At 40.2% G+C, this 72,089-nt stretch overlaps 1 protein-coding gene across 1 annotated transcript; it reads right to left on the bottom strand.

The window, feature by feature from the left end:
- Positions 1-26,507: 26,507 nt before the first annotated feature.
- BLOC1S5 (biogenesis of lysosomal organelles complex 1 subunit 5) lies at positions 26,508-69,134 on the bottom strand. Its single transcript, XM_068558350.1, has 5 exons — positions 68,987-69,134; positions 64,515-64,597; positions 47,737-47,866; positions 40,732-40,790; positions 26,508-30,296 (listed from the first exon to the last, which is right to left on the bottom strand). The coding sequence occupies exons 1-5, from the start codon at positions 69,114-69,116 to the stop codon at positions 30,102-30,104; spliced, it is 597 nt and encodes a 198-aa protein (XP_068414451.1). The 5' UTR covers positions 69,117-69,134; the 3' UTR covers positions 26,508-30,101.
- Between the last annotated feature and the right edge of the window lie 2,955 nt (positions 69,135-72,089).

The following is a 72,089-nucleotide window of genomic DNA, read 5'->3' as shown; positions in this document are numbered from 1 at the left end:
CTTCCTCTCAGAGGTCTAGGATGGACAAGAGTGGTGTCACACAGGATTGGGATCACAGGAGAGATGGGACTTCCTTGAGGGACTCAGGGACACCTCCTGTCACCCTGTAGTGATACCATCATATGAGGGTGACCAAATCTCTCAGTTTCCTCCAGAAAATCCTGGGTTGACCCTGGCATATGTATTCATAATACCGTTTTCCTCACTCCAAAGTGTCTTTATTCGGATGGAAAGCCCTCCTGTCAGTCCACACCCTTTCGGGGCTCAAGATAAGCTCTCCTAATGCCACAGCTGCAATATTAGAGCCACTCACCACCTGGGCTTTTATTGAATGTGGTTTCAACAAACATTTGCTCAGCACCATGGGGCACACCAGCCGCTGTGCCAGGCAGAGGGACAAGGACATGAATGTGAGACAGATGCAGGATAGATGGCCACCCTGTGTGAAATGCACAGCAGAGGGACGCACAAAATAGGACCTGGACGCTGCTGAAGTGTCAGCTTAGGGAAGAGCCGCCCGCCCACTGGGAGAATCAGCCGGGGGACATGCCGGCCCACAGGTGGGGTGGCGGTGGTGGCGTGAGTGGTGGGACCAGAGAGAAAACCATAAATCCGTGGGGCACACGTGTTTCTTGCTGTGCCCCGGGAGTCTCATCAGCATGGGAGAGCAGAGCGTGAACAGGTGCACAGGAGCCCCTGCCTTTTCCCCTAAAGATATGCACAATTTTTATTTCCAATATTTACTTCTGTCGGTGCTTGGCTACTACCAAGTATATAAAGTGAGTCCACTCTTCTTCACCACTGAAGATCAACAAGGGAAACTTCTCCCTCGCTTGTCCTTCCTCATTCCCACTGGCAGCAGACCATCCTCCTGGCGTTCTCATCAGCCGTCAGCACTGATGCAACGCTGAACACATATGGGTTTTTCTCATTATCTTTTCAGTGGCTCAGTGAACATGCCTGCACTTTTTTTTTTTCAGTATTTTATTTTATTTTTTTGTGTGTGTCTCCATATAAATTTTATTTTTTAACATCTTTATTGGAGTGTAATTGCTTTACAATGGTGTGTTAGTTTCTGCTTTATAACAAACTGAATCAGTTATACATATACATATGTTCCCATATCTCTTCCCTCTTGCATCTCCCTCCCTATCCCACCCCTCTAGGTGGTCACAGAGCACCGAGCTGATCTCCCTGTGCTATGCAGCTGCTTCCCACTAGCTATCTATTTTACATTTGGTAGTGTATATATGTCCATCGTGCCTGCACTTCTAAACCTTGCTTATGTTCACCCTTTCTACCTAGAAGGTCCTCAACCGTCTCCTTCATTTGTTGAAAAGCCGACCACACTTTAAGACCCAGTGCGTATATCGACTCCTGAGAGAACCCAATCCCGGTCTCGTGGGATGAGGATCAGGACTGCGCCTCATCTAATTCTCTGTATTGATCCTTGATGGCACATTATCATGTAATTAGCATGTCATCACGTCCTAGCAATTTGGGGACACTGTTCACAGCTAGACTCCGAATTCCTGGACACCCGACTCTGTCTCCGAGTCACCTTTCCAATGCTAGCATTCAGCCTAGAGTTCAGCAAATGATAAATCCTAGTTTGAATAAACATAATCATAGGGTTTTATCTTTTAAAAGTGTACAGCTCAGTGAATCATCCAGAGAGAACAGTCCTGCATGACTATCACCCGGTCAAGAATTAGAACATTATCACCACCCCACAAGCCCTAATCACTACATTCTCCCACCTCCCCAAGGATACCACTATTTCGACTTCTATCACCACCAGATATTAGTTTTACTGTTTTGAACATGATATCAATGGAGTCATATCGTATATATAATTTTATATTTAGCTTGTTTCACTCACATTACGTTTGTGAGGTTCATCCATATTATTATATATAGCTGAGTTCGTTCATTTCGGGGGGGCAGTACGTTACTTCATTGTATGAACATACCACAATTTATGTATCCATTCTGCTGCTGATGTTTATTTGGGTTCCTTCCAATTTGGTGTTCTTACAAACCATGCTCTGTTAAATAGCCCTGTGTGTGTCTTACAGTACACCTGGGCTCACATTTCTGTTGGGAATGGACTTGCTAGGTCTTTGAGCAGATCTATGTTCAGTTTTAGTAGATAATGCCCAAGTTTTTCCAGAATGTGCCAGTTTATACTCCTACCTGCAATATGTAAATTCCCATTTCTTCACATCTTGACCAACACTTGGTGTGGCCCATCCTTTAAACTGCAGCCATTCTGGTGTGTGTGTGTAATAGTGTTGCACTCTAGTTTAATCTGCATTTCCCCATGACTAATGTGAGTGGGCACTTCTTCATGTTTATTGGCTATTTGGATCTTCTCTTTATGGGCTCCATGACTAATTTGTTTGGCTACAAATCCCTTGTTATAGATGTTATAAATATGTTCTCCCACTCTGTGGCTTGGCTTTTCACTTTCTAATGTTATTGTTTGAAAACAAAAGTTGTAGATTTTAAGAAAGCCTAAGTCTTGTCATTCATGGTTAAACTTTTAGGATCCTGTGTAAGAAATCTTTCCCTTCAAAACTCATGAAAATATGCTCCTAAATTATCTTCTAGAAGCTTTATAATTTTACCTTTCATATTTAAACCTGCAGCTCATGTGGGATTATTTTTTGCATGGTATGGAAGTTGGGGCCACATTTTATTTTCCATGTGGGTATTCAATTCACCCAGAGCCAAAAACTGGAAAGACTGTACTGTTTCCTACTGTTATATTTTTCATTATATCCCCTGCCCCTCACCCTTTTCTGTATTTTCTAAACTTTTATTTTTTCCATGCTTCATTCTGGATATTTTCTTAAGATGTTTCTTTCACTCCACAAGTTCTTGCTTCAGCTGTATCTAATCTGCTAGAAAGCCTATCTTATTTCCTTAAACATATTAGTCAGTTATTTTAAAGTCTGTGTAAGATAATGTCATTATCCAGATCCCCTGTGAGTCCATTTCTATTGTGTATTGTCTCTCTTGGGATTTAATCACATTGTCTTAACTCCCATGTGCATGATTATATTTGACTGAATTATGGACATTTTATATGAAACGTTGTAGAGAGAATTTAAGGCCTCGGATGATGGCTATATTTCTCCAAAGAGGAGTATAAATTTGCTCTCAACAGACATCTAGGGCTGTAGCAGTTTCAATTATCTCAATCCAAGCTGGATTGAGGCGATTCACAGATGAACTACAGTGTCTGTGAGGAATGGTCTGTTTCAGTACGTACTGACTCCTTTCCAGTCTAAAGTGTTTGAGGTATGCCAGCCTGCTGCCACGATGGACCCCAAACTCAATTTCTGGATCCCCAGTCCTGTGAGTTTGTCAAAAACTTTGCTCAGCTTTTCAATCGCTCAGCTACCACTTCTGGAACAGGCAGAGGTCCCTAAGGAAAAAATGGGCCCAAATGCTCATTTCTCTGTAATTTTCTTTTCCCTGATCTTGGCACTATAATTATTCACTAACTTGTTTGCACTCTATATATTCAATCAACTAAAAAAATATGTTTTTGTTCTCTGAGGGGGGTTGATCTGAATTGACTAGTCTGCCCTTAACTGAAGCAAATCTCTACCATAAATGTTTTATCACCGCCACATATTAAATACCTATCCATCCATGGTACTTTGCTGAGAGCATAGCAGTGTACATAATACATTTCACGTAAATGAAGTGTGCAATTATTTCTAATTCATTACAGAATATATTTGCAGCATCACTTGTTAGAGAGCGTGTCATCACTGTGGGATCTGACAGGATGGTAGGGAGCAGACAGTGTACCTTAATCCCACAGACTTTACAGTACGGAGGGATCATTTGGGTCACCTGGACTTCTTTCTCCCCATATGACAGAGGTAGTAAATGACCCCAGGCAAGGTGAGTAATTTATCCAAGATCATACAAACAGCTAGTGGCACAAGAAGATTTTTAGAACAGTTATCACACTTCCTAGAGCTCTGAGTTCTTCCTTCCATAACAACCTGGTTTGCTGTTTGAAAGCATCTACTTCTGAGTTGGAATTTCAAGTATGTTGATATTAGGAAGGAAATGAGGTTAGAGCACTTGACCTGATAGGACATTCCAATCATTAGGTACAACTTGAAAAAAAAAAAAGGCTTAAAGGCAGAAATAGGTTGATCAGGTGAAGAAACTGATGGATTGTTTTGATGAGAACAATGAAGAAAGCAGACAGGCTGCCCAGCTCTTAAAAAACATGCAGACGGTGAACGCTGTTAAGGAAGCATCTTAGAATAGAAAAGCGAGGCTCTTGTTTTGCTATCTGCAAAAGGAACTACCCTGTGCTTTAGTTTACAAAGCAATTTTTTTTTTTTTTTTCTGGCAGCGAGCAGCGTGTGTGATCTCAGTATGTGGGATCTTAGTTCCCGGACCAGGGATGGACCCCGCACCCCCTGCAGTGGAAGCGCAGAGTCTTAACCACTGGACCACCAGGGAAGTCCCTACAAAGCAATTTCATGCAACTGACCATAATAATGGTGAAATTGAGCAGGAATCACCGAAGGGAGGCAGTGGGCCACATCATGTCCATCAGTCAGTGCCACGGTAAAAAGCAGGTCAAGATGAAAAGGAATGGCCAGGAAGGGAGGAGGGACATCGTACAAAACACATTCAAAGAGAAATAAAAGTTTTGTGGAAAATGGAAATTTTTTTCTGGACTCATAGATTTTATAAATGTAGGTTACCATTTAACTGTACAGTACTCAAAGTAGTCACAGAGGAGTTTGCAGCGGTTTTTTATCAGTTGCTGCAAAAGTCCAAAACATTATTAGTTACATTGTGTGTCTCCATAACATCTCTGCTAGTGAAGACACCTGCTAGGGTGCTGGGGACTTTAATGAGAGACTCCTGGGAGGTTATGTTACTAGCATCCCTTTGGAACCATATTCATTTGTTCATTCACATACTATGTCACTCACTGGAGAAGCACTTATTAAAATTTATGCTAGGAATGAAGGAAACAGATAAAAGACATGGTTCCTGCTGCCAAGAAGTTGCTTGCCTTACCGATGGAGTTTCCCAGTACCCCGTGTTGCTCTTGGCTATGCGAACATTAGATTCTTAGATTTCTACTCAAGGTTATTCCACTTAGAAAACGAGGCCTCACTACTGTTCGCTGAGGTTGTCATTCAGGTATAAGGTGGGATCACAGGTCCTGTTACAGCACCTGAGTCACAATGGCAGCCTCTGCACGGTGACAAGACTGCACCCCTTTCCCTAAAACTGTGTGAAAACAGAGAAACAGTATCATAACATTGCTCTTTTTTTTTTTTTTTTAAGATTTATTGATTGATTGATTGATTGATTGATTGCTATGTTGGGTCTTCGTTTCTGTGCGAGGGCTTTCTCTAGTCGCGGCGAGCGGGGGCCACTCTTCATCGCGGTGCGCGGGCCTCTCACTATCGCGGCCTCTCTTGTTGCGGAGCACAGGCTCCAGACGCGCAGGCTCAGTAGTTGTGGCTCACGGGCCTAGTTGCTCCTCGGCATGTGGGATCTTCCCAGACCAGGGCTCGAACACGTGTCCCCTGCATTAGCAGGCAGACTCTCAACCACTGCGCCACCAGGGAAGCCCATAACATTGCTTTTAAATCTTCATGGCAAAAAAAAGAGAGCCAGTGCTCTGCCCAGGAAGGAAGAAAATAGCTGTATCACTTCTGTATATTGGCTAGGACGCTAATGTCAAAATGGGCCCAGACGTTAAGGGACACTGAAGCTGGGGTGGCATCGTTGTTTACAAGTCAATGAAAAGCAGGTCAGATCAGACACCCAGTTCCTTGGTTACACTAGCCACACTCTAAGTGCTCAGTCCTCACATGGGGCTGGTTGCTGCCATATTGGACAGCTCAGATACATAACACTTCCTTCACCACAGAAAGTTCCATTGGACAATGTTGGAAATGGACTGGGTCTCCTAAAACGGTGGAAAGTTGGGATTGCACATGGTGCCAGTGGGTTTGGCTAGCAAAAAAGGAATTCTAATTAGATATAATGAGAGATCTTCTTTTAAAAGTTCAGCTGGAACTTTCTAGCATGTAATTAAGCCAAAGAATAATGACCGAAACAAGTTTCTCCTGGCTTTGGGTGTTTGGATACCGGCTGTTTTGAATCTTGTCTATAGGACAAACAAGACGCCATGCCCCTGTGTTCGGCCACCAGGTGGGCCCGGGATCACTAACTGTAGACACCATCCAGCTACTGGCTGACAGCAAAGGCCCTGCAATGCAAAGCCCTGAAAAAGGCAAGCGGGGAACTCCCTGGCGGTCCGGGGGTTAGGAATCCGCGCTTCCACTGCAGGGGACCCAGGATCAAGCCCTGGCTGGGGAACTAAGATCCTGCAAGCCATGCGGCGCAGCCACAAAAGAAAGAAAGAAAGAAAAAGGGAAACGCATTCATCCTGCACACTGAACAAATGCTCTGTCTGCCTGCGACTGTATTCCACAATGGGGGAGAAATGCCTTTAACAAGAGGGTCCTCTTATTCATGTGACTGGACACTTAAAGGTCTGCCCTTGACCTGATCACATGGGAGGGACAGAATGGAGTCCTTTGGCGGTGGGTTTTGTTAAGTGCAACTTACCTTGCTCACCTTGACGTAATATTCCATTTTACACCCCAGTTACTTGCTCAAATCCAAGTCAACCTGATACACATTACTCTTGATCTTAAAACATAAGACAGAGGTAGCTGGGTGCAGTATGTCTTGAGTCATGTGGGTAAACGAGACCTATAACAATGTCAAATAGGTAACCGGGGCTTAATGAGATTGGTCAGCACTAGTGTATGTCTTCTGTCTACCCCCTGGTGGAGGGATTCATTACTAGTTGGAGCCAAAGAAGGAAAGAGAAAGAGAAAAAAGCATGAATTATTTCCTGAATATCTATTCAGTCCCTCCCTCAATCATCTGGGGTTTGTTGTTTATGCGAGACTGCCAGCTCCACAGGAGGGGAGCTGAGATCCGTTCTTTCCCTTTGAGACCGTGCTTTCCTGGGAAAAGCAGGAGCAGGACAGCAGCAGGAGGGCGCTGCCAAAACTCTTCCCTCTGAACTGAAGGGCCCATCACTCTGGGTGCAAAAAAAGAAAAAAAAGAATGATGAGCTTTGCTGCCCTGGCAGGTCTGGAATCCTTCCTTTGGCTGTGGATGATATCTAATGATTCAGAGGAAGTACTGTCCATTCTTCAAAGCAGACCTAGCCAATTGTGTAATGTTTATTCTGAGGCACTGGAAGAAGCCAAAAAAGAAGGGAGGTTGGGGAGAAATTCCTTCCTTTGCAATGATCAGCTTACACCCTGCACCACCAGGTCTGATTACCCTTATCTTTTCTTGCATAACGACAGTGTTATGACTGCACAGAAGTGACCAGACTTCCAAAAAAAAAAAAAAAAAAAAAACTCCAGCCACAATATTTGACTTCATGCCTCTGGCGGTAAATCCCTTAGACTGGCCGCACGCTGCGTGAGAAGCTATTTCCTTTGATTTATTCATTTACCAGTTCTCACCTCCATCAGGTGTCCCTTGTTCTTACATTAGCGAACGAGGCGAAAAGAAAAGTCTGTTTGACTCACAGACATAGAGAACAGACATGTGGTTACCAAGGGGGAGGGATGGATTGGGAGTTTGGGATTAGCAGATGCAAACTAGTATACGCAGGATGGATAAATGACCAGGTCCTACAGTACAGCACAGGGAACTATAGTCAGTATCCTGGGATAAACCATAATGGAAAAGAATATGAAAAAGAATGTATACATATGTATAACTGAATCACTTTGCTGTACAGCAGAAATTAATGCAACATTGTAAATCAACTCTACTTCAATAAAATTTTAAAAAAAGAAAAGTCTGTTGGTCTTGCATCATCCCTTTCATTTAGGCAGATTTCATCTAATCTAAATATCCTTTCATCTCTTTTTCTCATATTGCATACTGATTTTAAAAATTTGTTCTTTTCAAAAACTAGCTTTTTAAAAAACTGAGTAATACCAGGACCCAGTTAAAATTATTCAGGCACCACAATATATAGAAAAAGTAAGTATCTCTCCCGCTGCAGACCCTTGTCTCCCCAGGCCTCACCTCCAAGCCAGTCGTTATTACCAGCTGCTGTGTAAACTCCAGAAACAGCCAAACCCATGTGTGTGTGCATTTCCTCCTTTTAAAATGCATTTTCACATAACAATATATTTTGGAGGTCATTCCATTTTGTCATCAGTAGTGCTGCTTCATCCTTTTTCATGGCTGCATCGTATTCTAGTTTGAATACATAATTTATATAACCAGTCTCATACCGATGGATATGTATGCTTCCAGTTGTTTACTCATATATGAAAAGCTCCAACAAAGGCCTTTGTATACATGTCTTCACATACAAGTATGTGCACTTTAAATGCTGACAGATATTTCCAGACTGCCCTCCAAAGAAATTACATCAACTTATACTGTCACGACGGTATATAAGAATCCTTGCTCCCCACCTCCTTGCCAAAACCATCTAATAATATTCACAATCTTCCATCAAATGACAGCTCTACCTGAAAAACTACACAAGGTATAGGGACCTCCAAATAAACATTGGGTCCTGACACTGAGCCTTCTACCTTATCTCTTTTTTTATATAAATTTATATATTTATATATTTATTTATTTATTTTATTTTTGGGTCTTCGTTGCTGCACACGGGCTTTCTTTAGTTGCAGCAAGCAGGGGCTACTCTTCATTGCAGTGCGTGGGCTTCTCATTGCGGTGGCTTCTCTTGTTGTGGAGCACAGGCTCTAGGCGTGCGGGCTTCAGTAGTTGTGGCTCCCAGGCTCTAGAGTGCAGGCTCAGTAGTTGTGGCGTACGGGCTTAGTTACTCTGGGGCATGTGGGATCTTCCTGGACCAGGGCTCGAACCCGTGTCCCCTGCCTTGGCAGGCGGATTCTTAACCACTGTGCCACCAGGGAAGCCCTACCCAGTCTCTTCTGAAACCAACGTCCCCTGTATAAGCCCTAATACCTAACAGAGCAAAACAAACAAGATGAAAAAAACAGAACGGGATGTATGATCAAACCGACTAGCGCCGCCTAGAGGCTCCTTATTTTCAGTACTGCCAAGTTTGCAAACTACTTTGTACTGGTAATTGTGCGTGTGCTTTTTGAGGGTGGGGTAGTGAGAGGAATCCATAGTTTTCATCAGATTCTCAAAGTGGTCTGTGACTGCTGCCAAAAAAGCTAAGAATCACTGACTTAGATAATAAAAAAGAAAGAGAAAATTAAATATGTATAAAAATTCAAGTGCCTGATTTTATGGCTTAATGTAGATAACTAAATAACACTGTAAACTTATACTCTTAATACATAAAATAATGAAATCACGCTAGAGCACTGATTCTCAAATTTTGGACTCAAAAAATTTCTAAAACAAAGTTTGTGGACCAATATGGTTTTGCCAAAGTTCTATTACATCAAGTAGAGATGGTAACAACAACAACCAAAAATTACTATGTCGTCATCATTTTATAAGACTATTTTAACACCCAAAAGTAGGAAAGATGTAACCTTAGAGTAAAAGTCAGTCCTTTAAATTGAATAAGTTTAACTCTTTAAAACTCCCTACTCCGCCCCACATTCTCTCACTTCACCATCAGCCCTCAAGTCTGAATGACACAGACAGGAAAAGGCTGTCATGCGTTGTCACTGTCTGTGGGCCGACCCTCGGGAACTACTGCTATCAGGGACCTGCTTTTTTTTTGTTTTTTTAAAACATCTTTATTGGAGTATAATTGCTTTACAATGGTGTGTTAGTTTCTGCTTTATGACAAAGTGAATCAGTTATACATATACCTATATCCCCATATCCCCTCCCTCTTGCTTCTCCCTCCCTCCCACCCTCCCTATCCCACCCCTCTAGGTGGTCACAAAGCACCGAGCTGACCTCCCTGTGCTATGTGGCTACTTCCCACTAGCTAGCTATTTTACATTGGGTGGTGTATATATGTCCATGCCACTCTCTCACTTTGAGGGACCTGCTCTTATATTCAGGAAAGTCGGGGCTCCTTCACTGTCTTGTTTTTGGTCTGTGCAGCTGAACAATGTAGAGGAAAACGCACCAGATTTTGAGTCTTGGATTTGCCATTAATTAACTTCAGTTAAGTTACTTAATGCCTCTTTGAACTTCAGTTCTTACATCAGATGAGAATAGTAACCCCTTTCCTGCCTACCTCCCAGGACCGGTTCAGATAAATAAATATGTGAGCAAGGTTTTTTGTAAACTATGATTTATGATACAACATGCAAAGTTTATTCAGCTAAAGAGGAGTGAGGTCAGGACTCAACCCCATGACTCTCTGGGGATCCCATATTCTTAATCATTAGGATATACTCTTTCCTAACATGATATAATTATTACTGTTATTACTACAATTCTTATATGTTTTCATTCCAACCACTGGCTGAACATACAATAGTTACTAATTTGCAAGACTCGGGCTCCTGTGATATGTTAGCAATACCTGTGCCTACAGATGCCAGCTTTTAGTCTAATTAACAACGGATTTGCTCAGGAAACATTCAGTTGGATTTCTTTTTATCTTCAGATATTAACCTTTGTACATAATCATAAGACCTATTAGGTAGAACCACTCGGCTATACTGCTAAGAAAGAAGGCTGAGCATTATTGTACTCAAACTGAACATATCTTATCTGGTGAAAATGTAAAAAATGGGATGTGAAATTAGAAATGTCAGGTATTTTGAGCAGTGTAGTCACTTTACTAAATCTTCTGTAAATTATAGGTAGGCGTTAAAACAGTATGTGAGGCTTAAAACAAAACAAACAAAACTAAACAAAACAGTACGTGAGCTTGCTGAAGGCAAAAAATTATACTCTAAGGGACTCTCTGGTATACTATATTTTTCTCATTCATTCAATTTTGTGATTATCTAGAATAAAACATTGTTGACTTTTTCTTTTAATCAAGACAAAATCATCTCTAGTTAAAGCTGACTGTAGCTTTGGTAGGTCAGGGAGGTCAGGGACATCAGGGAGGTCAGGTCCACAGCGGGGAAGCCATGGCCAGGGCACTGGCAGCGGGATGGGGTCTCCCAGCAGGGAGGGCGGCACTGAGGGCCTCCCACTTGTGCTGCCAGCTGTGCGAGGTGGTGACACCCGGGCCAGCATCCTCCCACGTGGCCCTTCTTCCTGTTCTTTATTCCCCCAGTGCGGGGCCATGTGACCGCACGCCTTCCTTGGTGGCGTCACAAGCGGAGTCCCAGACCGCTCCCCTCGCCACCCACACCCTCAGCCCCGTCCGCCAGCTCGCTGGCCTTCGGGATCTCTGTGGCCTCCAGCCTCAACCCTCTGCCCAGCTTCTGATGCCCTACAGAATCAGCTTCCACCCGATTTATCCCATCGCTGTGCCATGACTTCACCAACCCGACCTTACGTCAGGCGTGAAGAGGACTCCACCTTTCTTTAGCAGACACATTGCTTGTACTTCTTCTCCTCTCTGGAATTTTCTACCTGCTCCCTCTGCAGGGTCATGTAATACAGGGTATAGGCTTTGGAGTCAGACAAGAGTAGGTATGAATTTCACTCACATTCTTTCTATATATATTTTTAAAACATTTATTGAGCGGGTACAGCATGTCAGAAACCGCCAAGTTATTTGTCTCATTAGTTTTTTCATCACACTAAATCTATGAGGCAGCTGTTGTTATTGCCCCCAGTTTACAGGTGAAAAACTCTGCAGTTCAAAGACATTAAGCATAGCCAGTCGGTAGACGAGATGGGATACAAATTCAAAAATTCCTGGAATTCAGAGCCAATAACCTTAACCGCTACTTATTAGCAACCCTCTAGTTATATGAGCTTAAGCAAGCTATGTAACCTCTCTAATCCTTAATATTCTCATGTATAAACAGGGATATAAATGTCTACTCAGCAGGATTAATGAGATTACGTATACGACGCTACTATCAAAGAGCCTGGAGTCCAAAAGAGGCTCCTAAATGTTTCTCTCTCTTTTCTTTTCTGTCCAGTGACGTTCCCCTTATCTTTTACATCCTGCCTCTTCCATGAAGGGTCCTTGAAAGATGGAATGAACTGTGTCAGCCCACCGTGGTCTCTTCCTCCTGTACAACCCAAGAGGTCTAAAATTTAGTTTTAAATTGTTTTCCAACCGTTTCATGTAAGTTAGTTTTTGTTTTTTCACCTAAAGTGTTTCATAAGCGGCAGCCACATATTATACTTCATTTACATCCCTTGTTCTTTGCAAAGTACTTGCAAGAACGAGATAAATGTGGACTGGATTAGCGATGCAGCCCCTGGATACAGTCTAAGACAGATTTTGCTTTAGAAAAATTTCATTCTATATTTCAAAGTGCTTATAAAACAGGTATTATGGTAAATGCAGATTCATAATCTATCGTTTATCCAGCACGGGTAACAATGAATTGAAAATGAGGAACAAACTGGAACTTAACTGATGTATCTTACTGAACTGCTATGTTACCAAGGAAATCATGTTGATACTAGAAAACATGAATAGCATCCATCCTTAGATATATACCGCAGCCATCAGGATTTAAGTGTTCCAGCCATGTGTTGATTATTCACAGCTGGTGATTTCCCTCTGCGGTCGTTAGAGAGACGATGAAGGTGACTGGGATTTATAGAATTGGCTAACAATTGTGTTAAGCCAGTCCTGGGAGTGAGCCAAGATAAGAAGCCAGAAATGACTCCACTGATACAAACTAGAGCCAAACAGCCAAGGCAACTGACTTAAGGCTCCAGACACGGTCTATTCTCCGTAAGCTCCTAAACTATGCCTAAGACCACTGAAATCCGGCCCAGCAGACGCCACAGAAGGAACAGGGTGCCAAGACCTCGCCGGGCCCTTTTCCACCCGCAGGGCCTACCTTAACCACGTCCCAGAACCGCACGTGGCTGCTCCCCGCCCGTCACCACGTGAGGGCCCAAGTCCCCCTGTCAGGCTTAGCTTCATCCTGGACCCTTCGCTAGACCTTGAGTTTTACCTGTTACCTTTTCACCAAAACAAGTTGACCCATTTCCACCTACAGTTTCTCAATTTGAGTCTCTTGACGTGAACCGAGCTGGTGGGAGTCAAAAGGAGACAAGTCCACAGTGTGGACACATGGCCTTTAGAAGCCGGGTGGAGGCCGTCAACTACACTGTCAAGGGCGGGCCGGGCTAAACGGAAAGACGTCTTAAAGGAAGAAGGTCTCAGGTTAGCTATTTCCACTATTTCTGAAGAACTGGCCAATTTCTGATACAATCAGAAAGAAACAATTTTAAATGCCAATTTCATACTACGTTTTAAAAAGTTATATATTTCCTTAGAGAAATATGTCAAACACTTTGACTTGATGTATCTGAATGAAAAGACACTAAATCAATACCTAAGCTTCCAGGCAGGGAGAAGATTTATGAAACCCAAACAAGCCGGCCTGAAAACAGTCTACGTTTCTGGGACAAACTTCCGGAGACAGCTTCTGTAACCTCCCTGCGTAATTACAGTGTCTCAAGTTTCTCTTCATTCTGACTGACCCTCCCAGTGACACTTGCACACAATATATTACACCTTTTATTTAGTAGGGAGGGTATGTCAACACAAAGTCAAATATTCAGATGAAATTCAAAGCAGGCAGTCTCCTGGAAGTTTCCAGAGTTTTACAACTGGGATCCTACATTGGCATCCCAATGACTGTGCCTAATTTTGTCTCAGGACACGAAGAAAACCTATGTGTGCATCCCTGATGAAATAATTTGTTGCAAAGTTTTCCTTCATATGAAAATTCCAGAAGGCAGTGTCTAAATCTTCATCTTAATCGCTCCTTTTTGCCATGAACATCATTAGGCTACCTGGGCAATGCCTAGATGGTTAAGTGTCACAGAGAAGACGGCTCTTATTATGAATATTTACCAACCCATATTTAAGATAAAGGAGCCGCAGGGTTTAAAAAGCTCTCACACTACTATAAAACATGTAGCCTCATTCTTTCTAGAAAGTATAAATTTCTTGTCCAGAAGAGTCTGAAACAGAAGTCTCAAATTCTCTTTAGGAGTAAAAGGAAACAATGTCATAAAATAAGTATAGTTCCAGAAACTGCAGGTCATCTCTAGGATGGTTCCCATAAATAGACAAAAAAGGAACCCATGGCCATCCTCTCACAAGTACAGGGGTCCCAAAGCAAAGATAAACAACTCACCCAGCCAGAGCCCCTCTCAGCAACGCCAAGTGGGTAGTAATTCATTTCTGCTGGTCACTGGGTTCCAGTGAAGGAAACTGAAATGTCATACCTTCATTCACAACACTGTCTCATGGAATTATTTTTTCCGGATTCCTTGGGAAGTTAAAGTATTTGAGAAGAATATCAGGAACTGTTGTTTCAGCCTGTTTTGTGAGTAGATAATCGCTTTCCAACTCCATTATTGCAGGAAATGATGTGTATGGCATTGTTCCTAGTGGGGGGAGCATTGTGTTTTAGCCAGACCCGTACATGCTTATTAAACAAAACAAAAGCGTGCAGCCTAAGTCACTTCGCTGAACTCAGACTTTTTGAATCTGGTCTCTAGATAAGAGCCTGGCCCCAGACAACCTACCCACATACCAATAACATTCTTTTGAAAGGGTGTAAGCAAAACTTGTTTTGAAAAATTTTACCAATACTACTAAATGTGGCAAATGAATAACTCCAATAAATTAAGTGCTATCAAAATGGGTTCAGCAGAGACCTATTTGAAAGGCTTGATTTTTCTCTCATTTGGGTCTGAATCAAAGACCAGCCTGGGAACTAGAAGTAAAACACATTTCATCCTGAGAAGTACCTTTGAGTCCATGGAATATATTAGCTGGTTTTCCTGAAATGTGACATCATTTGTGGTACCAGCTGTATGGGTGTGCCATCTAAGGGTTTAGAAAACTAGTATTTCTTTGGCTTTAATATGTATTTTAGGATCATAGAAAGCAGTCTGATCTAGCTAAGCGCTCCAAGAAGAGAGAGCTGCTATGGACTTCTCTTTCAGAAGCTTAAGCTACTTATGATCATGACCTATCAACCTTTTTATGGGTGGATTACAAAGAGTAAATTCCTAAATGGACATCTAAAATCAACGGTGATGATAATACAACTGTTATAAAAGCAAATATTAAATACAGCACTTATACGTCAGGCTCTGTTTAAAACATATGACATAAGTTAACTAATTTAATCCTCAGAACAAACTAGGTAGGTTTTGGTACTTTTACTACCCATAGTTTACAGACGAGGACAGAGAGGCACAAAGAGGTTAGGTAACTTGCCCATGGTCACCTAGTTAATAAGTAGCAGAGGTGGAATTTGAACTCACAGTGAACACTCTTACCCCTCAACTATCCCACCTCTGGGAACCTCTGGTGGTTCTCAGACACTTCTGTCCGATTCAGTTATGATACAATGATCTTATCTCCTCTTCATAGAGATTATTACTTGGATGGTTTGTTAATGAAATGAGAAGTACCAAACATTTTCTGGTTAGAGTCTAAATATTTTTAATAGAAACACCACAGTTCTATTATAATTCAACTTTAGTTTCCAGTAGTTTCTGTAGAGAGATTTTATTTTTCCCTGGAATGGTATGCTGCAGTGCTATATATGATACTTCAATAAAGAGGAAACTATTTCTATGGAATGTCTAATGCCTAGCATTGTCATTCAAAAGCTTAAGGATCTTTAAATGATTTTTTTAAATCCATTACTAAATGTAGAATTGAGTTTAAGAAATACCTCAGTTCTTTCATATTATACCTTAAAAAAATCAGGTGTAAAGAAATACAGGTTCAAAGACTATAGCATATCTATCCATCCATCCATCCATCCATTCAATGAATAAGTCCCACATGCCAGGTACTGGGAATATAGAATGGATAAGGTAGACAAGGTTCCTGCCTTCATGGGCTTATGTTCTAGTCAGGGGAACATTAAATACCAATGGGAGGGTGCTATTTAAGACCTGAGTGGTCAGGGAAGGCCTCTCGGAGGAGGGAGCGTTTGAACAGAGAGCTAAGGAAAGAGAGGGAGGGAATCTCGGTGGGATCTGAGGGAAGAGCATGTCAGGCAAAGGCTCCCAGGTGGAAATGAGCTCAGGTGTGTTTGAAGATCAGCAAGAAAGCCAGCGTGGCCAGATGGAACTAAGCGAGGTGTACGGGGAGGGAGATGAAACGTGACATCAACAGGACCTCATAGGCCATGCAAAGGGGTTTGGATTTTATTGAGCAGGAGGGGGTGTCATTAGAGGGTTTAAGTCGGTGAATGACAAGATCTGGTCCGTGCTTTCTAAAGGATCCATGGCTGCTGCGTGGAAAATGGATTGGGTGGGGCTGGGGGAAGCAAGAGGATGAGCAAGGAGATTGGGTAAGACGCGGCGGTGCAGGGACAACACCGCAGTGGCTGAGACCAGAATTGCAGGCGTGGAGGTGGTAAGAACTGGTGGTTAGACTGGGGATAATGAAGGCAGAGCCAACTTGCTAACTGATGGACTGGATGTGGGGTGTGGGGTGAGAACTGATGTCTGGATTTAGACCCAAGCAACTGGATAAACAGTGGTGCTGTACACAGAGCTGGGAAGACTGGGGGAGCAGGTCTGAGAGGAAGGGGCGGCAAGGTCTCTTCAGACACCGAAGTCTGATGTACGTTTTAGAGACCTAAGTGGAGGTGCTAATCGGGCAGCTGAATATATGAGGGCAAAAAGTCAGGGCTGGAGATATAAACTGGGGCGTCGATAAAATCATGGGACGGGCTGTAGGGAAGAGAACAGGTTGGAAATCTGTGAGGCACAGCAACAATCAGAGCCTGGAAGAAGAGGAGGCCCACAGAGGGGAGAAGGCAAAGCAGGACCGTGTGGCCGTCAGGAACCCAGGTGAAGAAAGCGTCTCTAGAAGGAAGGAGGGATCAACTGTGTCAAATGCTGACAGAGTAACATGAACCGAGGACCGAGCATTGGATTTGGCTTGATGGAGGTTGCTGGTGACCTTGGTAAGAGGGGCTTCAGTGGAGGAGTGGTACTGAAGGCAGGGCTGGGCTGGGCTCAGGGGAGAATACAAGGTAAGGTAAGTTCTTTCCAGGCATTCTGCTATAAATGTGAGCAGATGGGATGCAGCAGCAGTTAAAGGGTAAATGTGGCGCCTGGCAGATGGGGGGCGTCTTGAGTTTAGGAGGCAGTTCTAACACGCTTGTAATATGTTAAATTAATGATTCTGCATAATCTTTAAGTTTTTATTTTTTCATCTTCTACAAAATGGAAATAAAACTAGTTTAATTGATTATAACTAATGTTTGAAACATGCATTTTTCTTCTGTACAAAGTTTAATTTAATTTAATTTAATCAAAGTTTTGTTTTGTTTTGTGTTTAAGATACGATGGGCACCTAGACTTGGCTCAGCCAGTCCGCTGGCCACAGCAACTATGCATATTGCCTCTTACTTTTCACTTGCTGTAGCCTTGAGTTTTCCTTTTCCGAACACTTAAAAAGGAACTTGTCCTTTTCTTTACTAAAATTGAATCTAGGTGGGCAATGGAAACGAAACCTCCACCTGGAGAGAGGAAACCAGACCTCACAGGTAGGTCACCCGCCTCCCCCGTGGGGCTCTCTCCCCTCTCCCTCTGTCACCACCAAACATATTTGAGACTGGGGGTCAGCTCCTTCCTTAATTCCCTCCACACAGCGGAGATCATGTTGGAACATTAAAAAAAAAAAAAAAGGGTTTCACTAAAGACTGGGGGCCACAAAATGGAAACAGTCACAAAATATAACCAGATAATCTGGTTTATAAAGCATAACTCACTCATCTTTGGCCCAGGCCCTCCTACAAAGACTCCCTGACTACCTCCATATGAGGCAGAGGTCATCTGTAACCCCTACCCACTAAGGCTGCTATCAAGTGTGCCTAGACTTCCGAAATTCCAGATGAGCAGTGGGGGGAGGGGACAGGAGGGGGGAGAGAGGTTTCCACACCCGCCTGGTCCTAAGAATCACCACTTTCTCGGGTGATTAACATTAGGAATGTCCACACATTCCAGGACTCAAGTGTGGTCTTACTCTGTGTCCCTAATGAAATACCTCCATGAGATGATAAGAGAATAAACCCAGAATCGATACAAGAGATACACACAAACACGTGTATCCGTTACAGACGAGAGGAAGGCGTTTTGTCCTCCTCTTCGGCGTGCAGACACCAGTGGGACCCGGCACCTCCAGCAGCACCGACTCACTTCGTAGTAACCCATGTCTGGGATGGCGGGATGAGTTCAGGCAGGAAAGAAGGGAAGGAAAGAGATGAAAATAAACCCTGGGGGCTGCCCCCCCCCACTCCCCTGTCACCTCTCCAGCCCCAGTGGAAGCCTATGGGCAGCAACCTCACGGCCAACTGGTCGGCTCACAGAACGTCCCACCTTAAGAGGACCAGGGACAAAATGTCATGGGAGCTCACTGAATCTGCAAATGGAGATTCCTTTTATCCGGTGGTGAGTTTAAAGAACTATCACCGTCACCTAAGTATGTTAAAAATTGTGTGTGTGTGTGTGTGTGTGGTGGTGGTGGTGAGGGATGCTTCTCTTCTCTCATCTATTTCCTATTCTCAACAAATCATTTAAAAAACTTGAAAATCTCTTTAGCACCAGGTAAGAAACGGTGATACTTCATTGGGAAGTGGGATGGAGAACTTTCTGTTTCAAGGCAGTAAGTGTAACAACAGCAAGGAAAGCAGACTGGAGGGAGGCTGGAACTGGGGATGAGGGAGGATTCGGCCTCTACCAAAGAAACCTCCCTTCAGGAGTGAAGGGATTCTTCCACCCCCGTTCCTACCCGGCAATACTGCTTCCAGAGCTACAGTCAAGCTCCCACAAGTTGAAACTCTAAATACATCTCTCAAAAAAAAAAAAAAAAAAAAAGGCCTTCAATATAGTGGCTGATTGCTAGCTTACATCACTGGTCCTGCTGCTGATACTATAATATTTGGAGACGCAACAGTCTTTGTGGCTAGAAAAGCCTAATCACTATGTACATCGTTTCTATCTGAAGATTCATTCCCAAACAGATATATATTTGGTAACTGGGAGTCACTGTTTTTTCCAAAAGATGTCAACTTTCTACTTTCACAGTATATAGTTTATCTTAAAAGCTTTCCTGAGAGAAATAGCAAATATTATAAGCTAGGTGACAGACCAGAAACCTGATGGTGTAGACTAAAAATAATAGAACATGTTCATCTAGTCTTCATCTTCATATTCAGCCACTGTGAAACACAAATGTAACAAAAATAGCAAGGGTAATTCAAACCTCACTTAATCAAACTCATTACTAGCCTTATACTATGGAGAGAACTTTTTTTTTTTTTTTTTAACACACAGCACATGTTCTAAGCATGGGATAGAGAACAGCACAAAACACATTCTTTGTCCTTGAACAATTTAATCTTCTGGGAAAGGAAATGGGAAATCCTTAAATAGGTTTAGCTGCCTAATAAAAGCCCATAGTATTTTCTCACTAATGTATAAAAGCAAAATATTTATCTAAAAGATAAAGATGTCTTTTTGATATCTTAACATCTTTTTGATCTTCCTAATAGTGATGCTGTTCTCAAAAGCAAAAAAATTCAGTCACTTGGGCTAACAATTAATGATTATATATAAAAAAGCAACAGGGCTGATTACCTAAATTTTGTTGTCATAAGAAATATAAACAGTGCATAGACATACCTATATATGGATGTTAAAAATTCCCACAATCTTAAATTCCAAACTGAGATCTTCATCGCTATCCCTGCCCTGTCTAGACTAGGAATTGCTATTTTCAGCCACATTCTCAAAAACCCCCGTGCAGGGTAGCAATTTCCGCTATCAGTCACACATCTGAGTCTATACAGCAACCTTCCTGTCACACTGTCATTGTGCCACAGTCTCATTAACCTACAGGATATGCACAAATTAATAAAGTTGGAAGTGATGTGAAAATTGTCTAAGTGATGTTAAGTCTCTGTAAATTTAACGATGAAAGCATAACTGAAACTTAGGTCTTTTGACTCTCAAACAAGTGCACTTTACAATTTCCAGTCTTATCTGATATTTTCAACACCAAAGAAATCTAGCAATTACTGTATGAACTTGCCAGTATTTTCATTTGTGTTTTTGATAAACAAGGGCAGAAACTGAGCTTTATGCATTTTTTTAAAATCCCTACAATTTATCTAGGAATACAAAGTGGCTGGACCACAGGTGCTTCATAAATGCTTACTGAACTAAACTGAACCAGATATTTTGCCATTCTTCTCACTCTCCAAATCCTACAGAATTCAAGTTTTATCTTTATTACTAATGATTCTCTGATTATAACTTACAAAGATAGTTCCTACTAGGAATTTGCTTATTTTAATCATAAACTGTTTTCTTGGTAGAGCATGGTCTTTGATATAATACCGTGTAATACTATTGTCCGGGTTTTTCTATTTCGTTATTACATGTGCAAAATTGATCATAAATTCCATTAAGATGGAGTGCTATCATTGACTACAGTTCTCTTGGAATACAATCCAGACACAGCACAATGCTTCAATGAATAAATGTGTATTAAATTCTACTTTGGCTTCCATACTTGGTGGGAAAAAGGTACCCTGACAACTAGCTCTTTAATTCCTACTATTATTTTCCACCAATTACCATATTTTTGTCTCTAAACATTAATTTAGAAGTTATAAAACTATAATTTGGAGGAAAGAACCAAGGGTTTTTTCCAAATCCATTTAAAAACATTATGGGGAATGCTCTGTTTCTTGACTTGATTTTGGCTACACAAGATGTAACCTAATGAATTATGTACTATTCTACACTTCAATATAAAGTCCAAAGCCTCACCAGGGGGTTTTACTGTACTTTTACTGCTAATAATACCTTCACATCAATAATATAATTTAAAAATCTATATGTATGAAACATGAAGAAAGTTAGGAAAAAATACAATTCTCAAAAGTACTCTTAACCCTCCAGGGATACTATATATATGCTTTCTTAAATTTTGACATTTTTGCTCAGGATATAACTCAAATTCATTATTTCTTACACATCTTTGTTCATTGATGGTATGCACCCATCTACACAAAACTGCTTAGATAGTGGGGAAAAAAAAAATCTGTTATCACAGTGACACCTGCTGGTTTTTAGCTACAAATTTTAGATCCCGAGTAAAAAACAAATTCTTTAGCGTCAACATTTTTCTTAGTAAAATTAAATATTGTTTCCATCTTAATAAATTATTTATTTGATATATAATTAATTTTAAAACAAACTTATTCAATATACAATGGACCGCATAAGGTTTGTGTGTGTGTATGATCACAACCTCACTGTAATTTTATCAACTATTTTTCTAAAAAAGATACATCTCCAAAAAAGCTGCTTAAGCATTTCAGAGTACATGAAATTAAAAAAAAAAAAAAAAAAGATTTAACTTATGGCCTTCTATTCAGATTCTCTACAAATTCTGTTTTAAGGGACTCATTACAGTAGCCTTAAAAATATTTACAAAATTGTCTCTTTGAAGAATTGTAATTTAAAAAATATGGACGATTTCATAAGTCAAGAATTTGATCTAGAATTCTTTTCTTGTGACGAGAACTTTAAGATCCGCTCTTAGTACTTTTCAAATATACAATACAGTATTGTTAACTACAGTCACCATGCTGTACATTACATCCCTAGAAACTGTAACTGAAATTTTGTATCCTTTGACCCCCCCCAACCCATTTTACCCACCCCTTACTCCTGCCGCTGGCAATCACCAATTTGTTTCTATGAGGTTTTTGTTTGTTTTAGGTTCTAAATAGAAGTGAGATCATTTAGCATTTCTCTTTCTCTGATTTCACTTAGCATAATGCCTTCAAGGTCCGTCCATGTTGTTGGAAGTGGCAGGGTTTCCTTCTTTCTCGTGGCTGAGTAATATTCCATTGTGTGTGTATATATACACACGTCACATCTTCTTTATCCATTCATCCACTGATGGACACTTAGGTTGTTTCCATGTCTTGGCTATTGTAAATAATGCTGCAATGAACATGGGGGTGCAGATGATCTCTTCCAGATAGTGACTGTTTCTTTCGGATATATACTCAGAAGTGAAACTGCTTGATCATATGGCAGTTATAGTTTTAATTTTTTTGAGGAACCTCCACGATGTTTTCCATAGTGGCTACACCAATACAATCCCACCAACAGTGTATGAGGGTTCCTTTTTCTCTACATCCTCACCAGTACTTGCTATCTCTTTTCTTTTTGATGACAGTCATCCCAACAGGGGTGAGGTGATATCTCATCATGGTTTTGATTTGCATTTCCCTGATGATTAGTGATGTTGAGCATGTTTCATGTACCTGTTGGCCATGTGTTTACCTCCCTTGGAAGTGTCTATTCAGTTATACAAGTTCTTTATATTTTTGGATATTAACCCCTTATCACATATATAATTTGCAAATATTTTCTTCCACTCTGTAGGTTACCTTTTCATTTTGTTGATGTTTCCTTTGCTGTGCAGAAGCTTTTTATTTGCTATAGTCCCACTTGTTTATTTTTGCTTTTGTTGCCTTTGCTTTTGGTTTCATATCCAAAAAATCACTGCTAAGACAAATGTCAAGGAGCTCACCCCCTATGTTTTCTTCTACTAGTTTTATGGTGTAAGATGGAGGTGTTGTTTCAACCTTTCCATGTGGCTGTCCACTTTTCCCAACACCATTTATTATAGAAACTGTCCTTTCCCCACTATATATTCTTGGCTCCTCTGTCATAAATTAACTGACCATATACATATGAGTTTATTTCTGGGCTCTGTTCCATTGGTCTATGTGTCTGTTTTTATGCCAATACCATACTGTTTAGATTACTGTAGCTTAGTAATATAGTTTGAAATCAGGAAGCACCTCCAGCTTTGTTCTTCTTTCTCAAGATTGCTTTGGCTATTTGGGCTTTTTTGCAGTTCCAAACTTCAGGATTGCTTATTTCCGTGAAAAATGCCATTGAAATTTTGATAGGGATTTCACTAAATCTGTAGATTGCTTTGGGTAGTATGAACATGTTAACAATATTAATCCTTCCAATCCATGAGCATGAAATATCTTCCATTTATTTGTTTCTTTAATATCTTTCATCAATATCTTGTAGTTTTTGGTGTACAAATCTTTCACCTCTTTAAATTTATTTCTAGGTATTTTACTCTTTTTGATGCAATTGTAAATGGGATTGTTTTCTTAACTTCTCTTTTCAATCGTTCATTGTTAGTGAATAGAAACACAGCAGGTCCTTGTATATTGATTTTGAATCCTGCAAGTTTACTGAATTTATTAGTTGTAAGTTTTTTCGGTGGAGTCTATGATAAACAATATCATAGAAGTAAAACTCTATTTGCAGATGACACTGACTTCTCTTATAGTCAAAAGTTTCATTCATAAATAATACCTCTATGGAGACTGGAAGTGTTCAGATTGAAAGCCTATGTGCGACAGAAGCAAAAAAGAGAATTCACAATGTATATTGGAGGCATTTGTGATTCCTCCAGATTTTCATGAAACCTTGGGTTTAATACCACAAATCTACTTCTATCTACATACTCATAATAGAGACCCGGGAGGTTTTCACAAACTATATACAACAACGTCCTAAAAAGAAAAAAAAAAAAAAAAAAAAGAAATCCAAAATGAAATATTCAGATAAGAGTTACACAGGTTCAAAATGAGACTGCTATACTCTTATTTGCTTTTATTAGCTCACGAATAGCAAAAAGAATCCAATAGAAGTAATGGAAACAATCAAATTAGCTCACTGATAATAATAAGAAAACACAAAATAGAAAATATTGAATATTAGGCACAATGATTGAAAGAAAAGGTATCATCCTTTATACTAGAATATGGACAAGGTCTTTTGGGAGGGAAATTTGAATATAATAAAATCAACATATACCCAACATACCTTTCTGTACAGAGAAATCTCCACTAGCTACTGAACACCAAAAATGCTAGAAAAAAATTTTAACTGTATTTATTTTTACTTTATTATTTTTTTCTTATTGGAGTATAACTGCTTTACAATGTTGTGTTAGTTAACTGTATTTTTTATTCATGGCCAAGTTTATCACAAATTAATGAAAACAACTGAAGGCAGAATGGGAAAAAGTGAAATTCTATAGGATAATTTGGCTCTGGAACTGATAACTGTCCTAGGTCCCCATCCCTGTGGCCTAGAAGAACCCCAGTTTTAAGGACCCGTGCCTGCACGGGGGCAGGAATCACGGCCTGGGACTGTGTTAGTCTGCTTGGGCCACCATAACAAAATACCACAGATGGGGTAGCTTACACAAAAGACATTTATCTTCTCACAGTTCTGGAGGTAAGAAGTCCAAGATCAAGGTGCTGGAAAATTCTATCCTGTTGAAGCCTCTCCTCCTGGTTTGCCAATGGCCACCTTTTCTGCTGTGACCATATGATCTTTTCTGTGTGCACGTGGAGAAAGGGTGCTCTGCTGTCTCTTCCTCTTCTTATAAGGACACCGGTGCTATCATATCAGGGCCCCACCTTTCTGACCCCATTCAACCTTAATTATTGAGTTAAACCTCCTCATAGGCCTTGTCTCCAAATACAGTCACACTGGGGGTTAGGACTTCAACGTATGAATTTTGGGGGACACAATTCAGCTCACAACAGGGACTGACCTGGACAACTGGTGAATCCCCAAAGGGCACCACTCTCAGTGAGTGAACTACGAAAACACCTAAAGTTTCTCTTCTTTATTCCAAGTAGAGCTGTGAAGGATGAAAAAAATCTCTAGGAATGTCTTATCACAGCCTGACACTGGCATACATTTGAGGAAGAAATTCATACTGCCTGTGAGTAAGTGTCTGTGAGCACACACACACTGAGTGACAGGGAGGGAGTGGCAGGAAACTCAAGGTGAAAACTGACTTTGAAGTGGTCCAGGGTTAGAGGGCCATAAGAAACAAAATGGAGGTGCTAGGAAAAAAACCCAAAAACCAAAAAACACAAAACATACCAAAAATTTCTGAAAATAAAGTTCAGAGGAATGTAAACTCACAATGAAAATTCACTGATCACATCAGAAAACAAGTCACCACAAACTTGTTTCAGACAAAACAACAAACAACTAACTGTAGATTCAGATTCACAAAAAAGGAGAAAAATACAGAAATCATCATATGCAGAATGCAAAATAAGTACAAGAACATTTAATATGTTCAAAGAAAAGAAAAAGAGGGAATAATGGAACTATCCCAAATGACCAAGGAAGTTTGAAAAAGAACCAAACAACACTTTTGGAAATGAAAAAAATATACCCATAATTAAAAACTTGACAGGTTAAATAGGTTAAAGACAGTGACAAGACAGAATTAGTGGACTGGACAACAGATTTAAACAAATCATCCAGAATTCAACACATAGAGACAATGAGATAGAAAATACGAAACGGAGATAAAGCAATATGGAGAACAGAGTGAGATGGGAACACAAGTCTAATTTGATCTCCTAAAGGAGAGAATCCAAAGAATGTAAAGGTACAATATTCAAAGAGGTAAAAGTTGAGAATTTCTCATAATTCATGAAAGGCACTAATTCTCAGATTCAAGAAGCTCAGTGAATCTGAATAGATTAATGAAGAGAAATTCACAGTAGACATGTTGTAGTATAATGACATTTGATTGTAGAATGCCAAAGATAAAGAACTTAAACATAACCTGAAAGAGAAGACAGATTATCTACAAAGGAATACTGATCAGACTGACAAGTGTCATTTCAGAAACAACACTGGACGTAAGATGACAGTGGAACAATATCTTTAAATACTGAGAGAAAATACTGTCTATATAGAATTGTATACCCAGATAACTTTCAAGGATAATAAGCAAATACTGACTGTAAAAAATAACTATTTTTGGAGTTAAACTGAGATAAAACTAAAATTCTAGACACTTATAAGTTAACGGGAAGCAATCACTTTGTTCAGAAGTCTACTGTTCAAATAAGAGTAAAGACATAAACTTTAGATTCTGTTAACTATGCAAACTAAATTTCATGGTAAGCACTAAAAAGATAAAAATTGAGTTTTACCTTTCAAACTAGTAGAGGAAAATTAATTGTAAAACAAAACAAAACAAAACTCAGTGTGGAAAAAGAAAAGGAAAAAACCCCAAAGGCAGTGAGGAAACAAAATGGTGGGACAAAAAGCACAGTAAGATGGTACAGCAAGTCCCCTACACGTGAACAAGTTCCGTTCTGAGAGCGCATCTGTAAGTCCAATTTGTTTGTAAGTCCGACAAAGTTAGTCTAGGTACTCAATTAACACAATCGGCTATATAGTACTGTACTGTAATAGGTTTACAATACTTTTCACACAAATAATACATAAAAAACAAACACAAAAAATAAAGAAAACATTTTTAATCTCACAGTACAGTACCTTGAAAAGTACAGTAGTACAGTACAACAGCTGGGATACTGGGGCTGGCATTGAGTGAACAGGCAAGAAGGGTTACCGACTGGAGGAGGGAGAGGAGGTGGGAGATTGTAGAGCTGAAGGATCGTCAGCAACAGGAGACGGAGGGCAAGCTGCAATTTCACTCACGCCTGACATTGATGGCACAGGTTCTGGTTCCTTGCTGGATTCGATTCTACCTACCCTCTTGTAAAAACGATCCAGTGATGTCCGGGTAGGAGCTCTTTTTTTTTTTTGTCGTCACAGATGACACGGTAGCACTGGATCGCATTCTGAGTGGCTGCTGCAACCCTCGTGTACCGTTCTACGTTCGGGTCCTGTGCTCAAAAACTAACAGTGCCTCCTCAAATAAAGACAATCCCGTTGTCATTTCCTGTGTCGTGAATCTCTTCTGTTCTTCAGTTACTTCTTCTTCCTCTTGTCTCTCTTCGTCCTTTCTCTGGGCCTCCAATTCTGTCAGGTCTTTATTAGTAAGCTCCTCGTGTTGCACAGCAAGGTGTTCAATGTATGAAAGACACGTGAACTAGCTTATGTGATTGGACAGGCGAATGCAGGTTCACATCTTTGAAAATTCGCAACTTGAAGGTTCATATGTAGCGGACTTACTGTATAAATAAATCCTATTATATTAGTAATTTCAACAAATGTAAATGGATTAAAGTCTCCAGTTAAAATAGATAGAAAGAAAAAATAATCTAGTTACAGTTTTTAAGGGGCACATGAAAACATGATATAAAGGTCCAACAGAAGAATAAAGAAATATATACCCTACAAATTATTAACCAGCTGGTGTGGCCTGTATAAATCTCTCTTTTAGAAATACAGATTCTAAAGCAATATAAACTGATACAAAAACATTACTAGAAATAGAGGCTGTGACTACAAATACAAGATTCAATTCTAAACTTGGAAGATAAACAATTCTAAACTTGTATGTACCTAATAACAAAGCTTCAAAATATATGAAATAAAAACTGACAGAATTACAGGGAGAAATCAGAAAATCCACTAGAGTAGGAAATTTTAACACACCTCAGAATCTGGAAGATCAAGTAGAAGAAAAAAACAACAGTAAAACAGACAATTTAACCAACACAATTAACAAGTTTGGTCTAATGAACACCCAACAGTTGGAAAATACGCATACTTTTAAGCACTAACACAACATTTACAAAAACTTAGCATGTTTTAGGTCAGATGGCAAATCTCAACAAATTTTAACATCTCAAGTCTTATATGAATCTATTCTTGGACCACAATCCAATGAAAGCAGAAATCAATAATAAGAATAGAACTTAAAAATCTACATGTTAGGAAATGGAAAAAAAAAATCCACATATATAAGTCAAAAAAGAAATCATGATGAAAAATAAAAAATACTTAGAATTTAAAGACAAATATTTCTATAGCACTTTAAGTTGACAAACATTATTTCGTTTGATCATTAGAAACTAATCCTGTGAGGCACACAGAATTCATATTCTCTCTGCTTGACAGCACAACAGCAGAAATGCTGTGTATCATGTAACGACTAAAGCTTTTTATATATAAATAAAATACATACCAAAAGTGATTTTAAAACTGGGAAATGTAAGTGAAAGTGTTCACTACTAAAAATATTAAAGGGAAAGAAAAGCAACCCTCTCTTTCAGAAGCTATACTGAACAGCTAAGAAAGTCACAAAGAAAGAATTTAGTATCAATGTTTAAAGCTCAAAAAGTCCATTAAATCATTTTGGTTTAAGAAGTCTCTTAGATCCTTCTATAGTATATACAAACTCATATGGTAAAGTATTTATTATTCATATGAGATGAACAAACACTGTCAGAAATCTTTGCACAAGTTGAGGAACCATTCCTGCTCACACACAGTCCTGACCTCCTGGTTCCAGCATCTGTTCAATGGTGCATTGGCAATTAATGGCTCTCCCAAAACTGCCTATGGTACAAAAGGAATTTTCATTTAAGGTTCCCCTCCCTTTTCATGTGTGGGATATTTTGGGAAGTATGTTTTCTTTTTCCATCCACTGAAAGAGAATTAAGAAAATTCCAACATGCCTGAATGTCAGCAAGTGCTCTTTTTCGTCCAGGTACCAGAGGATGATGGATGAACCTGTCAAGCCTACAGTAGCGGACAGAGGGAGTTGGCAGAAGTTCAGTGTTACTGAAAGAAATCTCAAATACTTATTTCATCTCCTCTATTAACTTTAATCACATTTTCAACATGCAGCCAAGAATGAAGCTTTGACAGCAAGCCATAAATTTACACAAGCAAGCATTGTCTCTTTTCTGCAGTAGCAACACTGAGATAACACAAGAGTTGAGTATTTTCTTTCTTGTGCCTTTCTTTACTGAAGAGCAATAAAAAAAAAAGACCTGAAAGATTTATCCATACCTCAAATTCATTTGCCATAAATCTCTTAAAATTATTGCATTTAATTCTGCTTGGTTTATGACAAATAAACAATCAACTTAGTTCCTCAATTAGATTGCTAAATGCAGATTTTTAAAGATCACAGTGATGACAGAACTGGAATATGTTTCATCTTAATACACCTGCTTATGAGAACAGACATTAAACACTAAAAAGGATTTACATTTAACATGGATCATTTGCCATGTGGGCAAATACTTCTGGTTTACTCAGAGCCAGAATCTTTATATGGTTCCAGAGGGACGCCTTGGCAGATTTTGCTGATTACTCATTAAACAGTTGAAACATGTATAGACATTATTTATCTTACAGAGCTTACCCACAGCAAAACACATGTAAAAATGAGGTAAATCTATGGGCAAGATTATGGTTCTTGGAAAGGTTAAAAGTCAACTCTATTTTTGGTAAGCTTTTCCTTGTGAGCACATTTTAAAAGCTGAAAATATGAAGTGCTGGAAGGCCACAAACTTAACAAGCATGTCTTGTCATCCAGGGAAACACGGCATTACTCTGCCACGCAAAATCTGCAACTTCTCCCAACAGGCCATTCAGAGACCAACGTGGCTCTCTTTGAAGAGCAGAGACAAAGTTTTGACTCTCTCCAGTGTGGTCTCCACTCCCAGGACAGTTGTTTCTCAGGGCATGACTCACGGAGTAACACTGCACACATTCCTCCAAGAGCCAGGGAGGCTCCGACAGGCAGCCGCCGTATCGGCCTTCTGAGCCACAATAATAAAGTGACATTAACCCTGCGTAAGAATGAATTAAATCACTTTTCTAAGAAGTCTGTATTTACAGTTCTCCGAGTTAATCAATGGAAACTAAGACCAATCCTCATTAACAAAGCGCATGTTTATACCATTTTCCTCCTACTTCTCCCCATTTATAGATATAGGCAGATACAGGACTTAAAACTGGGAAGATGTGGCATTCTTCTTCTAGGAAACAGCTAAGACTCCGGTAGCAGTTTCTTTTTTTCTGCAGAAGAGTGCCACTGAATACACTGCTAATAAACTTGAGGCAGAGGCTAAGCGGTTTGGTGGGAGCGGTTTCTGAGGGAAAGTTAATGTTTTCTCATCAGTTTGTCACTCTTATGGTTCAAGTTCTCCAAAGGCTGGACATTTTGCCAGGCCCTTCTCCATCTCGGCGTATTGTTCTTTAAGCCTCTCCATGGCTTTTCTGTGCTCTTCGTCCACTTCAGCCTGTTTGCTGTGTTGTTCTTTCATGAAATCCTCCCACTGCATTATATGCTGTTTCTCACTAGCTATTAAATGGTCATTATGCATCTGAGAAAAGAAAATTTGAAAGTCATGGGACATTTTGCAGACAATTATTTTTCTATGCAGAGAGACAAAAATAACTACCTCTTGATATTTGCTCACTACAGTCTAACAATCGGCTTGTAAGTCACAATGACAAAACCGCTTTCTAGTTTTAATGTCCAACAAGAACATGACATATTAGAAACATCTAAGGCTTCTCTTACTATGCCCAAACATGGGCATTCACATTTCTGAAATTTCAAAAATGTCTAGTATTTTAAATGACAGAATCAAACATAATCCAGGTAAATTTTCATACCTCTATTTCTCCTCAAGTTCCATTTAATCGCATATAATTTAAAAATTAAGTTTAAAGAATACACGCCAAAAGAATTGTTACTTTAAGAAATTAAAATGCATGTCTCACATAAAATATTTTTTGGACACATTAAAAGAATCACAGATTATTAATCAATGGAAGAGAATTTAAGAACTCTCTCTTGGTTCAGTTCCAAAACTTAAAGCAAATAAACAGCAAAAGCATCTGTGTCAAATATCTAAGTTCATCTTGAGATGTCCCTTAATATTTCTATATGAGGACAAATTTTTCCTTTTGAGTAACACAACAATAAAGATGAAACAATATATAAATTAAAAGGCATAAATTTAATATAATTTAAATTATTATCTTTGAATATGTATTGGGTTGGCCAAAAAGTTCGTTCGGATTTTCCCATAACATCTTACAGAAAAACCTGAATGAACCTTTTGGCCAACCCACAAAGAGCTAAATACAAAAAGAAAGTATAAAAAAAACTTTATATCTCTGCCTCAGTATTCTACATATGTGTCTAGAAGTTTTGCCACAGACTAAGTCCTGTTAAAAAAAAACAAGCACTGTGACAGATGCAAACTATCAAAACCTACAAAGCACCAAAAGGCTTACCAATCCCACAGCTCTAATGAAAACAGGAGGACACCTGGTTACTCAGAATACTGGTAACTCAGATGCTGAGAGAGCTATCAGGAAAAAGATGGAAGCCGTGTTTTCCTGCCACCCATAATGCCGCCCATTATCTTCTCTCTCATCTGGGCCATGATGAGAAGCAAGGTGGAGAAGCCATGGTGCTCTAAGTACCTATGAAAGGTGTATTTCTGCTAGTTGTTTTGTATATCTTATCTACTTCTGAGGTTACAGGATTCTCATTTTACAGATGAAGAAATTAAGGCTTAAGAACACTAAATTTACTTCTCCATGGTCACTGAGCTACTACACTGTAGACTCAAACTTAGGACTTGCTGACACCCAAACCTATGGCTTTTCTGTCATGAAGTGCAAATCAGATCTTTCCAGGGAAGTTTTACATAGATGGCTAAAGGTCTTCTGCAAGACAAAAAAAAAAAAAAAACTATTGCAAGAGTTTTTTCTGCCAATCTGCTCTAAGGTTCCTCAGCACCAAGGCGAGAGGTTAGAAGTGAATCTGAAGTTTCAGTTACAGTGAAACAGTCCCCTAAAATATGTCCCGCAGACCCATGTGATCTGAGCAGGCAGTAGAGTGGTGGGGAGAGAGGGTTAGGATGGGGTTTGCTGATCCAGTAAGTTTGGGAAACAGGTTAAACAAAATTCAAAACATTTCTTCTTAACCTTTCAGCCTCATGGACTGTAATTCTTCAAAAGATGAATAAAACATGAAGAGTTCATTAAATTCTTTTCATGGAACTTTTACAAAACTATTACATTTTAAGAGAAAAGTCATAAAGAAGAAAAATGCAAATAAATTTCATCAAAATGATACCTTGCTTTGGCTGAAAATTAATTTCTAGTAAGTACAGAGGACACTAACCCGGCATGCTCAGAAGCTGTTAACAGATTAGTCTTTTCTTTTTAACTGAAGCACTGTCATTAGCTCGGCTGACCCTGTGATCTGGGCCATGAGGCAACAGCCCAGGTTCTCCTTCCCACCAGGCAGCATGCTGCCATACAGCTCAACAGAGGAAAATGAAGATTTGGGAAGTGGATAAACCTGGCTTCAAATTCTGGTTCACCTGTTACCAGTTGCATGACTCTGGCCACGTTAAATTTTCTATAATTTGAAAATGAGGAAAAGAGTATTTACATTCATAAATAAATCTGTATCATGTCAGGTTCCTAGCTCAGTGACTACAGTGCCTGATAGAAGGCACGCATTATTATACAGACATGAGCAATGCATCTAGAAGGCAGATCAAACCACTTTTTAATCCTCTTCAATTTAGGGTTTTAAATCTTTAATTTTAATAATCTGATTTTAGCAATCGATTTTTATAATTCAAACAATACAAGGCAACTCAAATAAAAGTAATAGTTCTCCCCTCCCAGTCCCATACTCAATTCAATCTTCCTGGATGATTCCACTATTTACCACTTGGCTGTGAGAGAAGACTTTAATTAAGATATTGCCGAAGACCAGTATCTCCATTTTGCAGCTTCAGAATATTATTACCAAAAGACATACACATCCAAGCAGCTTTTCCAGATGACCTATCACTTCTTGGCCTCCTAGTGCAGGTGAAGAGAAGCTGAATACTGACAATTCCCTAACCGAGCTGAAAATCTAGTCTTGCTTTCATGTCAAGAAGTTTTGCAGACTTGTGGTTGCCAAGGGGGATAGCGGAGGGAATGATTGGGAGTGTGGGATTAACAGATGCAAACGTGTGTGTGTGCGTGTGTGTGTGTGCGCGCGCGCGCGTGCGTGCGCACTGGATAAACACCAAGGTCCTGTATAGCACAGGGAACTATATTCAATATGCTGTGAAACCACAGTGGAAAAGAATATGGAAAAGAAGATATATATATGTATAACTGAATCACTTTGCTTAAGCAGAAATTAAACACAACATTGTAAATCAACTATACCTCAATAAAATTAAAAGAAAAAGGTCTGGAAGTCACTCTTATCTATCCTTTCTTAGTCTCCCACCTTTAATAACAATAACTGCTTTGCAATCTTGCATTCTCCACAACAATCAGTAAAGAAAAAAAGGGAGGGGTAGCTTGTGTATTCCTGTACTGACAACACTGTAATCTTTACCTATAAACAAAAGTCAGCTACCAGAAAATAACATCTACCTGAAACTTAGTTGAGAACTTCATGGTAAGAACTTTAAGTGGTCAAAAAAAAAAAAAAACAAAAAAACGCACATGCATGCACACACACACACACACACACACACACACCCAGCCCAAAATGACAACATAACACAAAGTCCATTTAAAAACACTGCAGTATTCATGAAAAACTCTTCTGATTCTGAATTTATTTGCCCTACCTTACACACAATTCTAACCAGGTTAGTTAACTGTTTTCCAAAGCTATACCATATTAAAAGTCAAATTAAAGAAAATGCTGATAAATGAGATAGAAAGAAATGATAGGCATCAGCCTTACAAAAAAGGCAGATACAGAAACTTAGAAACAGACAGTATCTGAGGGCATTTGAAATAGAGAAACATTTTTTTCTCTCTAATTCCCTGAGGACACCACCATTTTCACCATAGCGTAAAATTTTACATTCTCAGTAATTCCTAATTCATAAAGAAAATTAACTTGTAACATTTAATAAACTTTTTATAAAAACCAGAAAAGTGTGGAATATACTGTTAAAGATTTCCATCCAAAATAGTTAAAGTGATAAAAGTACTATGCTTCAAGATAAAAATCTCAGCTTTGTGGCTGACCTGGCTATACGCAATGATTCATGTTCTAAGACTTCTAGACACATGAGGTTTTATTGTATATAACAGCAGAAAAATCCCGAGTTAGCTATATCTCACATATCATCACCCAGGAGCAAGTTAAAAACTATTCTAAGCCAACAGGAGTGAAGGTTACCTCAGGGCATATCTATTCAAAATGTCAGGAAATGCAGTCTGGGCAGCGGTAACCTCACCAGAACAGAACAACAAGGAGCTGAACTGCTCCTTGATCTGAAGCAGCAAAGACGCCACCTCCTCATGAACCGAGCCCATCCTAAGGGCAGCACGCCTCCAGTTCACGCAGAGCAAGTTATAAACGCCAAAGATTTAGCTAACATGCCAATGAGTCTGTTTACAACTAAAAAGAACTCTCAGAAATAAGGAACAATCTTTTATAGACAGTGAGCTAACTGCAGACCGTCATCGCCTGTGCACAGTAATTCGGCTTTCACGTTTAATATACGGGGCTTCTACGTCAGGTTTAGTCTGAAAGAAGGACTCCTCTACAGTTGAAATGCGTTTGAAAAATAATGATCATATCTAACTATTCGTTATGTGCAACAGATTCACACAAGACTAACAGAAGGAACACAACATAGTAATGGAACTACTTACCATTTAAAACTTAAAATTACCTGTAATAGGTAATTACGGTTAGCAGTTAAATTTCTAGCAGCTACCAAAAGAGTACATACTAAATTATACGTTTAAAACTTGATGTTCATGGTGGTGGCAGTAATTAGGGTCTTTGGTGAGCAATTTGCAAAAATCTATCAAAATAGAAAGTATAAATACTTAAGGCTCAGTAATTCCTCTTATATTAGCATTTCCCCTTAATTTTTATTAAAGAAGTATCACAGATCTTAGAAACAAATTCAAATACAAGGATATAAAGGGACAGTCCCCCCCCAACATACACATACAAATCCTTTCCCTTGTTTCCTTTTTCCTAGTATTATTACTAGTTTGACGGGTACACTTACGCTTTTTCCTTTGTTCATACAAACCTATTTACTTAATTACAACAAAATGTAGTCATACGACACATGATGGTCTGCAGCTTTCTTTTTTCAATAACGGTACAATATGTACTAATGGCATACCAACAGCACGAGGGTGGGAGAGCTCTGCCCTGGGTGCAAGCAACAAGGGGGTGCACTGTCTGAACAGAATTTAAACCAATGACACACACAACTGAAAGACTGGTTTTTATTATCACCAGGTGCTGGCAATACTGAGTAATGTCAGTGATAAAATACTCAACCCCCAAATCCTTCTTTGGTCTGAGTTCTAAACAATTATTGAGGTTACTGTTGAAGTTTAGTAATATATAAGTTTCAAATTAACACACTTTCATTGTTTATCCTTTAATAAACCTTGAAGTTAATTTAAAGGACTTCCAGTTACAGAGCCAGTCCTGAACAAAGTGAGTCAGCTACACACGTTCATTTCCAAAAGTAAATTCCTAACAGTTCAGAACCATGTCAGCTTTCTTTAGATGCTCAGCCCCTCTAATCCCTGAATTACTAAATGTCCTTGCATTTAAAAAATGATCCAGGACTTCCCCAGTGGCACAGTGGTTAAGAGTCCACCTGCCAATGCGGGCGACACAGGTTCAATCCCTGGTCTGGGAAGATCCCACATGCCAAGGAGCAACCAAGCTCGCGAGCCACAACTACTGAGCCCACACGCCGCAACTACTGAAGCCAGCGCGCCTAGAGCTCGGCTCCGCAACAAGAGAAGTGACCACAATGAGAAGCCCACGCACTGCAACGAAGAGTAGCCCCCGCTCACCGCAACTAGAGAAAGCCCACGCGCAGCAATGAAGACACAACACAGTCAAAAAATAAATAAAATTTTAAAAAATAAAATAAAATAAAAAATGATCCAGCAGAGCAACTGCAGAAATAAAACCTGAATTAGTTCAAATCTATCATTCTACATTACTTTTTTTTTTTTTAACTTAGATTTGTATGTTTCACTCTGTAGTTAAAATTTTTATACTGTGGGCACACTGGGAGCCACTAAAATGGTTTCCAAAGAAATAAAGATAGTATTACAATTTCTAGAATTCATTGTGAAATGTGACTTTTATGAATCTCTTCCAGACTTATTCTTATGTTTAATACTTTCCCAAATGACATATCTGTGTATTTTATCACAATAAAAATAATTCAAATCAAGTTCCAGAGGGTTCTTCCTAAATGAAATCAATTGCATACTCAAAGAAGTGGATACATTTGTTTTCCCAAAATAAAAAAGAAAATGCTAACTTTAAAAGAAAATAAAGAGAAAGTTTATTAATGAGCTATAACTGTGTACCAAAAATAATTAGCTGTAATGGTTTTTGTCTCTTTCTACAACAGAGAAAGAAATAGTAATAATAACCCAGCTTACGTATGTCCCATTGGAGGTACATCTGAAGAGAAGTCAATCCTGAAGGCAAACTGTGTCTAGCACCAGGTCTATAAATGAACTCATGGATACATAATAAAAACACATTTTTGCACGCATTAGTCTAAGTCGGTAATTCTCAGTGGGGGGTGATTTTGAGGCTCCTGTTCCCCAGGTTTTTGGTTATCACAACCCAGTTGGGGGGGGGGTGATACTGGCATCTAGTGGGTCGAGGCCAAGGATGCTGCTAATAAACACCCTACAGCATGCAGGGCAGACTCCACAGCGAAGATTTACCTGCTCCAAAATGTCAACAGTGCAGAGGCTGAAAATCCCTGGTCTAAGGGAAAACTCTGAATAAAGCAACTAATGTCTAAAAGGTTCTTTGGAACATCTGTCAGCAATACGTGTGCCTTTAATTTTACATATGCCTTACACAGATAAATGAAAAAGTATTTACTTCAATAAGAAGTATCAGAATAACAACTGCCAGTAATTATTTTAAATATTTAGAATATTATGTACAGTCATCCCGTGGTATCCGTGGGGTTTTTGGTTCCAGGACCACCCCCCCACTATGGATACCAAAATCCACGGATGCTCAAGTCCCTTATAAAAATGGTGCAGTATTTGCATATAACCTGTACATCCTCCCATATACTTTAAATCATCTCTAGATTACTTATAATACCTAATACATATAAATGCTATATAAATACAGTGTAAGTGCTATGGAAACAGCTGCCAGCATGTGGCAAATTCAAGTTTTGCTTTTTGGAACTTTCTGAAATTTAAAAAATATACATTTTAAATATTTTGGTTGAATCCACGGATGCAGAACCAGCGGATGCAGAGGGCCGATTGTACTGATCCATTACCCTACATTTTCAAACTCTATCAAGAAAAAATGTATAAACCATGCTATCTCATTGCTCTCATAAAAAAAAAATCATACAGAGGGAAAACTGAATTTAATAAATATCTGTGGACAAGATGAATCAAAGGATTCATGTTTACTTTATTATTATCTCTAGTCTGGTTGAAAAGAACTTCAATAGCTGATGCCTGTGCGTGAACCTAAGTTTAAACCAGTGAGATACTAATCAGCTCATCATCTGCCTTTGACAGCTTATTTAAGTCAGTGAAGTTTATAAGCCAATTGTATTTTCATTTCACTACTCTTATTGCTAGTGCCCAATATGCAACTTGTATTAGTTACCAGTTTTTAAGACATATGTCAAATAACTGGGGAATGTGCATTTATTGTTCTTCTGAATGTACTTTTAGATATCAATTGTGGGATATGTGATTTGGATGAATGACGTTTATCATAACTTACTTCCCACAGAATTCCACAAATTGTCTTGACATAAAAGAATGATTAATGGCAATAGTCTATTTTATTCCATTACTACTCCAATCTTTCTTTGTTCTGAGAGCCATTCAAATAAATATACAAAATGTAGCCAATAGAATAACCGAGGCAACAATTAACATTAGATTGTAAAACGCAGCTAGAGGTCAATTTTGCTTTGTACATATTTGCTAGATGAGAAATTAAACTTTACCTCTTTGTCTTACATATATGTAGTCTGAAACCTCTGCCACACGAAGTTTTGGCAAAATCAGATATGGCAGTTAAAAAAAAAAAAAAGACCTTAAAGATCCATATTTCAAATGTCCTGCTAACTAGATAAGCACTAATAAAAGAAATAAAGACTACATTTCAATATATTCTAAAATACTGATTTTTAACGTGTATTCCATAAAAAAAATAGTTCAATAACATTCTCTGAGATAGTACCTATAAGAAATATATTTAAGACCAAAATACCCCAAGGGCTTTATTATTTCTTGAGGCCTTTTTTTTTTTAAACCAAGGGACAGTATCTTTCAATTTAGAAAATCAAGTGCTTCACCAACCCTACAGACCACAGCAGGGCTCTTATCCAGAGTGATTGCCTGCATCTTAAACAAACGATCGAGGTGGTGGGGAAAAAAAGCCACCTGACATTTGGAAAGTAAAGCTATTTCACATAAATTATATAACACAATATATCAGGTAAGTAGAACATCAATCTGTCAGGTAAGTAGAACAAGTATTTGCTTTGAAGCTCAAGGACTTGTCCAAGGGCATACAGTTAGCTAATAAAGGCAAGTACCAGAAACAGAAGACACCAGGTATTTTTTACCCAATCTGGTAATTTTCCTACTTACATACAGTTAATACACCAAACATGAAAAAAGTTCAAAGTGACAAGAGGAACCATCTATCCCAATTATAATTTAATGTTAGGTTAGTTCTGCTTAAGAATGACAGGGATTGCCATTTTATCAGAATCATAACTGCCCTGAGAATGTCTTAGAAATAAAGACCAATATCATGTGAGTGCATATTCACGTAAAAACACCCCTTTTTTCATTTTTATTTTGAAAGCCAAGAGAACTGCATAAGTTACAGCCAGTAACAGCCAGCACAGCCAGTGTTCTATCAGAAAAAGTCTTTCTGATTCTCAAACACAGGAATGTTCCTGGTGCTTCCACAACAAATTGCTTAACATTGAATGCTTGATTCTCTACACTCCTCTCTGGAAACATCCATCTAGACAGTCTACGTACCAGCTCCATGAGACCACTGACTTCTCCCATCTTTTGCCTTTGCTTCCACTATATCCCTTATCCTACAGTATCTTTCTTCCCATCTTCTGTCACTTGAATTCCTACTCACTGATCAAAGTTGGGCTCGGATGCCACTATCTTCCTAGTAAATTACACTTCTTGCCAAGATCGTGCAAAGTTCTTTGTAACTATCACAGCCCTTACTTTATCCTACATTATATTAGCATTAGTGGTTTGGGACTCCTAGACTTTTAGCTCCTACATGTATGAACTGCCTTAAACTTAAATTAAAATCTTTCACCCCCAGTGGCACCTAGCCAAGCAGAGACTAAAAAAATATCTGCTGTCCAGCTGGGCATGGCGCACTGAAGCCCCCCATGGCTGTCCCCACCATGCTCTCCGGACACTGTGCAAGCACTGCACCCCGACACCAACTTCCCTGCCCACGGCTCTGCCCTGCCATGTTATCAGTGTTCTCACAGCTGCCCTGCTTCCCAGCCTGGCCTGCTGGGATCCTGTTCCTCTCGGGCAGCCTTCCCACCTGGCTTAACTGTCTTTTCAGTAAGGCTTGATTCATCAAATTGTTGAATTTTTAAATTTATATCAACATTACGAGTTGAGCAAAGGGTGGAGAAATTTAAACTCGGGCAAGGTTCGTATTTATTTTTTACAGTGCCAGATCAGTACCATTATTATGGATAAACCACACATTCAGGAAAAATGGAAATAGTAACACTTGTTGATATAAACACGCAAAAAGGCATTATTTTCAGAGCGACTCAACATTTCTTAACAAGTGTACCCCCACTAGTTTAGAACAATAAAGTTATAAAAATACTTTATGAAAACTGTAAGTTAAAACACCAAATTATTACAGGAACTTAAATTCTTGTGCTGTTTTTCCACGTCTGAATTTAGTTAAGATATAATTCAAATAAGCAAAGCACTACCCAGCAAGTGATTCACACTCTTATGACTATTCATTAAAGAACCCATCCACAGGCATGAATGCCTCCTTTTCTAGAAGAAATATACATAATATACTCAAGGCCTCAGGCCTGAAGATTTATATTTCCAATCTGGTGGGTATTTTTTTTTTTTTTTTTTTTTTTACTTTATTTATTTATTTATGGCTGTGTTGGGTCTCTTAGTTTTCGTGTGAGGGCTTTCTCTAGTTGCGGCAAGTGGGGGCCACTCTTCATCGCGGTGCGCGGGCCTCTCACCATCGCGGCCCCTCGCGTTGCGGGGCACAGGCTCCAGACGCGCAGGCTCAGTAGTTGTGGCTCACGGGCCCAGTTGCTCTGCGGCATGTGGGATCTTCCCAGACCAGGGCTCGAACCCGTGTCCCCTGCATTAGCAGGCAGATTCTCAACCACTGCGCCACCAGGGAAGCCCTGGTGGGTATTTTTTGTTCCATGTAAAAGTCCTATTCTTTCCCCTCTAAGAGACAAATACCACTTTCAGGGAAAAGTTGAAAAGGAGAAAAAGAGGTCTGCAATTTGAATTATAAAAATACAGATCGTGCAATTATGTGACCATACCTCCTCAACACATCTTCAATGAATTAGCCATTTTTTAATCTTTTAAAATCACTGCATAAGAGAAAACAAATTCAGAGAATTTTTTAAAATCAAAAGCAACTGCTAATAATATGATGATAATAAAAGCCCTGGAGTTACAGCCTCCATTATCCAAATGGTCCACTTTTACCTTTTTTCGCTCCTGTTCCCTCTGTTGGAGTCTACAGACCGAGTCAGTAGCTGCTTGCACTGAAATAAAACAGAGTGGGTTTTCAATCAGCAGCCCTTGTTCAAGGAGAAACTTACCTGGATTAAAACAAAAACAAAACCAAAAACAAAAAACAACACTTGTACTGTTTTAGAGCTCAAGAAACTATGCAAAAAAACCTGGTATTATTTTGGTCATGGTAGGGTGGCTAAAAGGGGGAAAAAAAGTATTCAGGATGTCATAATGAGAACCACTATCATTTGTGAGCTTTGAGCTGCAAGCCAAGGGCATTTAGTACTAATTCCAATAATAAGTTGTCATCAATGACCTCAGAATTCTCTAACAAGATATAAAACACCTGATAAATGTATCATTCCATTCTGATGGATGGAGACTTTACAGAGTCTCTCTGATTCATTAACTTCCCCTGCCCCTTCCTCACTGGTACCCCTGATCTCTTGCAGGCAGGACTTGATACCCAGAATGCTTCAACGACTTTCTAGTATTCTTCTCACCTCTTCTAATTCATCCTGGCTGCCCCTGCCAGATTCAGGTTTCTCTGGAATGCTTCCTTTTGAGTCATTTCCCTTTTTAATGACTTAAAATTGCTAGTAATAATTATTGTAGTTATTTGCTGAGTATTACTATGTGCCAAGAACTGTGCTAAGTACTTTCCATGTATTACTCCTCTTAATTCCACTTTCCTACTAGGTGAGGATCACTATCCCATTTTACAGATTTTTGTCATCTGTAAAAAACTGAGGCATAACGCAGTGAAATGTCACTCAAGGAGGTAATACGACTAACAGGCACAGAAAGCAGGACTTAAAATCAGACCCCTGACCCTAAGACTTGGCTCTTACCTTCAGGGCTCTACCTCTCTTATAATTTCAACAATGAAACTGGTTTTAATCCATCAGTCGTGCAAACCTCTTCCTTTATCGGATCCATTTTATTTCTGTACACAAACGTTTTCATTTACTTCGCTGGTTGGTGTGCGGGCTAAGAGTCAGCCTTCCTCAGTCAAACCTCGAGTTGAACTTTAATGACGTGTGTGACTGACCTTGGGCTTGTTTGCTTGCTCGTTCATTCAGCCATCTGTCAGGTATTTACTGAGCATTTGCTTTGTGCCAGGTGCTACTGTTGCTGCTCCTAATCTCTCAGAACCTTAGTTCCTCATTTGTAAAATGAGCTTAACAACTAATAAGAGGACTTCAGAATGGACATGAGAAAAGGATGAGATAACGCAGTAGACAGTATGCTTAAAAATAATTGAAAGATTAATAATAAAAGCCACTCAGAGCAGTTCTTCGCACATGGTAAGCAGTCAAGAAATGTTACTGTTGCTATTATTCTATGCACTGTCCTCTCCCTACTGAAAGTGCTTTCCTTATTCCTTTACTCTAATTAAAATGTTTATATGTCTCAAAAGCCCAGTTCAAGGTTTAGTGCCTTCATAAAGCCCTCCAGTTGAATCCTTTCCCTGTAAGGATTTTTCTCTTATTTGAAATTCTTTTACCAGGTTATGTGTATATCCTACCACTTTATCTTGCATTTGCTTAAACAATTTTACCCAGTTGTTTCACAATTACGCCTTTCTACCTCACTCAACCCAGCCCCAAGTTCAAAGTTCCATACAGGGCAGGGGCTGTGACTTCTCTTTCAGAAAAATGTTAGGCCCCTCCCTGAGAGAGTATGGCAAAGAGGAGGATTCAGCTTTTAAAAAGTCATGTTTTTATCAGTAACCATTCATTTTAGTCACATCAAAGATAATACTTCAGTACTAAAAATTAAGGTTCCCAATCATTGTTTGTTCTAATAGACAAGTTGAAAACACAACAAAACAGGAGTTGATTAGCTCTGCCTTCTTTCTGTGGTATATTAATATTACATCATCTCTCCCGAGTGGTGGTTCTATCGTTTCCCGTATTTCTTTTTTTCTTGGCTCTGAACATAACTTTTAAAAAATCCAATTTGTGGTCTTTGGGCGCTTCATCATTTTCAGATCCTTCTGGGCTTAATCTAAAAGAAGAGTTACAGGACTATGACATTTATATTTTGTCATTTGTTATATACTTTAAAAATTTAATTAGAACACATTGGACAAAGGCACACTTTAGTTCCTTATCAGGATTATCTTTGTACTTAGAATATCCATTTTTAGAAATTTCAGTCCCTGAAATTTTTCATTCTTCATCCACATGATAAAAAAGGTTTGCTTTCTGAATTTAATGAAATCTGCTCTTCTAAAACCTAAGAAAATCACCTAACTACACTTTCTTCCCCTTTCTTCACAAGTAGAGACCCCAAGAGGAAAAGGGCCATTTATCTAAACCTTCCTATCACTTTTACACCACATATTGGTCATTCCTGATTCAGTAGGAAGCCATTTCCCCTGCTGTCTCAGTGTTTCAGGAGACTATATTGACTTTAAGGAGTTAAGAATTCATAAAATTATTTTCTCTAAACCAAAAGATTACTTGAGGAGATTAGCACCACACACAGTAATTGTTACATACAACAGCTAACAGTGTCCCTATGTCCTCACATAAAAGAGAAACAAATTCATTCTGTCACAGTGCGTATGTGTAAACGCAAATACACACCTAAGAAAGCAGCTCTGGTTTGGCATTCGGAGCAAATGTTGGCTGAATTCTCATTCATTCATTTCAATGAACAACTAGTGTGTACAGACGGAAAAGATGTCCCAGAACCAAGCCTTAGGGCACCCCAATGTCAGAAGTCAAGGAGAGAAGTGGAAACTAACAAAGCAGACTGAGGAGAAGCAGCCTGTGCTGTAGGAGAAAATCCAGGAGAAAAGGTGGACTTTCCTTATGACCTTTCCCGCAGAAGCGTCATTCTGAAGTTGAAAGAGCTTGAGCTCTGGCGGCAGAAGGACTAAGTCTGCATGGCGGTTCCTCCAACTATTAGGGAGAACCATGGATGTTAAAACACTTTCAGTTTCCGCAACTATAAATGTATTGGGAAGAGGGTGATAAATATTTACTTTACACAGTTAAGATGGTCAATGAGGAAAATACAGGTAAAAAATCTAACTACTCAAGTGCTATTAAAAATTAGTATTTTAAGTCATAATGAGTTCTTAAAGTTTTCTAGCTACAGAGGCAGAGTGAAGCAAAATCAGACAAACTTAGTCCCCTAAGTACCTTATAAAATAAATTAACAGTTTTTTAAAAAGGTAAAAAAAAATCCATCATTTACTGAACAACGAGGAATTATATAATTATATTTAAACTTTGAAAAGTGGTGGCCAAGGACTTCCCTGGTGGTGCAGTGGTTAAGAATCCGCCTGCCAATGCAGGGGACACGGGTTCCAGGCCTGATCTGGGAAGATCTCACATGCCGTGGAGCAACTAAGCTCGCGCGCCACAACTACTGAGCCTGTGCTCTAGAGCTCGCGAGCCACAACTACTGAAGCCCCGCGCGCCTAGAGCCCATGCTCCACAACAAGAAGCCACCGCAATGAGAAGGCCGTGCACCACAATGAAGAGTAGCCCCCGCTCGCCGCACCTAGAGAAAGCCCACACGCAGCAACGATGACCCAACGCAGCCAAAAATAAAAAAATAAACAAATTTATTAAAAAAAAACAAAAAAAAGGGGTGGCCAAGAATAGGAACACAGAGTCTATAAAGAACTGAGACTCCTCACCTCACCATAACCACTCCAACCCCCCAAAAATGAGAAAAAGAAAACGGACTGGGACTTCTCTGGTGGTCCAGTGGTAAAGAATCCACCTTCCTATGCAGGGGATGTGGGTTCGATCCCTGGTCGGGGAACTAAGATCCCACATGCCATGGGGCAACTAAGCCTGCTTGCCGCAACTACTGAGCCCGTGCATCACAACTAGAGAGCACGTGTGCCACAACTACTGAGCCTGCGTGCCGCAACTAAGACCCAATGCAGCCAAATAAATAAAATATCAAAAATTAAAAAAGAAAGAAAATGGATTGACAAAATTCTTATAACTTTAATATGCTTTAATTTGTAGAGAAACAGATGAGGGGGGTAGGGAGAATGGAATACAATATGGGAAAGACAGATAAGACAGACAAAGCATCCATTCTGAAAGAAAATCTAATAAAATTCTCCACAGGTACTTTGTAACATAAAATAACAATATGAATTTATTAAAAGAGATCAAACATGAAAAATGAGATTGCAGAGCTAAGGAGACAAACTATAACATCATTACAAATCTAAAAATAAATCAAAAAATGGAAAGAAATTGAATAGTCTAAAACCAAATAAACAATTGGCAACATTATTACTGCAGAGCCCAAAGCAAATACTATAAACCCTCATTTGTAAACAAAGTTAAAATTCACAAATGAGAGGTTGGGGAGTAGAGGCAAGAGGGAAGGTAAGAAGTCCTGGCCCCTCCATCTCACACCGACTAATTAATGCAGAAACAATAACACGGCTCTAACTTCTGTACCTTTTTTATAATTATTTTTCTTTGAATGATCTTTTAGTAACTACTATCTTCTATAATAAATACTTATTTTAAGGTATTTCCTTAAATTTTACTTGAGATTTTGTTCTCATAAATTCAAATAAAATTTAAAATTATTACCTTAACTGAAAAATTGTCTGATTCCATTCTTGTCAAAAGTTCTCTCTCCCCCTCATAACTTCCCATCTATTCATTCAGCTACCGCCCCTCCATCCATCCTTCTATTTGGATATATACAAAGATGTCGGGAATGATAATCACCGAAGTTAAAAAGCAATGGTTATCTTTAGGCAATTGAAGTGATTTCTTGCTTCTTTTTCTTTCTTATTTTCTTCTTTATTTCTACTTTCTTATTACTTAGACATATATCCTTTTGTTTAAATAATAAAAAATAAAGTCACTGCTCTTAAAACTTAGTTAATTTGAATGAGGAATAACCTAAAGGCTTTCTGTCCTTCTTACCCTCTAAAATCAAGGGCTGGGTCCTCAATACTAAGCAAGATCTTGAGACAACAAACTTGGTGAAGCTTACGAGTCTATGAAATAAATAATAAGTAGAACACAGACACTAACCAGTGTCTTCAGGATGAGAAAAACGTACTTTACGGGTCACTCTTATGTACTCTCCTAGAGCTCTCACTTACTTTCTGTGTTTTTTAAGGAACCACAGGTGAGTTTTGGTTCTGAAGCCTCTGCTCATCCAATGCTAAGACACTCAGCTAGGATTCTGTAACCGTCTCCATACAAACAATCCGAGACGTCCCCCCCTTAATGCTCCACAGTTGCTCAGTTTCGTGCACAACGATCAACCAATAGCTTAAGATCCACACCACCGAGTTCTAAGATTCTCAGCCGACCACACTCCCAGCTCAGCCCTCAAACATGCAGAGAAGAGATAAATGAGACAGACCTACTAACAGGCACAAAACAAAACTCAACTGTCACTAACCTTGTAAAGTATTAGTTAGATCAGAGTATACTGCCTAGATAAACTCACTTATAAGCAAGCCAGTGCCATGGCTCAAAATGTAAAGTTTTTAAACATGAAATCCTGCAGGAACAACAGCTGGGCCCAGGCCAATTTTTAAAACTGCACTGGCTCTACAAGCAGATAATTATCTCCATTATCCCCGTGAGGCTCATGATAATAGCTACAAGGAAATACTTAGGCTGGAGCCTGCTGAGGAAGCCATTCCTGCTTCTAGCAGCAGAATTAACTCCAAAGCCACCGCATGTCTCTAATGCTAACAATAAGGTAGTCCTCAGAGGTTAAAACTTTCATTATTACTTCACATTCTGTGTGCTTTCTTTCTTTCTTTTAGGAGAATACATTTACAATCTGGATTCCCTGTTACCTGTAAAACTTTTCTATTTCATTGTGAAGACTATACTTTTAGCATGAGGCCTCACGTCAGAAATAGCTTTGGCCCAAGAACGAAACAAGTCAAAATAACCATTCACAGTTTTCTTTTTCTTACTAAGTTTTATCCAGTATATTTTTATATACTCAAAGTGTGTACAAGGAAAGTTATAAGCACATTTCAAAAGTAAACATAAGCATTCTCATCAATAATAATTTGAGTTTTACTTTTACTGTGATGTCTAGAAAGCTTGTCAAGGTTAAGGAAGTGATGGTATGAACGAAGCAAGGGTGTGTTTGCAGTTACCGTGCAAAGCCTGAAGTCAATTTTAGACTCTTTGCTCTTCTGCTCAAAGAAACCAAATGTGATTGTGGGAGGTCTGTCCTCTCCAAGCTCCTCTGAGCGTCAGAGGACCCAGGCTAACCTGGACTTGCACACATACTCTTATGTAACTCACTCATTAACCAAGCCCCCCTGCTACCTTCCCTCACAGGCCATTACATTACCCTCCAGTTTGCTTTCTGCTTTCTCCCCAGAAAGATACTGTTTCATTTTGCCCTCCATCATTATCTACCAGCATCATTTGTCCTTGGACAAACTGAACAGTGTCAATATGGATCCCAGAAGCCAGGAGTTTCTGATACACCTCTAATTTTAAACTCAGTTACTAATAAAACTCTTTTTATTTTATAGTTTAATAAATACCCTTTTAAGCAAACATCTCTCCATGTTAAAATATTTTGCTTAATGAAAAAAGTGATAAAACACAAACGTTTTTGACAGGTTTTTTTTTTTTTTTTTTAGTTAAAAACTCTAGTATCCTGTTTGAAAAAGAAGCTTCATTTCATATCCTAATTACTGGCCATCAAACTTTTTCTTATGAATAAGTTTTTTTTTTTAAGGTAAAAAATGTTTCGATTGTCTTACATCCTAGAAGGATTATCTCGTGCACCCATCTTGCTTTGGAGATGAATGCTCTTAGCATCAAGGGCAACACACACTGACTGCTAGATAAGCACTTTATCTGTGACTTCCCTCTCCTGGCTCCCGCTTAAGAATTCTCTCTCCATCTCCCAGCAAATACTCAAGGACATCCATTTCAGCAGAGCATGCATCTGAAATAAAGCAATATAAAAAAATCTCTGGCTTACATCTCTGGAGAACTTGGGTTAAGTTGTCTTGCATCGTTTCCCTACACGTGGGAAGAGTATCCTCATTTGTTTCACGGATCATGTTCCTCAAGTTTTCAAGAACTCGCATTTCTCGAAGACCACGTTTTTCCTATTAAAAGAAAGTAAATGGCTAGTACATATTATGTCTTAAATCTTAGTAATTACTTTCTGGGATTTCCACCCAGGTTTTGGTTATGTTATTACTTACTACTGAAATGTACACAGCCTCCTTCTAATTATTTGGCAATAAATGAGGTCACAACCTGGAGGCATTTTTTTAAATTATGAAATGCTTCAAAAGTTGCAACGTAAGGCTTCCCTGGTGGTGCAGTGGTTGAGAGTCTGCCTGCCAATGCAGGGGACACGGGTTCGAGCCCTGGTCTGGGACGATCCCACATGCCGCGGAGCAACTAGGCCCGTGAGCCACGATTACTGAGCCTGCGCGTCTGGAGCCTGTGCTCTGCAACAAGAGAGGCCGCGATAGTGAGAGGCCCGCGCACCGCGATGAAGAGTGGCCCCCGCTTGCCACAACTGGAGAAAGCCCTCGCACAGAAACGAAGACCCAACACAGCCATAAATAAAAAATAAATAAATAAAATAAAATAAATAAATTAAAAAAAAAAGTTGCAATGTAATATTTTTATACCTATGTTTAAAAATGGGCATGAGAAATACTAAAAGAACAAGAAGAGACCTAGACTCCATGCATTTCAACTGTGGCAAAGAAAGAAATAGTCTGGTTTTAAATTTTATTTTGTTGTTCTTACCATCATAAAGCTTCTATTATTATGCTCTGTATTTTTCATCTGATTCCACTCTTCTCAACTAAAAATGTGTGGTAAAAGTAATAGTATGTGGGTACTTCCCTGTACAGAAAAGAGTTAACACTGAGTGCCTGAGACCTCCTCCTTACAAAGGCCTGCCTGCAGGGTTGGCCTTTGGCTGGGGGCTGGGAACTTGAGCAGGAAACAGCTCCCATGGAGGTATAAGACACCTCTTTCCTTCTGGGAGTCTGGAATTTTGATACGTGCTAGGCAGAGGGTGCCTACTTGTCCAGTCCCCAATAAGAACCATGGACCCCCAGGTTCAGACGAGCTTCCCTGGGAGACAGTATTTCATGCGTGTTGTCACAACTCACTGCTGGGGGCATTCTTGGAAGTTTCTGCCTGGCTTCCTGTAGACGTCTCCCCATGCACCTGTTCCCTTGGCTGATTTTGCTCCGCATCCTTTTGCCATAATAGAGTTCAGCCACCAGTACAACCACATGCTGAGTCCTGTGAGTGAATCAGTGAACCTGGGGGTGGTCTTGGGGACCTACAGCCCATCCCCCCTTCTGAAAGCTGAGCTTAAACCACCCTTCCACTTGGGTGGGCTAGACTTAGTGACCTGTTTCCAAAGAATAGAGCAGGGAATGAGAAAAATATTAACTTTACAGTGGAGTCAATGAAGGTGACCTCATCAGTGATGTCATGGTGACAGCACGCACCTCCCAATGTAATGTGACAAGAAGGGCACTTTAACCTCTCTGGTACTCTTTCCCAAAGCCCATAAACCCAGTCTAATCTTCGGAAAAACAGCAGACAAACCCAGATTGGGGGACATTCTACAGGATACCGGCCAGGACTCAAGACTGTCAAGATCAAGAAAAACAAGGAAAGACTGAGAAACTGTCACAGACCAAAGAGGACTAGAGAGACATGACAATTAAATGCAGTGTGGTGCCCTGGATTACATCCGAGAACAGGAAGAGGACTGCAATGGAAAAACTGGTGAAATCCAAATAAAGTCTGGTGTTTCATTAGCAGTAATGTATCAATGTCAGTTTCTTAGTTTTTACCAATGTAGTGTGGTAATTAATGTAAAACATTAACAACAGGAGGGGACTTCCCTGGTGGCGCAGCGGTTAAGAATCCACCTGCCAATGCAGGGGACACATTCGAGCCCTGGTCCGGGAAGGTCCCACATGCCGTGGAGCAACTAAGCCTGTGCGCCACAACTACTGAAGCCCGTGCACCTAGAGCCCGTGCTCCGCAACAAGAGAAACCACCACAATGAGAAGCCCTCACACCACAATGAAGAGTAGCCCCCGCTCACCGCAACTAGAGAAAGCCCGCGCGCAGCAACGAATACCCAATGCAACCTAAATAAATAAATAAGTAAACAAACAAACAAAACAGAACAATGGGGGGGGTGAGGGGTATAGGAGACCTCTGTACTACCTTAGTAACTTTACTGTAAATCTTAAAATAATACAAGACGAAAAGTTTACTTAAAAAAGGGCGGTAAACTTGATTGTAAGGAAATAATGTTAGTTACTGGGGGTTTTGTTTTGAACCATTCTTATGGAGCAGCTGTGGTCAGATTTTTACTCGAATTTTTCCATAATAAAAAATTTTAAACTTATACAAAAGTTGAGAGAGAATGAAAGAATGAATCTTCATGTACTCATCACCAAGCTTCAACTCGTGGCTGACTTTGTTCCCCCTGTAACACTCCGTACAGCCCCCTACCCACAATCCTAGATTCTTTTAAAGCAATATTTCAACATCTACCTTTAAAAAACAAGGACTCCTCTTTAAAAAAAAAAAAAAAAAAAGAATGAAACCACAGCGCCCTTCCCCTCCCCCATATCCTCCTTCCCCTGCCCCCACCCGCCCACCCACTCACTCACTCTCCCTTTCTCAACAATTCTTCAATACTAAATATCAACAAAGTATTCACATTACCTCAAATATCCCAATGTTTCCTTCTGTCCCCCAGTTCGTTTAGACCAAACTCTAAATAAGATTCATACACTGCAATTGGTTAATATGTTTCCTAAATCCTTTTTAATCTACAGATTCCCTTCCATTTTTTTTCCCTGCCTTGCAATTTGTGGAAAAAAAGTGAATCATCTGTTCTGCACAGTTTCCCACAATCTGTTTTTTAACTGAATGAATCCTAATGGTGTGATTTAAGATATCCTTTTGTCTCTTCTCTTTCCTGTAAATTAGTAGTTAGAACTACAGGCTTGATCAGATTCACAGTTTTGTTTTGTTTTTTGTTTGCAAGCATATTTCAGAGGTAGAGATTGGTTCAAGATGGCAGAGTAGAAGGACGTGTGCTCGCTCCTTCTTGTGAGAACACTGGAATCACAACTAACAGCTGAACAATCATCAATAGGAAGACACTGGAACTCACCAAAAAAGATACCCCACATCCAAGGACAGGGGAGAAGCCGCAATGAGATGGTAGGAGGGGCGCAATCACAATAAAATCAAATCCCATGACCACTGGGTGGGTGACTAACAAACTGGAGAACACTTATACCACAGAAGTCCATCCACTGGAGTGAAGGTTCTGAGCCCCACATCAGGCTTCCCAACCTGGAGGTCCGGCAACAGGAGGAGAAATTCCCAGAGAATCAGAGTTTGAAGGATAGTGGGATTTGATTGCAGTAGTTCGACAGGACTGGGGGCAACAGAGACTCCACTCTTGGAGGGCACACACAAAGTAGTGTACGCATCAGGATCCAGAAGCAGTGACCCCATAGGAGACTGAACCAAACCTACCTGCTAGTGTTGGAAGGTCTCCTGCAGAGGCAGGGGGTGGCTGTGGCTCACCATGGGAACAAGGACACTGGCAGCAGAAGTTCTAGGAAGTACTCATTGGCATGAGCCCTCCCAGAGTCCACCATTAGCCCCAACAAAGAGCGGGGTGGGCTCCAGTGCTGGGTTGCCTCAGGCCAAACAACCAACAGGGAGGGAACCCAGCCCCACCCATCAGCAGACAAGCAGATTAAAGTTTTACTGAGCTCTGCCCACCAGAGCAACACCCAGCTCTACCCACCACCAGTCCCTCCCATCAGGAAGCTGGCACAAGCCTCTTAGACAGCTTCATCCACCAGAGGGCAGACAGTAGAAGCAAGAAGAACTACAATCCTGCAGCCTGTGGAACGAAAACCACATTCACAGAAAGACAGACAAATTGAAAAGGCAGAGGACTTTGTACCAGATGAAGGACAAGATAAAACCCCAGAAAAACAACTAAATGAAGTGGAGATAGGCAACCTTCCAGAAAAAGAATTCAGAATAATGATAGTGAAGATGATCCAGGACCTCCAAAGGAGGATGGAGGCAAAGACTGAGAAGATGCAAGAAATGTTTAACAAAGACCTAGAAGAATTAAAGAACAAACACCTACAAGAATTAAAGAACAAACAAACAGAGATGAACAATACAATAACTGAAATGAAAAATACACTAGACGGAATCAATAGCAGAATAACTGAGGCAGAAGAACGGATAAGTGACCTGGAAGACAGAACGCTGGAATTCACTGCTGCGGAACAAAATAAAGTAAAATGAATGAAAAGAAATGAAGACAGCCTAGGAGACCTCTGGGACAACACTAAATGCACCAATGTTCACATTATATGGGTCCCAGAAGGAGAGGAGAGAGAGAAAGGACCCAAGAAAATATATGAAGAGATTACAGTCGAAACCTTCCCTAACATGAGAAAGGAAATAGCCACCCAAGTCCAGGAAACGCAGAGTCCCAGGCAAGATAAACCCAAGGAGAAACACGCCAAGACACACAGTAATCAAATAGACAAAAATTAAAGACAAAGAAAAATTATTAAAAGCAACAAGGGAAAAACAACAAATAACATACAAGGGAACTCCCATATGGTTAACAGCTGATTTCTCAACAGAAACTCTACAATCCAGAAGGGGGTGGCACGATATATTTAAAGTGATGAAAGAGAAGAACCTACGACCAAGATTACACTACCTGGCAAGGATCTCATTCAGATTAGACGGAGAAATCAAAAGCTCTACAGACAAGCAAAAGCTAAGAGAATTCAGCACCACCTAACCAGCTCTACAACAAATGCTAAAGGAACTTCTCTAAGTGGGAGACACAAGAGAAGAAAAGGACCTACAAAAACAAACCCAAAACAATTAAGAAAATGGTCATAGGAACATACATATCGATAATTACCTTAAATGTGAATGGATTAAATGCTCCAACCAAAAGACACAGGCTTGCTGAATGGATACAAAAACAAGACCCATATATATGCTGTCTACAAGAGACCCACTTCAGACCTAGGGACAGATACAGACTGAAAGTGAGGGGATGGAAAAAGATATTCCATGCAAATGGAAATCAAAAGAAAGCTGGAGTAGCAATATTCATATCAGATAAAATAGATTTTAAAATAAAGAATGTTACAAGAGACAAGGAAGGACACTATATAATGATCAAGCGATCAATCCAAGAAGAAGATAGAACAATTATAAATATATATGCACCCAACATAGGAGCACCTCAATACACAAGGTAAATGCTAACAGCTATAAAAACGGAAATCGACAGTAACACAATAATAGGGGGACTTTAACACCTCACTTACACCAATGGACAGATCATCCAGACAGAATATTAATAAGGAAACCAAGCTTTAAATGACACACTAGACCAGATAGATTTAATTTATATTTATAGGACATTCCATCCAAAAACAGCACATTACACTTTCTTCTCAAGTACGCACAGAACATTCTCCAGGATAGATCACATCTTGGGTCACAAATCAAGCCTCAGTAAATTTAGGAAAATTGAAATCATATCAAGCATCTTTTCTGGCCACAACGCTATGAGATTAGAAATGAATTACAGGGAAAAAAACATAAAAAACACAAAACACATGGAGGCTAAACAATACGTTACTAAAAAACCAAGAGATCACTGAAGAAATCAAAGAGGAAATCAAAAAATACCTAGAGACAAATGACAATGAAAACACGATGATCCAAAACCTATGGGATGCAGCAAAAGCAGTTCTAAGAAGGAAGTTTATAGCAATACAATCCTACCTCAAGAAACAAGACAAATTTCAAATAAACAATCTAAACTTACAACTAAAGCAATGAGAGAAAGAAGAACAAACAAAACCCAATGTTAGCAGAAGGAAAGAAATCATAAAGATCAGAGCAGAAATAAATGAAACAGAAACAAAGAAAACAATAGCAAAGATCAATAAAACTAAAAGCTGGTTCTTTGAGAAGATAAACAAAATTTATAAACCTTTAGCCAGACTTATCAAGAAAAAGAGGAAGAGGACTCAAATCAATAAAATCAGAAATGAAAAAGAAGTGACTACGGATACCGCAGAAATACAAAGCATCGTAAGAGACTACTACAAGCAACTCTATGCCAATAAAATGGACAACCTGGAAGAAATGGACAAATTCTTAGCAAGGTATAACCTTCCAAGACTGAACCAGGAAGTAATAGAAAATATGAACAGACCAATCACAAGTAATGAAATTGAAACTGTGATTAAATTTCCCCCAACAAACAAACGTCCAGGACCAGATGGCTTCACAGGTGAATTCTATCAAACATTTAGAAAAGAGCTAACACCCATCCTCCTCAAACTCTTCCAAAAACCTGCAGAGGAAAGCACACTCCCAAACTCATTCTACAAGGCCACCATCACCCTGATACCAAAACCAGACAAAGATACTACAAAAAAAGAAAATTACAGACCAATATCACTGATGAACATAGATGCAAAAATCCTCAACAAAATACTAGCAAACAGAAGCCAACACACATTAAAAGGATTATACACCATGATCAAGTGGGATTTATCCCAGGGATGCAAGGATTCTTCAATATATGCAAATCAATCAATGTGATACACCATATTCAACTGAAGAATAAAAACCATATGATCTATAGATGCAGAAAAAGCTTTTGACCACCATATTCAACTGAAGAATAAAAACCATATGATCTATAGATGCAGAAAAAGCTTTTGACAAAATTCAACACCCATTTATGATAAAAACTCTCCAGAAAGTGGGCATAGAGGGAACCTACCTCAATATAATAAAGGCCATATATGAGAAACCCACAGCAAACATCATTCTCAATGGTAAAAAACTGAAAGCATTTCCTCTAAGATCAGGAACAAGACAAGGATGTCCACTTTTGCCACTATTATTTAACATAGTTTTGGAAGTCCTAGCCACGGCAATCAGAGAAGAAAAAGAAATAAAAGTAATACAAATTGGAAAAGAAGTAAAACTGTCACTGTCTGTCGATGACATGATATTATACATAGATAATTGTCACGATGCCACCAGAAAACTACTAGAGCTAATCAATGAATTTGGTAAAGTTGCAGGATACAAAATTAATGCACAGAAATCTCTTGCATTCCTGTACACAACTGACAAAAGATCGGAAAGAGAAATTAAGGAAACAATCCCATTCACCATTACAACAAAAACAATAAAATACCTAGGAATAAACCTACCTAAGGAGGTAAAAGACCTGTACTCAGAAAACTATAAGACACTGATGAAAGAAATCAAAGATTACACAAACAGATGGAGAGATATACCATGTTCTTGGATTGGACGAATCAATACTGTGAAAATGACTATACTACCCAAAGCAATCTACAGATTCAATGCAATCCCTATCAAATTACCAATGGCATTTTTTACAGAACTAGAACAATAAATCTTAAAATTTGTATGGAGACACAAAAGATCCCGAATAGCCAAAGCAATCTTGAGGCAAAAAAATGGAGCTGGAGGAATCAGACTCCCTGACTTCAGACTATACTCCAAAGCTACAGTAATGAAGACATTATGGTACTGGCACAAAACCAGAAATACAGATCAATGAACAGGACAGAAAGCCCAGAGACAAACCCATGCACCTATGGTCAACTAATCTATGACAAAGGAGGCAAGGATATACAATGGAGAAAAGACAATCTCTTCCATAAGTGGTGCTGGGAAAACTGGACAGCCACATGTAAAAGAATGGAATTAAAACAGTCCCTAACACCATACACAAAAATAAACTCAAAATGGATTAACGACCTAAATATAAGACCAGACACTTATTATAAAACTCTTAGAGGAAAACATAGGAAGAACACTCTATGACATAAATCACAGCAAGATCTTTTTTGCCCCACTTCCTAGAGTAATAGAAATAAAAACAAAAATAAACAAATGGGACCTAATGAAACTTAAAAGCTTTTGCACAGCAAAGGAAACCATAAACAAGACGAAAAGACAACCCTCAGAATGGGAGAAAATATTTGCAAATGAATCAATGGACGAAGGATTAATCTCCAAAATATATAAACAGCTCATGAAGCTCAATATTAAAAAAACAAACAACCCAATCCAAAAATGGGCAGAAGACCTAAATAGACATTTCTCCAAAGAAGATATACAGATGGCCAAGAAGCACATGAAAAGCTGCTCAACATCACTAATTATTAGAGAAATGCAAATCAAAACTACAATGAGGTATCACCTCACACCAGTTAGAATGGGCATCATCAGAAAATCTACAAACAACAAATGCTGGAGAGGGTGTGGAGAAAAGGGAACCCTCTTGCACTGTTGGTGGGAATGTAAATTGATACAGCCACTATGGAGTATGGAGGTTCCTTAAAAAACTAAAAATAGAACTACCATACGACCCAGCAATCCCACTACTGGGCATATACCCTGAGAAAACCATAATTCAAAAAGACACATGCACCCCAATGTTCACTGCAGCACTATTTACAACAGCCAGGTCATGGAAGCAACCTAAATGCTCATCGACAGACGAATGGATAAAGAAGATGTGGTACATATATACAGTGGAATATTACTCAGCCATAAAAAGGAACGAAACTGGGTCATTTGTAGAGACATGGATGGACCCAGAGTCTGTCATACAGAGTGAAGTAAGTCAGAAAGAGAAAAACAAATACCATATATTAACGCTTATACGTGGAACCTAGAAAAATGGTACAGATGAACCGGTTTGCAAGGGAGAAATTGAGACACAGACGTAGAGAACAAACGTATGGACACCAAGGGGGGAAGTGGGAGGGGTGTGTGTGTGTGGTGGTGTGATGAATTGGGAGATTGGGATTGACATATATACACTAATATGTATAAAATAGATAGCTAATAAGAACCTGCTGTATAAGAAAAGTAAAATAAAATTCAAAAAAAAAAAAAAAGAATATTTCAGAGGTGGGCTGTGCACTTTCAACAGGATGCTGGTAATATTCCGTCTTCATTTATCAGTAGGAATACTTCCATAAAGAGAAATTTCCCCTTGGCAACTATTTGGTTACTCTGAGATATGCTCATATGAAAGGCAGAATAAAACATTTGATTATTTCTCTTTATTCACCAGTTTCAAAAATAATGGTGTGGTTCCCTAAATTCGCTAAAGGTTTTTTTTTTTGTATGTTTCCACGCATTCCTATGACTCATAGGAATATGTGAAGTTTTTAATCCATTGCAGTATTTGTCCCCACTGATGCTGAAATTATCCTGTCTGTTTCCAGGGAGAGCCTATCTACCCTGGCTCTGCAACGCTGCAGTCCAAACCCCAAGGCCCCTTAGCAGCTTCTTTGCTTTCTAGTGCGACCTGATGCTCCAGGCTCTTCTCGTCCATTTCCTGACCCAGACTGGGAATCAGCAGGTCTCTAAACACCACTGGTATTTAGAGACTGAGCACTAAGGGTCAGTCATCATTTCTAGCCCTTTGAGTGGACAAGGCTAGGAAATAGGTATTTTTGTGAAAAGAAAAGAAACATCTTAAGTTCACATTCATAATCAAACTTAAATTCAGGAGACTTCCCTGGTGGCTCAGTGGTTAAGAATCCGCCTGCCAATGCAGGGGACATGGGTTCGAGCCCTAGTCCAGGAAGATCCCACATGCCGCGGAGAACTAAGCCCGTGCGCCACAACTACTGAGCCTGTGCTCTAGAGCCCGCGAGCCACAACTACTGAGACCGCGCGCCACAACTACTGAGACCGCGTGCCACAACTACTGAGCCTGTGCGCCTAGAGCCCGCGCACCGCAACGAAGAGAAGCCCCCGCTCGCCACAACAAGAGAAAGCCTGCGCACTGCAACAAAGACGCAACACAGCCAAAAATAAATAAATGAATTTATTTTAAAAAAAAAAACCTTAAATTCAGGACTACAGGATTTTTAATTACCCTCCTGTCTTTGTTTCTTTTTCAATTCTGAAAATACCAACAGAGTTACTCATTTGCTTTATCACCAAGTCAATGAAATAACGATACCAGTGCCAGAATTAACAAAATGACTACTGAAAACAATTTCAGGTTTGTTTTTTTTTTAACTTTCTGTTCTGAAGGGTATTCCACTAGAAACGTACACAGTCAAATTACTGCGTTTTAAAGTTACCTGGAAGAATTTCTCTGCGTGGCAATGCCACCATCTAGGAAAACAGGTTTGCTTTTTTACACATTACTTGATTTTTAGGGATTCCTCCTTAAAATTTAATTTTCTTTTAAATTATGTAAAATATTTACATGGCTCCCAAACTACATCTAAAAAAATATATATTCAAAAAAGTCTAGCTTCTATCACTATCTTTTGTATCCATTCCCTCTATCACTCTCTTTAGATAATTATTTTTACATTTTTATCCTGCCATTGTCTTAACTATAAGGATATACATCCACATATATACATATGTATATGTATACACAGATGTGTATATAAACATATATGTGTGTGTATATACACATATGTATAAATATATATATATATATTTCAATTCCTTCTTAAACAGAAACATGATATTCAGACTCTTCTTATTTCACTTTGAGTCACGCTGATTCACACACACACACCCACAACGTATATAATCTTTCTCTATGTGGTCATGCGGTCTATTTGTTCTCTCTTTTGGGTATCTCTTTCAGTATTTCAAAAAGTTGGCGTTTTTGTTCTCATGGTTATGTTTATACTAATACTTCTTACAACACCCCGGTCTCCACTCTGGCTCCTGTCTGTTGGTTCCCCACTCTAAGCAAGATTAGTATTAGGTGGTCACCTCTTCTGTCTCTAGCCTTTCCCTCTCCCTCAGAATCTAATCTGCAATAGCATCCTTTCCCTCCCAGTTAATACTGATAAGGCAACAAGTGAGGACAGTCTCCTTTTCATATGCCCTCCCCTCTCCTTCCGTTTTCTGATAGGCTGTATCTACACGGGCAGAAGACAGAGCCACTGCATGTGACCTGGTTAGGCTGTCTCCCTTATAGCCATTGTTGAGCCTTAAATTACACGTTACAGTAAGTGAATTTGTACCGTCACCTCTCTAACAGCCCATTAATGACAATAATTAATTTAAACAACAAATAGGCCCATCTGGTATGTGCTTGTTTATATGTTGATATTTTTGGCTAAGGTGTACGGTTGACACCTACTACAAAAGGAAGACTATAAACCAACATCTGTTTATTTGTTATATGAAAATTATTTCTGGGGTGAAAATTCTCAGAGCAAAGCACAGCACCAATGAAGCTTGGTTTCTGATGTATAACACCCCATAAAATTACATATACAGTTAATTTTTCTCAAGTTGAAATTAATGACAAGTGCTCAGGTAATGTGCTTCAAGACAGTGCCTGGCACTAAATGCTTCAAAATGTTAGCAATTGTTCATAATGTTAGTACAGTCACTGTAATATTTACATTAAAGATGTAACTTGATAGTATTAGAGAGGAAATGAGAGACAGGTCGATGTAATATTTAAAATTTTCTTTCCATCACAAAATGGTCAGTCCCACAAGTTTTTTTTTCTCACAAGTTTTAAAACCGTTATCATACATACGTGAATCTATTACATGCCACATGGGATCGACTTTTTCCTGACATTTAATACTCTGACAGCTACTCTTACAACCTAACAAAAATGAGATCAGATGTCAAATGAAATTCTTGTCTGTCCTGCCTTTTAAGGGACTTTATCTTTTTATCAGTACAACTCACGTTCAGACGCAGCAATAAGAACCCTCACACCTCCTGTAACTACTGTATTTATTTTAACAATTTTTTTTGCCTCAATTTTAATCAACATTTCCTCCATTTTTTCCCTATTTCTCTAACATCTATTTTTCTTTCTCAGTTCAAGTATCAGCCCCGCTTCTGAAGATTTCCCTCCCAGCTCAGTTGGGAGTTATCTCCTCTTCTGAGATTTCAATCACTTTGTGCTTATTTTATCATAATAATTTCACCATTACAATCTGTTCTCCGCAGACTGTAAATTTCTGAAGGTAGAGACGGTTTCGTATCTATTTTTGCGTATCCGGTGTGACAGACAGCTCTGGATCCATCCCCTTCCTCTCCTCCTCTCAACACCCAAATACCACTTGGTGGTAAACCTGCGCGTAACAGACACAGCTAGCCATCGCCCACCTGCCGTCCTTTCTGCTGCATGAAGCACACGCGCCATGGCTGGGCTCCCACAGCTACCCTGTGAGCATGAGCCTGGGGTGAGAGCAGCACGGCGGTGAGGAAGAAGCAAAAGCTGGAGGAAGAGCTGACGTCTAGGGCTGCCACACCAGCCCCAGGCTCTGGCTGCTGTGAGAGAAAAGTAAGCACTTAGGAAAGCCACTCTCCTCAGGTATCTGTCACTAGTGACCAAACACCTTCCATATGATACACCAAGGGATTCAGGAAGCAGTCAATAAAGCAGTCAGAGACTGAAGTTTGCTGAAGATGAGTTCGTGCAGAACTGCGCAGCCCCTAAGCACTTCATAAGTGCTGACCTGCACGGCCTCCCCTCTGTCTCACACGAGAGAGGCCCCGGCATCCTGCAGCTGGAGAGAGAACAATGCAGAAGACCATGCCTTTACTCACTGCCACAACCAGACAGGCTCACTGGAGGCGCCCTGCCGGGATCTCTGTTCATAGTATTTACTGGAATCGTGGGGAATAAAAGAGCTGTGTGCAGTTGGGAGCAAGACAGTCAACTGTCCTGAAATACTAACAAACACAAAAAGAGAGCTTAAAATATTACAATAGAACGTCGATAATTTAAGTAATGCTGCCACCGTGTGGCACTTAGTCCCTTCTTTAAGAAAGAAAATTTTATAAAGAAAAAGATTATTGTTGCCACGTGCGTTAACCTTTAAAAATACATAAACTATAAACGAGTTTCCTTTTAAATGCTAGCCAGTTTTTCTTCAAGTGAACCACATTTAAATGACCTAGAGAAGACAAAACTTAAGGACCTACTGTGTGGCACAGGGAACCATATTCAATATCATGTAACAGCCTGTAATGGAAAAGAATCTAAAAAAGAATATACATATATATGTATGTGTATGCGCGTATATATATATGTATAACTGAATCACTCTGCTGTCCACCTGAAACATTGTAAATCAGCTGTACTTCAATTTAAAAAAAAAAGACGAAACTCGTAGGAAGCCCTGACAGCTCTGCCTCCCGTTCCTCCGGTCCAGCTGTGCGACGCTGGGGAACGACCACTTTTATTAAACAGAGGATGTTTTTATTGGGACCAAGATAGAAAAGAACGGTAAGTAATGCACATATCCATTCAAATCTAAATCTCTAAAATGCTTTCAGCTTTTCTCTCGTAATTTGAGGGGAAAGGTCAGTGTGTAACAGACAGAAAAGGTAGCCGAGCCTGACGTACAGGAAAGCTTCCAGGAGACACTAAAAAAGACGGACCGGGGAGGTGACTGCGTGTAAGGACGGCATCAAGTACTTTTCAAGAAGAGGAGTCATGTGACCAATTAGCTGGAGAGAGCGCAAACGCAGCTGAGGAAATATTTTTGAGCCCTTCAGAGACCATTCTTCAGTGACAACATGAGCCTGCCCTGCTGCATAAAGGCTGGGCCCCTGTCTGTCTTACTCAGGGATACAGCACTGGTTCCTGACATGAGGTCTCACACAAAATAAGTGCTGAAGACATTCTGTTTCACTTTCTATAAGCTTACATCTGTCATACCCAGTGTGAAAATTTTATTCTTTAGTAAACATTTTCCTGAGATGTCTATGTCATTTGCTTAGCAAATCGTTGTTTTCCCTAAAGATATTAAAAACTGAACCAAAACTCATTCAAAGTATTGCAAATTCTGAATTAATACAATTTTGATTTTACTTGCTCCCATCTTTCTCTTAATAACAGTTACCAACACCTGCCTAACATCGACATACCAGGGATTTAAAAAAATGATATATTACTTAATCCTCACAAAAACTCTGCAGGATGTATTATTGTTCCCATTTTAAAAAAGAGAAAACTAGGCCTTAGTAGAGCAAATAATCACAGCTAGGAAGAGGGATACCAGGATTTGAGCCCAGATATGTCACACGTCCAGCTCCAAGGCCCATGTTCTTTTACGCTTCAGCACAGCCCTGTCTCCAAAGAGACCCTGAAGGGCTGAACAACGCAGAACCCAGGTAACTGCTCTCCTCTCAGGCACACGCCCGTCTTCTCTCAGCCCCAGTTAACAGAGGTGTTGGCTTCAAAAGGGAGTGAGCTCTTCAATATAATATATTCCGCAGCATAAATGTAATAACACTTCTTTCATCATCCATTCAAGACTCAGTCTTGCTTGTACAGCCCTTTCACAGGAACCACCTACATTATCTAATGAGCGCTCATCCACTAATCAGCTGTGTGACCTTGCACACATTTCTTTCCATCTCTGGGCTCAGTGAAGCTGCGGGGTTGGATTAGAGAAGTCATCTTAATTCCAAAATTCTATGCTTCTTTTATAATATATAGTAGGCCTTTAGAGATACATTTACAAACTTTTTAAAAATAAAAGCTATTTAGCATTTCAAATTAACCAGACTGGCAAAAAAAAAAAAAAAAAAGATGACTTATGAAAGGATGTTGGAAAAGCCAGGTTTTAGGCCAAGCTCTGTTAATTGTGTTTTTGAATCATATTAAGTACCTACAATGCACAAGACATTCTTTCAGGCACTTTGAACACAACAGAGCATAAGAAAGGTAAGTGTCTATATTCTAGGAAGGACAATGGGCAATAACCAAGCAAAGAGTAAGGAAAATATAGGTAGTAATAAGAGCTCACGGAAGGCAGAATTCAAGATGGACCCTGAGAGCGCCACCCCTAGGATATACACACCTCTCAGTTACTCTGTCAAACCCTAACCGAGGTGCTGTTGTGTAGCTATTCTGCAGGTTTACTTAAAGCCCCAAATCAGCTGACTTTAAGAAAAGGAGATTATCCCTAGTGGGCCTGACTCCATCAGGTGAGTCCTTAACAGGGATGGGACTCTTCTCGGTAAGAGAGGTTTAAAGCATGAAAGGGAGACTTCACTTATGTCTTTGAAGAAGGAAGGGGCCGTGTGGCAGGGAATATGGGTGGCCTCTAGGAGCTGAGACCGGCCCCGGCCGACAGCAAGCAAGGAAATGGGAACTTCGTCTACCTGGGCAAGGAACTGAGTCCTGCCAAAATCCTGTGAGTCAGAAAGAGGACCCTGAGCACCAAGTAAGAATGGAGCCTGGACAGCTCCTTGATTTGAACCTTGTGAGACCGTGAGCAGAGTACCCACCATGCTGTGCCCAGACTTTATTCCCACTACTTTATTCTCACTAATTGAATTGTTAATAATCTTTACATAGCATGATGAGGGAATAGTTTATGGTTGATTTTCTGTGTGTGGGATAATTATTCTTACCCTACAACAGCAATAGTAATGATGATGAAGATAACTACCAGTTATTCCTAGGTACCAGAAAATATTCTAAGATACACACACCTTTAATCTTCACAATAACCCCGTGAAGCAGGTATTATGAAGATTTTGAGTCTCTTGAACCCAGAAATGGTGTCTAATGCAGCAGCTCTGTCTCTCTGCTTTGAGTGCTCTGTACCACAGGCTTCCTGTACTTTTAAAGGGTTTATGGAAAGGTTCCCTCCTTTTAGCAGGTTTAGACTTCCTGCTTGGTTGGAGTCTCATTTGAAAATAAAACCCCAGGAATTCTCTGGCGGTCCAATGGTTAGGACTTGGTGCTCTCACTGCCAGGGGGTTCAATCACTGGTTGGGGAACTAAGATCCCGCAAGCCACAAGGCCAAAAAAAAAGAAATAAAAGAAAACCCCAACTTCCACAAAATCACAAAACTGCTTGTGTAACATCATTTACCATCTACCCAACAGTAGCTTGGGATGTTACTATTCAATGCACAGTGAACCAATTATACATGTGCAAAATCATAGTCAAACGAAACAGAATGGCAGGCTAGTGCATCAGGACTGTTGGGACATAGCACACAAGGTGGGGTGGGAGACGGTAAAGCTAGAAAGATAGGAGCCGGGTCATAGAAGGATGCTGGGCTTTGTCCTGTAGACAGAAAATGATATCAAAGGTTTTTAAAGAGTTAATGTCAGAGCGCTCTGGCAGCAGGGTGAAGACTGGATTTGACTGGGTTGATAAAGCAGGCATACCAGTCAGAAAGGACAGAGATTTGTTAGGTAACATTTGGAAGGCTTGATCATTGAATGTAACCTAAAGGGGAGGGAATAGCCACGGGCGATTCTCATGTTTTCACTTGAGTGCTTTGGGTAGCTGCTGCTGCCCCAAATGAGAAAAAAAAATATAGAAAATGGGTGTGCAAAACTGACCCATTCATCTGTAAAATCATTTTTTTCATTGTATCTCATTTTATACATGAAAACCTGAGCTCAACAGACAGTAAACACCCGAGAGCAGGCACCAGAACTGGAGCCCAAGGCGCCTGCTGTCTACTCTCGTGCTCCCTCCATTCATGTCAGTGCCTCTGAATACTCTGTATACTTTACGAACACATGAAGAGAAATCATAGATTTCAAAACCAGGGGATTTCCCTTCCGTATATTAACACACTAACAATTAGGGCAGTCTTTTTACAAAATAGGTTTCATATACTCACTTCAAATTCTTTCACAAAATAACGGGTTTCACCTTGGATAACTGGTCTGTGATCTAACAGCCTTGAATGAATTTCTCCAAGATCTGTAAAGACAAAATGAAACTCAAGGTCAATCCATGCTAAGTGGCACAATCTCTAGCTTTACTCTTCCTGTTCCCCATAAATGTATGAAGGTTAAAATCCAGTTCAGACTATGGATTATCCAGTCAGTAAACTGGTAAAGTACTTTTGAGAGCAATTTGGCAATATCTAATAAAGTTGAAGACGTATACCTAGCAATTTCATGCCTAAGTATGTGCCCTAGAAAAACTCTTAAACAAAGGAAAGAGAAATGTATAATGTTTACTACAGCATGAATATAATGTCAAAAGAAAAAAGAAGGGGAATGACCTAACATACTCATAGGATGGATATTACAAATCAGTGAGTGAAAATGAATACAGTGGGGTTACATTTATTAACAAGGATAAATCCCGCAAAAAAGCAACTTTCAGAAGGATAAAGCCATTTATATAAACTTTCAAAATATGCAAAATCACTTCCTGTTGGGACATCTACAGGAGCCATAAAGCTATAAAGAAATGAACGAGAACGATAAACACCAAATTCAAGACAGCGGTTACCTTAGAGGAGGGAGGGCCGTGCAATGAGAGCAAAGGGCACGATGGCGCTCTTCATGTGTGTTTATTAAGATGGCTGGTGAGTGTTCACTGTAAGTCTCCATAAGTCATAATTAAGGGAAAAAAGTTCTGAATTTTAACTGTTTTTGGTGAGTCATCCCGGGGCGTATTCTGCTCTCATACCACTTACCATATTGTCCTGAAATTTCCTCTCTACTCCAGTGAGTATCTCAGAGACCAAATTGTTTGTATCATCCACAGAGGGTTAACACACATTTTTCTATATGACTGAGAAGCTATTACACTGATTTTGGGACATGTGCGGCTGTGGCCTGATGTAATGGGAATTTACTTAGTCTTTGGAGAATTCAGTTCTGTTCAGAAGTGGGTAATGATCACCTCTGAAGCCCTGACTGCACTCCAAAACTTAAGATGTGAAGATCAGGGGGAAGAAAAGATTCTAAAACACACACGACCACAGAAATTAAGCTGGTTTTGTAATAACATTATAACAACAAAACAAACACATTATAGTAATTCAGAGTTGCAGGCGTCCCAAGGATTACAAACAAATTCTCCGTTTAATAAAGGGAAGCCACATATTTCCACATAAACTCAATCCTAGCCCTGCTACAGGCAAAGCACTCTTTTGTTGTTTGTTAACAAGACAAAAGATATAATCCTTTGTTCTCCAAAGTTCATACTCTAACATGGGAGTTAGACAATCTCTTCACACAAAAGATAGAAATAAGCACTTCAACAGACTATGAGACAAGAAAAGACACAGTAAACTGCAGATCTCTCATTATCTAATAAAGTTCTGGCCCTGAATTTGCAGACCTTTAATGTAGTATGTGGATCTTTGCCCATCATAAGGAACAATTTACTGCAGAGTAAACTTTTCTGATAACACCCACATCGTCACCATTGTCACCTCACTGCTTCTCACATCCATCCCTTCTGTTCCATCCTTGCTTGTCTTGGACTATTTCAACAGAGTGAGTCACACCCCTCTTCAACCCACTCCATGTACAGTCAATTCTGCTTATCTGCAGGACAGTAGGCCCTTTGTATTCTCTGGTTCTGCAGTTACAAATTCATTTTATAAAGTAGGCAAGTTCACAAATGGGCCTCCTGCAAGACGAGGATCCACTGTACCTGCCTGAGTGCTCTATTTAAAACACAGATCTAACCACATGACTCTTGTACTTATTGTTGTTCCATAACAATATGGAACATTCAACAAGAAGTCCAATCTCCTTAAAAAGGCAAGAATTCATCGGTCTGATTTCCACGTGTAGTTTCCCAAACATGCCATGCTGACTCAGGCCTCCACGCCTTTGCTCATGCTGTTCCAAACTAAGTCCAAAATATCCTTGCCCTCTTTTCTCAACTACTAACCCTTTATTCTTCAAGACTCAGGTCAGACACTCCATGCCCCAGGAAGCTCCCCGTCTCCTAACAGCCAACCACAGCCCAGAAAACCTCAAAGACCTGAGGCCTAAGTATTGAAATCATTTATTTATATACTCCCCTTTCACTAGACTCTGGCAATAAAACTCGAAACGTATATTTTCACAATCGATAGTCTTCAAGTAAGATGAACTAAAAACAGATTTTCAGAATGAAAATAGTAAATGGTTCCACAAAAAAACCCAAGGAGGTTCTAGACATATTTTCAATTATAACTCAATTTTGCATTAACCTGAAAAACTTCCTTTGAATTACCTTTTAAAGAAAGTACTACATCTGAAACTAATATATTGTAAATCAACTGTACTTCAATTTTTAAAAAAGAGTACTACATCAAAATCACAAACTTCTGTGCATCAAAGGACACAATCAACAGAGTGAAAAGGCAACCCATGGAATGGGAGAAAATATATGCAAATCATGGCTGTAAAGTGGCTAATATCCAGAATAGAAAAAGACCTCCTACAACTCAACAACAACAAAACACACTACCTGATTAAAAAATGGGCAAAGGACTTGAGCGGACATTTCCCCAAATAAGATTTACAAATGTCTAGCAGGCACATAAAAAGATGTTCAACATCATTAACCTTAGGGAAATGCAAATCAAAACTACAAGACACTGGGACTTCCCTGGTGGTCCAGTGGGTAAGACACCGAGCTCCCAGGGCAGGGGGCCCGGGTTCGATCCCTGGTCAGGGAACTAGATCCCACGTGCCGCAACTAAGACCTGGAACAGCCAAAATAAATAAATAAATATTAAAAAACAAAAACAAAAACAAAACTACAAGATACTACCTCACACCCATTAGAACGGCCACTACCAAAGAAACAGAAAATAACAAGTACTGTTTAGGTTGTGGAGAAACCGGAACACTTGTGAACTGCTGGTGAGAATGTAAAACGGTTCAGCCACTATGGAAAACAGTAGAGTGGCTGCTCACGAAGTTACAAATAGATTTATCATTTGATCCAGCAATTCAGCTGTGGGTATATACCCAAAACAACTGAAAGCAAGAACTCGATATTTGTACATCCATGCTCACAAGGGCCAAAAATGCGAAGCAACCCAAGTGTCCATCCGTGGGTGAATGGATGCCCAAAATGTGGGGGGTGTGTGTGTGCGTGTGTGTGTATATACAATGAAATGTCTGAATCATATTCAGCTTTAAAAAGGAAGGAAATCCCGACACATGCACGATTTTACTTATATGAAGTACCTAAAGTAGCCACATTCAGAAACAGAAAGTAAAATGGTGGCTGCCAGGGGCTGGGGTGGGGGAAAGGGGAGACTGGGGAGGCCGTGTTTAATGGGGACACAGCTTCAGTCTGGGAAGATGAAATAGTTACGGAGCTGGATGGTGGTGATGGTTTCACAACAACGTGAAACGTACCAATGCCACTGAATTGTACGCTAAAATATGATTAAGAGAAACTTTATATTCCATGTATTTTACCGTAATTTAAAAAAAATTTAAGTAATAGCTCACTAAGATTGCACATGTAAACAATTAAGGCCTAACACCCCTGCACTACGCCCACACTACTAACTAGATCTGAGACACCCTGAATTCTACACAAACCTGACAGATACGGTTAAAATGCAATAGGCATGAACACGAGGATGCCATTCCCTGGGCAGCGCTGAAGGGCGCCGGAATCCTACAAGGGCTTCAACACTGCAAGACGGTAGGGCTGCCGGCAGAAGCGAGGGGTTAAGAGAGGACGGAAATGAGAAGGTGCGGTATTTAACTGGCAAAGATCTTCCTGCAGGAAACAGTTGTTGAGAGCTTGGAGAATCAAACCAATTCAGGTTCTGTGAGAATCCGGGCTGTAGCTAGGTTGTGACCTTCTCCCAGCTCAAAGCTCGTCCACGGGACGAGTGGACATCGCTACACGTGCTGGGGGGCTTTCGTGTTTTAAGATGCCTTCACGTTCTCTCGTTTCCACCCTGCACGACCCAGGAGCAGACAGGGTCAGGGCGAACGGCCTAGGCACACACCTCCTAAGCGGCCTGCCTGGGGGCGCGGGCCCTTCCCGACTCCCAAGCTCAGGGCATCACACGTGGGTTGCGAGCCCGCGTCCACGCCAGCTCCACGCAGGGTCCCGGCCTGAGGGAGGGGAGAAGGCAGCCCGAAGGCTCCCGGCTGCGGCTTCTACGAGGAAGCAGGAGGGGCTGGGGCGGTTTGCTGTTACTGGGAGGCACCTGGCGCGGGGAAACAGGCGCCAATGCACAATGACCCCTCCCCCACCCACCGCAAACGCCAGGCCGCCCGGGAGCCGGGGGTCGACCTCGGGCTCGGCCCCGGGTGAGAGGACGCCGCCTGGGAGGTGGGGCTGCGCTGGGACCACCGGGCCGAGAGCCCTAGTACTCCGTACCCTTGATAATGAGGTGGGCTGGCGAGCCCCCGGTCCCCAGCGAGTCCTTCTTCTTGCCGCCGCCGCCGCCGCCGCCGCCGCCCGGGGCGGCCTCACAAACCACAGGGGTCTCCGTCCCTCCGCCGCTCATCCCGGCCAGCTCCACCCACCCGCGACCGCGCTGCGCCTGCGCAAACCTACGCGGCCCGCTTTCCCCGCGCGGGGTTTTTGCGTCATCAAAGGGCATCGGGGACGCTGAGTCTACCCAGCGGGCGGTTCCTATAAAGCCACTATGGTGCGGCCAGGGACGTGAGCTTGAAGAAGCTGGTGCCGCCATGCTGGGTTAGGGCAGATGCTGCCGGAATAGGAAAGTGTCTGAAAGTTAGAGCTAAACTTATTCTTCCCTAAACCTGCTGGAATTTATCGTGGTTTAGAGAGGTTGGCGGAGAGAGGATCTAGTCATAGATGAATATGAATAATAGTGGTGTAAATACATTATCTATATTATTACCTGCCACCAGTATTTAATGGAGGTTGTTGACGTGCGTGCTTTGCCACATTTGCTCATCATGGCAACCGCGGGAAACAGTTTTGTCATTTCTTTCTAACAAAAGAAGAAACAGGATTAGAGATTAAGTAATTTGCCCAAATCACTTCTCAGACTCATTCATGCCCATGTAAAGAGCAGAAACGTCTGTTCTTGGCATTTGTATTTACAACATCTCAACCAGTTGTTATAGGGAATAAGATAAAATAAATGCATGTAATTATGGAAGGGACCATAATTTGCTAGGCTGCTTTGATTCGTAGCCCTGAAGAGACAAATCCGGTGCTGACAGATTTGTATCTAGTGCTGCTGTTTGGTAAACTCCTTAGAGTTAATCTTGTATCCTCAACAAGTTGTCACTCCCTTCCTGGCACAAGCCTTCCCCCATAGCCTCTGCTTTAGCTCCTCTCTGAAGTACCTAGATAATAGTAATTGATGCAATTTTCCTGAGGTGTTTCACAGACGTGAACCCACCCCCATCAAATGGAAGATGTTAACTACTTGATGACTATGAGCATGTAGCCCCAGGCCTCCCGGAGCCTAAGGACTGATAAAGTTAACCCCTGTGACACCACCCTGTTCCTTCATCATCAGCCAATCAGAGTATTGTGCACGATCTGATCGCGTACCCTGCAGACCCCTCCCCCCACCTTGCACTTGGCCTTTAAAAATGCTTTGCCGAAACCCTTCAGAGAGCAGGAGGCTTTTTAGGACAGGAGCCACCTTGTCTCCTCACACGGCCTTGCAATAAACCTTTCTCTGGCTCCAAACGCCGACGTTTCAGTTTGTTTGGCCTCACTGTGCGTCGGGCACATGAACTTGCGTTAGTATCTGTGCCTGTTCAAACGACAGACGGTGCAACTTTGCAGTGACTCCTTCATCCCCTGTGTTCACCCAGCGGTTCTTTCTAAGAATCATCTCTTAATCTCTCCCTTCTCCCTCCTCTCTTCCTGCACTGTCCTAACCCTCACGGGTCTCTCAGTCACCAACATTTACAGTCTAGGGCCTTGTATATGACAGGATGGAGGAAAGTGCAGCACATGTGTGGGACACCTGGGGGCAGGAGGTGGCCAGGAACGACTTCCCAGAGGAGGTATATTTTGTCTTCAGAACTGAAATGTTGTGTACGTCACGTGGGGTGCGGTGAAGATGGAACTTGGGGTTTTCTAGCACAGGAATAACAAAGAGGCATAAAATAGATGAATTCATAAATAGAATGTGAACTTGGTTAACTGCATGTTATTGGGTCGGGCTTCTAACCTTTTACTTCCCTCGCTTTGGCATTAACCTCTAGAAAACGTAATTATTTTTAAAGCCCCTCGTTATCCCCCCCACTTCTAGGCACTTTTCGTATTCAAGTTTCCTTCTGCATCTGCCAGACTAAATCTTCTCTAAGCTTGTCTTCTTAGTTTCTTTGAACTACTGAAAAGCCTGGGAAGACTTGATACTGAGCAGGACACTGTGGGGCTCCTGGGCACAAAATTCTGTGTCCCTCATTTCTCGATTACAGAAACTCGGCTTCATTCAGCCTCCATGACCTTCCCAGAGTTCCAATTAGCAGGTTCAAACAGTTGCTAATTAGGGAAGGGAGGGGACGCGGAGACAAGGGAGGAACAGTGAAAAGAAACACCAGTGTCAGAAGTTCCTTAATGGTCCAGTGCATAGGACTCAGTGCTTTCACTGCAGTGGCCTGGGGTTCAATCCCAGGTTCCCCTGGTGTGGGAACTAAGATCCCGCAAGCCACGCAGTGTGGCCAAAAAGAAAAAAAAAAATAGTGCAGCCTTGGGGCAGGGATACATAACAATATCTTTGCAGATACTGAAACCCCTACCAGGTGGGAGAAATTAACCGTAATAAGCACGTTGACCCCAGACCGGTTAGAACCAGAAGGTTGACCATGCTGACTCCCACTTACTTCCCCACCAACCAATCAGAAGAATGTCCACGAGCTGATCACGCCCTCTTTGAATCATTACTATAAAGCTTCTCACTACCCCCCTCTAGATTGGGACACACAGTTCTGAGAGCAGGAGCCTGCTGTGGCCTCCTTTGCCTGGCAAAGCAATAAAGCTATTCTCTTCTACTTCACCCAAAACTCTGTCTCCAAGATTTAATTTGGTGTCGGGGTACAGAAGCCAGATTCGGCTTCAGGCTCCCTCTAGTACAGTGAGATTGATACTTCTCCCACATTAACATGGCTGTTAAAGTTGCAGATTCTGGGTTCTGCCTCCCCAGATTCTGTTTCAGTAGTTCCGGAGTAGCTGCTACCTCCCCTTACCCAATTGCCAGTTGATTATGATATAAGAATTCCAGGTGCAGTAGTTAAGACTTTGGAATCAGACAGAACTGGGTTCAAATTCTGGCTGTGCCATTTGCCTGATGTTCCTTTTCTACAGAATAGCAATAAGATATCCATATTATAAAGTTGTGATGATTAAAGAAGATAATACCTGTAAAGTACTTAGTGCTTGGCACATAGCAAATGCTCAATAAATACTATTTCAATAACCTCCTCTATCTCCTTTTAAAGCCCTGTATAATCTGCTCTTTCTCCCAATCCACCTTTATTTGCCACCA

Source organism: Eschrichtius robustus, chromosome 12 (assembly GCF_028021215.1).
Source record: "Eschrichtius robustus isolate mEscRob2 chromosome 12, mEscRob2.pri, whole genome shotgun sequence".
NCBI classification, from domain to species: Eukaryota; Metazoa; Chordata; class Mammalia; order Artiodactyla; family Eschrichtiidae; genus Eschrichtius; species Eschrichtius robustus.
Note: the sequence above shows the minus strand (reverse complement) of the source record. Positions and strands in the feature narration are given on the sequence as shown.

Coding starts and splice junctions, on each gene's coding strand:
- BLOC1S5 (XM_068558350.1), bottom strand. CDS start 69,116: ATGAGCGGCGGAGGGACGGAGACCCCTGTGGTTTGTGAGGCCGCCCCG. Junction 64,598..68,986: donor AGCCCACCTCATTATCAAGG/GTACGGAGTACT, acceptor TTGTCTTTACAG/ATCTTGGAGAAATTCATTCA. Junction 47,867..64,514: donor ATTTTGTGAAAGAATTTGAA/GTGAGTATATGA, acceptor TTCTTTTAATAG/GAAAAACGTGGTCTTCGAGA.